Source organism: Oncorhynchus masou, chromosome 23 (assembly GCF_036934945.1).
Source record: "Oncorhynchus masou masou isolate Uvic2021 chromosome 23, UVic_Omas_1.1, whole genome shotgun sequence".
NCBI classification, from domain to species: domain Eukaryota; kingdom Metazoa; phylum Chordata; class Actinopteri; order Salmoniformes; family Salmonidae; genus Oncorhynchus; species Oncorhynchus masou.
In genome coordinates this window covers 48,264,305-48,318,973 of record NC_088234.1, presented here as the reverse complement: position 1 = coordinate 48,318,973, position 54,669 = coordinate 48,264,305, and the positions used below count along the sequence as shown (strand labels likewise).

At 40.7% G+C, this 54,669-nt stretch overlaps 1 protein-coding gene and 1 pseudogene across 6 annotated transcripts; one reads left to right on the top strand and one right to left on the bottom strand.

Annotated features, from left to right (window-relative positions):
* Window positions 1–507: 507 nt before the first annotated feature.
* shtn1 (shootin 1) lies at window positions 508–43,793 on the top strand. 6 transcript variants are annotated; one of them, XM_064932329.1, is made up of 18 exons: window positions 1,124–1,223; window positions 1,865–1,902; window positions 6,896–6,948; window positions 7,764–7,824; window positions 12,336–12,430; window positions 23,636–23,810; window positions 24,096–24,193; window positions 24,599–24,680; window positions 25,310–25,404; window positions 31,212–31,358; window positions 32,152–32,305; window positions 32,841–32,958; window positions 33,131–33,213; window positions 36,856–36,962; window positions 37,828–37,878; window positions 38,102–38,222; window positions 39,062–39,220; window positions 42,796–43,793. In XM_064932329.1, exons 3-17 carry the CDS (start codon window positions 6,943–6,945, stop codon window positions 39,169–39,171), a joined length of 1,503 nt encoding a protein of 500 aa, XP_064788401.1. In that variant the 5' UTR covers window positions 1,124–1,223; window positions 1,865–1,902; window positions 6,896–6,942; the 3' UTR covers window positions 39,172–39,220; window positions 42,796–43,793. The 6 variants fall into 6 exon arrangements, with proteins under 6 accessions (XP_064788400.1, XP_064788398.1, XP_064788396.1 ...); XM_064932326.1 differs by lacking the exons at window positions 1,124–1,223; window positions 1,865–1,902 and adding an exon at window positions 511–787; XM_064932324.1 differs by lacking the exon at window positions 12,336–12,430 and having other exon boundaries at window positions 1,092–1,223.
* Window positions 43,794–43,805: 12 nt separating this feature from the next.
* LOC135510118 (enolase 4-like) lies at window positions 43,806–54,444 on the bottom strand (annotated as a pseudogene).
* Between the last annotated feature and the right edge of the window lie 225 nt (window positions 54,445–54,669).

Genomic DNA, 54,669 nt, shown 5'->3' with positions numbered 1-54,669 from the left:
AGAAGGGCCTTGGTCAGGGAGGGGACCAAGAACCCAATGGTCACTGGCAGAACTCTGGAGTTCCTCTGTGGAGATGGGAGAATCTTCCAGAAGGACAACCATCTCTGCAGCACTCCACTAATCAGGCCTTTATGGCTGTGGCCAGATGGAAGCCACTCCTCAGTAAAAGGCACATGACGGCCTGCTTGGAGTTTGCCAAAAAGCACCTAAAGGACTCCCAGACCATGATTAACAAGATTCTCTGGTCTGATGAAACCAAGATTGAAGTCTTTGGCATGAATGCCAAGCGTCACGTCTGGAGGAAATATGGCAACATCCCTAAGGTGAAGCATGGTGGTGGCAGCGTCATGCTGTTGGGATCTTTTTAAGCGGCAGGGACTGGGAGACTAGTCAGGATTGAGGGAAAGCTGAACGGAGCAAAGTACAAAGAGATCCTTGATAAAAACCTGCGCCGGAGCGCCCAGGACCTCAGACGGGTGAAAGTTCACCTTCCAACAGGACAAAGCAGGAGTGGCTTCGGGACCAGGCTCAATGTCCTTGAGTGGCCCAGCCAGAGCCCGGACTTGAACATCTCTCTCTCTGTGGCCCAGCAAGATCCCGGACTCTCTCTCACTCTCTCAGAGCAAGAGCCCGGACTTGAACCAGAGAGAGATCAATCGGGTCCGTGCTTTGGCTGGGCCACTCAAGGAGAGAGAGAGCTGAAAATAGCTGTGCAGCGACACTCCCCATCCAACCCAAGAGCCTGAGAGGATCTGCACAGAGATTGGGAGAAACTCCCTTAATACAGGTGAGCCAAGCTTGTAGCATCATACCCAAGAAGACTCCAATTTGTACACATTTCTAAAAACTAGTTTTTGCTTTGTCATTATGGGTATTGTGTGTAGATTGATGAGGGGAAAATACTATTTCATTAATTTTAGAACAAGGCTGTAGCATAACAAAATGTGGAAAAAGCCAAGTGGTCTGAATACTTCCCGAATGCACTGTAGTTCCAAGTCGACACAAACCCTTGATCAAGGGAAAAAACAAGCATTCGAAGCCTAGTTCAGATTTAACAATGGCCAAAGGTGAGATTTGTGCACAGGTGTGTCGCGGTATCAAGGTATTTCCTGTTGCACGTAATGTGTAACCACCTCGAGGTGTACTGTAAATGTACTTTCTCACAATGGCGGCCCAAGAGGAACTATTTCAAATGAAAATCATTACAGAGCTGTCCAATCAAGGTAAGAGTTATTCTTAGTCGCATGGCTAGGTTAGAGTGAAGGCGGTAGCTTTCTGTTCGAAATATTCGTTATGTATTTGCAGTTCGATGACTCCAGCTCTTTCATTGACATGACATTAAACATGGATACGTAGCAATTTTTTTCGGTGTGGTTCGAGGCATGTAAATAACACGTCTTCAACTCGAATGAACCTAACTTGAATTAAACGTATGACTTTTTTTGTCTTCATTTGTGTCTGTACAGTTTAGTACTCATTAGTGAGAGCGCTGTTGTTGCGTTCAGGGCAAGGGGAACTTGTGTGAGGAATAATGTAGCCTAAGCTTTATCTGAGGGGTCTTATCTATGTTTTCAATGTTTTTTTGTTTATTTTGCACACATTTTTAATTTGCCCTTGCTGAAGAAAGACCTTGCCATATCTATTGAATAACAATAGTATACTTCTGAGGAAGTTCTCAGGCGTCATTCTAAGTCTTTCTTTAGCCATATATATATATATATATATATATATATAACTTCCTCAGAAGTTCTAGGCTTATTTCTCTCACCACAAAACAGGCATGAATTCACAACGGATGGTCATCACACTTGATTTAAACTATTTTTCTGTTCCTCATATTTCTTTATCCAATAAATGTTTCCAGACACATCGCAAGGGGGAATAACAAAAGGTGCATACGAGGTCAGTGTGGTCTGAATACACATTGAGTGTGCAACTGCAGCAAAAATGAATCACTACATTCAGAGAGAGGAGGCGTTGGGGGTAGGGTGCGGTAAGCCAGCATGATGTGGTGTTAGAGCAGCAGTGTTGAGTATTCACGTGACCTTGAATGTTGTACCCTAAAGGAAATAGTACTTGACCAGGTTTTTCAGTATCTACTGAGACACCAAATACATTTACATTTAAGTCATTTAGCAGACGCTCTTATCCAGAGCGACTTACAAATTACAAATGGCTGATTATGTTACATAAACACTGAACAGAAATATAAAACGCAACATGTAGTGTTTCATGAGCTGAAAAAAAGATTCCAGAAATTGTCTCTCAAATTTGGTGCACAAATTTGGTTACATCCCTGTTAGTGAGCATTTCTCCTTTGCCATTATATTCCATCCACCTGACAGGTGTGGCATATCAAGAAGCTGATTAAACAGCATGATCAACTGGTGCACCTTATGCTGGGGACAAAATCAAATCAAATGTATTTATATAGCCCTTCGTATGTCAGCTAATATCTCAAAGTGCTGTACAGAAACCCAGCCTAAAACCCCAAACAGCAAGCAATGCAGGTGTTGAAGCACGTTGGCTAGGAAAAACTCCCTAGAAAGGCCAAAACCTAGGAAGAAATCTAGAGAGGAACCAGGCTATGAGGGGTGGCCAGTCCTCTTCTGGCTGTGCCGGGTGGAGATTATAACAGAACAGGACATGGCCAAGATGTTCAAATGTTCAGAAATGACCAGCATGGTCAAATAATAGGTCTGGGACAGGTAGCACGTCCGGGGAACAGGTCAGGATTCCATAGCCGCAGGCAGAACAGTTAACTGGAGCAGCAGCACTGCCAGGTTGACTGGGGTCAGCAAGGAGTCATCATGCCAGGTAGTCCTGAGGCATGGTCCTAGGGCTCAGGTCCTCCGAGAGCGAAAGAAAGAGAGAATTAGAGCGAGCATACTTAAATTCACACAGGACACCGGATAAGACAGGAGAAGTACTCCAGATATAACAAACTGACCCTAGCCCCCCGACACAAACTACTGCAGCATAAATACTGGAGACTGAGACAGGAGGGGTCAGGAGACACTGTGGCCCCATCCGATGATACCCCCGGACAAGGCCAAACAGGAAGGATATAACCCCACCTACTTTGCCAAAGCACAGCCTCCACACCACTAGAGGGATATCTTCAACCACCAACTTACCATCCTGAGACAAGGCCGAGTATAGCCCACAAAGATTTCCACCACGGCACAACCCAAGGGGGGCGCCAACCCAGGCAGGAAGATCACATCAGTGACTCAACCCACTCAAGTGAAGCACCCCTTCTAGGGACGGCATGAAAGAGCACCAGTAAGCCAGTGACTCAGCCCCTGTAATAGGGTTAGAGGCAGAGAATCCCAGTGGATCGAGGGGAACCGGCCAGGCAAAGACAGCAAGGGCGGTTCTTTGCTCCAGAGCCTTTCCGTTCACCTTCACACTCCTGGGCCAGACTACACTCAATCATATGACCCACTGAAGAGATGAGTCTTCAGTAAAGACTTAAAGGTTGAGACCTAGTTTGTGTCTCTCACATGGGTATGCAGACTATTCCATAAAAATGGAGCTCTATAGGAGAAAGCCCTGCCTCCAGCTGTTTGCTTAGAAATTCTAGGGACAATTAGGAGGCCTGCGTCTTGTGACCGTAGCATACGTGTAGGTATGTACGTCAGGACCAAATCAATGAGATACTGTAGGTAGGAGCAAGCCCATGTAATGCTTTGTAGGTTAGCAGTAAACATTTGAAATCAGCCCTTGCCTTGACATGAAGCCAGTGTAGGGAGGCTAGCACTGGAGTAATATGATCAAATCTTTTGGTTCTAGTCAGGATTCTAGCAGCCGTATTTAACACCAACTGAAGTTTATTTAGTGCTTTATCTGGGTCGCCGGAAAGTAGAGCATTGCAGTAGTCTAACCTAGAAGTAACAAAAGCATGGATTAGTTTTTCTGCATCATTTTTGGACAGAAAGTTTCTGATTTTTGCAATGTTACGTAGATGGAAAAAAAGTTGTTTTTGAAACAGTCGTGATATGTTTGTCAATAGAGAGATCAGGGTCCAGAGTAACGCAGAGGTCCTTCACAGTTTCATTTTAGACGACTGTACAACCATTAAGATTCATTGTCAGATTCAACAGAAGATCTCTTTTGTTTCTTGGGACCTAGAACAAGCATTTCTGTTTTGTCCGGGTTTAAAAGTAGAACGTTTGCAGCCATCCACTTCCTGAAACACAGGTTTCTAGCGAGGGCAATTTTGGGGATTCACCATGTTTCATTGAAATGTACAGCTGTGTGTCATCCGCATAGCAGTGAAAGTTAACATTATGTTTTCGAATGACATCCCCAAGAGGTAAAATATGTAGTAAACAATAGTGATCCTAACATGGAACCTTGAGGAACATCAAAATTTACAGTTGATTTGTCAGAGGACAAACCATTCACAGAGACAAACTAATATCTTTCCAACAGATAATATCTAAACCAGGCCAGAACTTGTCCGTGTAGACCAATTTGGGTTTCCAATCTCTCCAAAAGAATGTGGTGATCGATGGTATCAAAAGCAGCACTAAGGTCTAGGAACACGAGGACAGATGCAGAGCCTCGGTCTGATGCCATTAAAAGGTAATTTACCACCTTCCCAAGTGCAGTCTCAGTGCTATGATGGGGTCTAAAACCAGACTGAAGCATTTCGTATACATTGTTTGTCTTCAGGAAGGCAGTGAGTTGCTGCGTAACAGCCTTTTCTAAAATGTTGAGAGGAATGGAAGATTCGATATAGGCCGATTAGTTTTTCATATTTTCTGGGTAAAGGTTTGGCTTTTTCAATAGAGGCTTTATTACTGCCACTTTTAGTGAGTTCGGTGGATAGGGAGACGTCTATTATGTTCAACATAGGAGGACCAAGCACAGGAAGCAGCTCTTTCAGTAGTTTAGTTGTAATAGAGTTTGAGCTTTGAAGGAATACGCAGATTTAAAGAGGAGTCAGTAATTTGCTTTCTAAGAATCATGATCTTTTCCTCAAAGAAGTTCATTAATTTATTACTGCTGAAGTGAAAGCCATCCTCAATTGGGGAATGCTGCTTTTTAGTTAGCTTTGCGACAGTATCAAAAATAAATTTCGGATTGTTCTTATTTTCAACAATAAAGTTGGAAAAATAGGATGATCGAGCAGCAGTAAGGGCTCTTCGATACTGCACGGTACTGTCTTTCCAAGCTAGTCGGAAGACTTCCAGTTTGGTGTAGCGCCATTTCCGTTCCAATTTTCTGGAAGCTTGCTTCAGAGCTCGTGTATTTTCTGTATACCATGGAGCTAATTTCTTATGAGAAATGTTTTTAGTTTATAAAAGGCCAATCTAAAATGTGCAGTTTTATCACACAATGCCACAGATGTCTCAAGTTTTAAGGGAGTGTACAATTGGCATGCTGACTGAATGTTCACCAGAGCTGTTGCCAGGGAATTGAGTGTGAATATATCAACCATAAACCGCCTCCAACTTCGTTTTCGAGAATTTGGCAGTATGACCAATCAGCCTCACAACCACAGACCGACCACATGTAATCACGCCAGCTCAGGACCTCCACATCTGGCTACTTCATCTCCAGGATTGTGTGAGGCCACCCGGATAGCTGATGAAACTTTGGGTTTGCACAACCAAAAGATTTCTGCACAGACTGTCAGGCGTAGGCGTAAGCTACGGACAACAAACACAATTGCATTTTATCGATGGAAATTTGAATGCACAGAGATACCGTGATGAGATCCTGAGGCCCATTGTCATGCCATTCAATCGCTGCCATCACCTCATGTTTCATTATGATAATGCACAGCCACATGTCGCAAGGATCTGTACACAATTCCTGGAAGCTGAAAATGTCCCAGTTCTTCCGTGGCCTGCATACCCACCTGACATGTCACCCATTGAGCATGTTTGGGATGCTATGGATCAACGTCTACGACATTGTGTTCCAATTCCTGCCAATATCCAGTAACTTCGCACAGCCATTAAAGAGAAGTGGGGTATCATTCCACAGGCCACAATCAACAGCCTGATCATCTATACGAAGGAGATGTGCCTTGCTGCATGAGGCAAATTGTGGTCACATCAGATACTGACTGGTTTTCTGATCCACGTCCCTTATTTAAAGATATCTGTGACCAACAGATGCATATCTGTATTCCCAGTCATGTGATATCCTTATATTAGGGCCTCATGTATTTGAATTGACTGATTTTCTCATGTGAACTTTAACTCAGGAAAATCTTAGAAATTGTTGCATGTTGCATTTATATTTGTGTTCAGTGTAAGTCAGTTATCCTCAACTGTAGTAGTTAAGGTACATTAGTAGACTTTAATCATACCACTGTGTAGGAATCTATTATTGTTATGCCTCCTGAGAATGAAACATAATGGACCAATGGAGAGCTTCAACATCAAATGATAATCAAAATAATGCATGTTTTGTTGATGTTTTCGATCTCCTTTCACAGTGGTTATACATTCCAACATACAGTTCTTTGTAAAGATCCAGGCATTCATAGATGCAGCTTTATGGAGTGAACTATACATAAGCCTGCCCATACCTTGTAAAAAAGCTTGCTCATGAGGCACTGATGATCTTGGCAAACAGCTGGGTGTGGAACAACCTTTATTCCATGTCTTTCTATATTGATAAACATTATTTTGTGTGGTTTTAATCTAAACTAACTCAAGTATATGTAGCAGAGCATTGAGATAATTGTTAAGGTTTGTGTGAGTAATAGTCATGTTTCACTTAGCATGTGAGGCAGTCATTGGGTTGGAATTAATAGATATGTTTCCACATGGTTGTTCTGTTTTAAGAAACCCAATAAGAGTTCAAGTATGTTTCCTCTTATGGGATGATGAACAGTTGAAGATGACTGACTGGAATCCTTTGATCCCTACAGCTGTCCATGAGTATGAGGGTCTTCAGAGGGAGCATGAGAGAGCCACCATGGAGGTCAGTGTTGTATAAGGCTTGTTATAACTGTTCAGTTAATGTGTATAGGTATCCATGCAACAGGTCTTGGGGAGGTGTGCGTAATTTCAACTGTGTTTGCACTTAATGATTGATAGTGATTAATGATGAAAGAAGATAAAGGATTGCTTATTTTTTTAAATGATTGTACGTGTGAAAGAGAGACTGTGTGTGTGTGTGAGAGAGAGAGAGAGAGAGAGAGAGAGAGATGCTTTATTGTGGTGCTATAGCAGGGCTTAGAATCATGGCAGATATGGCACTGGAAAACCTGGAGGCAAATTCAATCAGTGCCATTTCCCTACAATTCTCCAGATAGTGGTTATTTTAGCATGACAGACAAAACAAATGAACATAAACTGCCCTGTACACATTATAATATTCAGGACTCTTTAAACTAGCCAGTACTTTCACTGCTATGCTTTCAAGAGAGAAAAGAGCTCATTAATTATATCATATCAGATTTACATGCTGTTGTGATAAACGTTCAATCTCATATCATATGTATTGTATGCATTGTGCCTCGGAGATATCAATATAGTCTGAATTTTGGAGGATTTAGCTTTCATCATTTCACTTTCAGCTATGTGGTGGTGGTTTATATAGCACTTGTTAAGGTTCATATTGGGAAGCCTTTTTACAGAGTCCATCATCTTCATGACCTCAACTGTTCTCCCACAGAAATGTTGTTCTCAGATTGAGTTCAAGTGGAGTATGATCTTGCAAAGACTGGCTCAATGAAGGTAGGATACCAATGTAAATAAATAAAATTGATCTCTTTTGTGCTTTGGTCATATCAGTGTCAACGGCTGGAGGCAGAGAGAGACGAGGCAATCAAAAGGCTTGAAGAGTTTCAAAAAGGTGAGAACATTTAAAAACAAATGTTTTAGTCAAATCCATCTTTCGTCAAAGATGATTGATCTAATATTGATCTGATATTCTTACATATAAGGTTGCTATTGTTTTCCTCCTGGTAACATATGCATAATTGGAAACGAGTCAGGGATTGTACAGGAGGAACTGTAAACACCTACAGTTCTGTTATGTAATGTTTACCATAGCATTCTTTTCATGCTATCAACCACACTATCTCTGCTGCAGTGACCTTTGAACCCTGGACTCACTATGAACAATGTGTGTTTGTCATTTACCTTGGGTAAAAAACATACCCTTTAGGCGGTAACACGGCTTTGTTTACTCTTTTGCTAGCCACTTCTGTCAATGCAAATTGATTAACCTTTAGTTATATCAGAGAAACGTACATGATTTTCTTTTGTAAATTCAGTATGCAAAATGACACTTAAAGCGTCTTCTCTGCTTCTTCTCCACTATTACTGTTTCCTTCCACACATAGAAATGCATTGTATTTCAAGCACATTTTTGTGTATTTTCGCTGGGATTTTTTTTCTTAAAACCAAAATGCTTCACACAAACCACTCAAGCCAGTAATTTGATCTCTGGAATTTTAGAAGGTATAAATATGTCAGAGATGGTTGAAATAGTTGTTCATTGTAATCATGTCAGTCGAGGGATTTTCATCTGAATAAATGTGGCTTCTGCTCATACATCTAGTATTTCTCCAGCCAAAAAACACATATTTTGTTTGACTTCCAATTTAATAGAGGCTGCCTTGCTATGCCAAGCAGCTGCATATTAGGACCTATTACGTGATTTCATAGCTCTGAGAAAATTGCTCCTATTCACAAAGAAACGACGGGACGAAGAGGGAGAGAAAAAAAGCCCCCAACACACAATCACGTCTTTTCAATTGACGATGGCAAGGTTGATGACAACATGACCATTGTGTTATAATGATAAGACCACAAAGGCATCTGCCCCCTCATCAAGGCTTCAGTACGGCTGCAGATACAATTTAATTCACTGCTCTGTCTGCTCGCTGATACCATTATACCGCACGTCAGCACAGGGGTAATCACTGTCTTCCCCGACAGGAGGGAAAAAGAGGGGAGAAAAAGATGGAGCGATGATGGTGAGGCCGAAACGTACAATTAAGACTGCCAATTCTGACGTGTCAGAACCCCAGTTGCCCCGCACTTGTACACTTTCCACTTCCAGGCCTGTTTATTTACCATGCCTACCAGTAATTACAATTAACGTGTAATTTATTTCAAGGCGTCCTTTGCTGGTGTTGAGTGTGTTGGGCATTATGGAGTCTGTGAAAGAGCGGAGCCACAGAGATGCTGGGATGAAACTGTCAGCTAAGTGCTATTGAATGACTTATGTGGAGAGGGTGCAGGAGGAACTTTGATATCGCAGGCACAGACGTTCATCAAGTTTCAATTAGGTGTCATTGGGAAGGGATAGGCCTGTGTTAACGGCATTAATTCCTATTTTTCCCCTTCGACCACAATGTTTAATTAGTTAAGTGGCAGTAAGCCTGTTCTCTTTTATTGGGGTTTGTGATTACGCCTACAAATGAAGTCAACGTTTAGAGCATTAAGTGTGTCTCTGAAAGTTGTTTTTTTTTTGGCTAAAGGGAGCTTTTTATATAAAATGGTCGCAACATTTTTATATTTTATCCTACAGTCAATCTCATGCCCTTTTGAGTTTCCATCAGCAATTTCCATCAATAAACACTAACTAACCACTCTGGTGAAATGATCCATTATGGTTCTATAATAATTTGCCATGTCCGACCATGAACACACAATGACATTAATTAAATTGTAATAAAATGCACCCATTGTTGCAGGGAGGTTGTTTTCTTTGACCTTCCTATAGTGGTTTTACATAGTCTCAAATGTGTTTTCATAGTTCCACTGATGTTGTGATTTTTCCGGAAAGCAGAATCAATAAGACCTCAGTGGCATTAGTAATATTAGTTAACTTCTTTTTAAATTGAAAAGAGAATATGTGGTTTATGGCAAATGTCTGACACAAAAGAAACCACAAACATACATACTTACACTACCGTTCAAAAGTTTGGGGTCACTTAGAAATGTCCTTGTTTTTGAAAGAAAAGCACATTTTTTTGTCCATTAAAATAACATCAAATTGATCAGAAATACAGTGTAGGCAGATTTTTTTTATGGAATATCTACATAGGTGTACCGAGGCCCATTATCAGCAACCATCACTCCTGTGTTCCAATGGCACGTTGTGTTATCTAATCCAAAAGGGTTTTGTAATTGATCATTAGAAAACCCTTTTGCAATTATGTTAGCACAGCTGAAAAGTGTTGTACTGATTAAAGAAGCAATAAAAGGTATTCTTTAGACTAGTTGAGTATCTGGAGCATCAGCATTTCTGGGTTCAATTACAGGCTCAAAATGTCCCGAACTTTCTTCTGAAACTCGTCAGTCTATTCTTGATCTGAGACATGAAGGCTATTCCATGCGAGAAATTGCCAAGAACTCTGGGATGCTGGACTTCTTGGCAGAGTTCCTCTGTCCAGTGTCTGTGTTCTTTTGCCCATCTTAATCTTTTCTTTTAATTTACCAGTCTGAGATATGTATTTTTCTTTGCAACTTTGTCTAGAAGGCCAGCATCCCGGAGTCGCCTCTTCACTGTTGACGTTGAGACTGGTGTTTTGCGGGTACTATCAGCCGTTTCCAGCAACAATAGTAATTTACAACATGTTAACAATGTCTACACTGTCTTTCTGATCCATTTGATGTTATTTTAATGGGCAAAAAATGCGCTTTTCTTTCAAAAACAAGGACATTTCTAAGTGAACCCAAACTTTTGAACAGTAGTGTATATTTTCAAGTGTTGTGACCTTGTGTTGACATGAGTATATTTCTTAGTAAATGTAGAAAAAGTATCAGATTCCACAGTAAGTGTGTCAACAGAAATGCTCATTTTTATCTTGCTTAGCTCGTTTTGTAAAAAGCGTATAAGAAGTGCACATCCCCTAGTCGTCTCATCCTTGAGGTGTAACCTTACCTCTAACCTTGGGATGTAAAAGCTAATTGTAAAAGCAACTAAATATTTCCAAACAAAGACATCTTTATGATATTCAAGACTGAAACATAAAACAAAAAAGACATGAGCTCCAATAGAGTTCCAGTATTCCAGTATGAGTCATAATACCCATAAAACCTAGAGGTCAATCTTGGTTCCAATCTTTTTTCCACCATTCATTTTTCCCATAGGGGTTTTTCAAACACTTAAAATAAGGGCTGTGATTTGTGTGCCCTTACCCTGGTGTGACGTTTTGATAACCGTGTAAATTTCTCTAGGAGAAGGTGACTTTCATAAATATATTCACCTGTATTTACCTCCCAAAACTGAAATGTGAATTAGCTGCTAATGTGGCTATCATAAAGAACTACAAATACCATGATGATCTGGACAAGACTGCCAAATCGAGGCAAAGGTAAGAATCTCTGAATTCTAATGTTAGCTAAATGTAGAAATGAATAAATTGGAAACATTTATTTAAATGGACAATTCTGTAAACTGTCATGTGTAAGTTTTAAATTGACACGATACCTGCTAGCAAAGGTGTCAGCAAGAGATGACATGCAGGAGCTTGCAGGGATTTTTAGCTTTGCATGATATCTACTTTATTGCTAATTAGCTTTTTCGGATCTGGGTGTAAATAGAACCAAATATATTGGTTATCTTGTCCGAGAGAGATTTACACGGTTATCAACATGTTACACAATACAGAACTTATTTGAAGTGTTTTTAAAATCCCCTATGGGAAAAATGATTGGAACCATTTCCCTGTTTGACCGCTAGGTTTTATGGGTATTATGACACCTCCACAGTGGGGTTCTATAAGGTGAACCTTAGAATCAGACCACATGGCAAACATGTAAGGGCGGCAGGGTAGCCTAGTGGTTAGAGTGTTGGACTAGTAACCAAAAAGTTGCAAGTTCAAATCCCCCAGCTGACAAGGTACAAATCTGTCGTTCTGCCCCTGAACAGACAGTTAACCCACTGTTCCTAGGCCGTCTTTGAAAATAAGAATTTGTTCTTAACTGACTTGCCTTGTAAAATAAAATAAAAATTGCCCACAAGAAATCTAGTGTAGGCTTGAAGTTTTGGACTCCCGAGTGGCACAGCTGTCTAAGGCACTGCATCACAGTGCTAGAGGCATCACTACAGACCCTGGTTTGAATCCAGGCTATATCACAATCCCATAGAGTCCCATAGTGTGGTGCACAATTAGCCCTGGTGTGGCCGGGGTAGGCCGTCATTGTAAATAAGAATTGTTCTTAACTGACTTGCCTAGTTAAATAAAGATTCAATAAAATAAAAAAATGACTTTGCTATTGATAAAAATAGATAAATTACTTAGACCCCAATTCAATCAATCGCAGATAAAGAAAAAAAAAGTACTGCACAATGTTTACGCTGGATTGGAGATGTTCAACAGTGTTGTTTCTGTCACTCTCCTATAGTGTCCCATATGGTCATTGAAGAGGTCAACAGCATTCAGGATAACCTGGACATAGAGAGGACATGCAGACAGAGTGTGGAAGCCCTGGCCTCCAAGGTGGGTCAGCCTAACGAGCAATGAAGGACTTTGCCCATTTGCCCTTTGCTCCCAATTCTTCCCTTGAAACAAATATTGCACCTAATTTCTCTGTAGACACCATAATTCTTGGTGCAAAAAACTTTACTAACTTTTTTACTTAACTTAACTTTTTTTTTTGTACTTTTTTTGTACTTTTTTTATACTAACTTTTTCTGTACAAAAATTGGTCCTGTAATCCAGTGTACAGTTATTTTGTGAAATGCTTGCCAAATGTCTAGGTCTGATTCAGAGTGGGCAGAGTGATTTCTCAGCCCGTTGAAGCTGGACTCATCACTCTAATCATTACCCACACAATTCTTTGGACAGAAGCCCTCTGCTTCCACCTGGCAGTTCTGCCAGGGGTGGGGGAGAGCTTCCTTACAATACCTCCTCCTCCCATCTATCCAGTCCCAGCCAGTCATGGTTGGCCACATGCAGCTGTGCTTTCTACACATATGGATGTTTTTGCTATAACGTTTATCTCTTCTTTAAAAAAGATGATGTTCTGGGGAGAACTCTGATGGTGCTCTTTCAATAAGGATCATTTGATGTTATTACAGTTGCTATTGGGCATCTATATGGCCATCTATGTATTTGCATATTTTGTCATGTTTGAAATGCTATTCGATTACAGTTTTATTTTATTGCTTTGGTGCAATTTTCACAAGTACAGTATGTGGTACATTTTCACAACTCTTTACTACAAACTCTACGCACATTTTCAATTGACTAACACACAAACTCATACAATCACTTTTTCACCAAACTTAATCAGTGTTTCATCTAGAAATAATAATGTTTCACATTGCAATGCATGTTCATATAAAGTAATTGCCTTTCACAATGCAATGCCCACATTACTTTTGATATAATGATCTTGTCTTTTGTTAAAATACATTTTACTATTACTTAATCTGACTGCTCTTAATGGACAATCACTTAAACGTTTGGTAAAACTGTGGATTTGCCATGTAAACTGGTTTGTCTACTACAGATTTTGAGAACTACATAATAAAAATGCATATCTATAAATTAGAAACATAAAAAGTATGTGGACACCTGCTTCTGTCACTCTCCTATAGTGTCCCACATGGTCATTGAAGAGGTCAACTTCAGCGGTTAGCATTGTAATATCATGAAATTCGGGAGAAAACGGGGTAAAATTTCACACAAAAAAAAAAAGAAAAAATACAAAAATAGTCACTGTGCTCTTCAGTAAGGTGCTACTGCCAATTTGTGTCTATGGAGATTACATGGCTGTGTGCTCAATTTATACACCTGTTAGCATCAGGTGTATACATTTGAAGGGATTTTTTAAAAATATTTTATTTCACCTTTATTTAACTAGGTAGACTAGTTGAGAACAAGTTCTCATTTGCAACTGCGACCTGGCCAAGATAAAGCAAAGCAGTGCGACACAAACAACAACACAGAGTTACACATGGAATAACCAACCGTACAGTCAATTTTTTTTCTATTGTGTTATTAAGTCTATATACAGTATGTGCAATTGGTGTGGGGAGGTAAGGCAATAAATAGGCCATAGTAGCAAGTAATTACAATTTTACAATGATGATGTGCAAGTAGAGTACTGGTGTGCAAAAGAGCAGAAAAGTAAATAAAAACAATGTGGGGAGGAGGAAGGTAGATTGGATGGGATATTTACAGATGGGCTATGTACAGCTGCAGCGATCGGTTAGCTGCTCAGATAGCTGATGTTAGTGAGGGAAATATAAGTCTCCAGCTTCAGTGATTTTTGCAATTCCAGTCATTGGCAGCAGAGAACGAGTAGGAAAGGCGACCAAAGGAGGATGGGAATGACCAGTGAGATATACCTGCTGGAGCGCGTGCTACGGGTGGGTGTCGTTATCGTGACCAGTGAGCTGAGATAAGGCGGAGCTTTACCTAGCAAAGACTTATAGATGACCTGGAGCCAGTGGGTCTGGCGACGAATATGTAGCAAGGGCCAGCCAATTAGAGCATACAGGGTGCAGTGGTGGGTGGTATATGGGGCTTTGGTGACAAAACGGATGGCACTGTGATAGATTGCATCCAGTTTGCTGAGTAGAGTGTTGGAGGCTATTTTGTAAATGACATCGCCAAAGTCGAGGATCAGTAGAATAGTCAGTTTTACTAGGGTATGTTTGGTGGCGTGAGTGAAGGAGGCTTTGTTGCAGAATAGAAAGCTGATTCTAGATTTAATTTTGGATTGGAGATGTTTAATCTGAGTCTGGAAGGAGAGTTTACAGTCTAGCCAGACACCTAGGTATTTGTAGTTGTCCACATATACTAATTCAGAACCGTCCAGAGTAGTGATGCTAGTCGGGTGGGCGTGTGCGGGCAGGGAACGGTTGAAAAGCATGCATTTAGTTATACTAGCGCTTAAGAGCAGTTGGAGGCCACGGAAGGAGTGTTGTATGGCATTGAAACTTGTTTGGAGGTTTGTTAACACAGTGTCCAAAGAAGGGCCAGATGTATACAGAATGGTGTCATCTGCGTAGAGGTGGATCAGGGAATCAGAGCAACATCGTTGATTTATACAGAGAAAAGAGTCAATTTGAACCCTGTGGTACGCCCATAGTGATTGCCAGAGGTCCGGACAACAGGCCCTCTGATTTGACACACTGAACTCTGTCTGAGAAGTAGTTGGTGAACAAGGCGAGACAGTCATTTGAGAAACCAAGGTTGTTGAGTCTGCCGATAAGAATACGGTGATTGACAGAGTCGAAAACCTTGGCCAGGTCAATGAAGATGGCTGCACAGTACAATCTTTTAACGATGGCGGTTATGATATCGTTTAGTACCTTGATCGTGGTTGAGGTGTACCCGTGACCAGCACGGTGACCAGATTGCACAGCGGAGACGGTACGGTGGAAATTCCAAATAGTCAGTGATCTGTTTATTAACTTGAGTTTCGAAGACTTTAGAAAGGCAGGGCAGGATGAATATAGGTCTATAACAGAGTGTCACCCCCTTTGAAGAGGGGGATGACCGCGGCAGCTTACCAATCTTTAGAGATCTCGGAGGATACGAAAGAGAGATTGAACAGAGGGGTAATTTTAGAAAGAGAGGGTCCAGATTGTCTAGCCCAGCTGATTTGTACTGGTCCATGTTTTGCAGCTCTTTCAGAACATCTGCTATCTGGATTTGGGTGAAGGAGAAGCTGGGGATACTTGGGCATGTAGCTGCGGGGGTTGCGGCGCTGTTGGCCGGGGTAGCCAGGAGGAAAGCATGGCCAGCTGTAGAGAAATGCTTATTGAAATGCTCGATTATCGTGGATTTATCGGTGGTGACAGTGTTACCTAGCCTCAGTGCAGTGGGCAGCTAGGAGGAGGTGCTCTTGTTCTCCATGGACTTTACAGTGTTCCAAAACTTTATGGAGTTAGAGCTACAGGATGCAAATTTCTGTTTGAAAAAACTTACCTTTGCTTTGACTGCGTGCATTGGTTCCTGACTTCCCTGAACAGTTGTATATCGCGGGGACTATTCGATGCTATTGCAGTCCGCCACAGGATGGATTGCAAGGATTTTTGCGCTGGTCGAGGGCAGTCCAGTCTGGAGGGAACCAAGGGCTATATCTGTTCTTAGTTCTACATTTTTTGAAAGGGGCATGCTTATGTAAGATGATGAGGAAATTACCTTTTAAAGAACGACCAGGCATCCTCGACTGATGGGATGAGGTCAATATCCTTCCAGGATACCCAGGCCAGGTCAATTAGAAAGGCCTGCTCACAGAAGTGTTTTAGGGTGCGTTTGACAGTGATGAGGGGTGTTCATTTGACCGTGGACCCATAGCGGATGCAGGCAATGAGGTAGTCATCGCTGAGATCCTGATTGAAAACAGCAGAGGTGTATTTGGAGGGCAAGTTGGTCAGGATAATATCTATGAGGGTGCCCATGTTTACAGATTTTGGGTTGTACCTGGTGGGTTACTTGATCATTTGTGAGATTGAGGGCATCTACCTTAGATTGTAGAACTGCCGGGGTGTTAAGCATATCCCAGTTTAGGTCACCCAACAGAATGAACTCTGTAGATCGATGAGGGGCAATCAATTCACATATGTTGTCCAGGGCACAGCTGGTAGCTGAGGGGGGTCTATAACAGGCAGCAACAGTGAGAGACTGGGTTAACCTCCACGTCACCCGAGGAACAGAAGAGGAGTAGAAAGAAGGTACGGCTAAAGCCTATCAAAACTGGTCGTCTAGTGCGTTGGGGACAGAGAATAAATGGAGCAGCTTTCTGGGCATGGTAGAATAGATCCAGGGCATAATGTACAGGGTATGGTGGGGTGTGGGTATAGTGGAGGTAAACCCAGACATTTTGTGACGGTAAGAGAGGTTGCATCTCTGGACGTACTAGTTATGCTGGGTGAGATCACCGCATGTCTGGGAGATGGGAAAAAGGAGGTATCTGAGGCATATTGATTGGGACAAGGGGGACTAGTACATACTGTACATACTTTTGTACGGTACATACTTTTGTACTGTACATTCGGAAAGTATTCAAACCCATTTACTTTTTCCGCATTTTGTTAAATTACAGCATTATTCTAAAATTGATTTAATTGGCTGCAATTTCTGAGGCTGGTAACTAAGGAACTTATCCTCTGCAGCAGAGGTAAGTCTGAGTCTACCTTTCCTGTGGTTGTCCTCATGAGAGCCAGTTTCATCATAGTGCTTGATGGTTTTTGAGACTGCACTTGAAGATACTTTCAAAGTTCTTGACATTTTCCAGATTGACTGACCTTCATGTCTTAAAATAATGATGTACTGTCATTCCTCTTTTCTTATTTGAGCTGTTCTATCTTCTCTATACCACCCCTACCTTGTCACAACACAACTGATTTACTCAAACGCATTAAGATGGAAAAGAATTCCACACCAGTTAATTGAAGTGCATTCCAGGTGAGTACCTCATGAAGCTTGGTAGAGAGATTGCAAAGAGTGTGCAAAGCTCTCATCAAGGCAAAGGGTGGAATATAAAATCTAAAACACTTTTTTGGTTTCTACATGATTCCATATGTGTTATTTCAATGCCTTGATGTAGAAAATAGTAAAAATAAAGAAAAACCTTTGAATGAGTAGGTGTGTCCAAACTTTTGACTAGTACTGTAAATATTCACACAATACAGGTTAGAATCACCTTCGGCAGTGATTACTGTGGGGATGTTTGAAGGAATGATGGATGGCGCAAAATACAGAGAAATTCTTAAGGGAAACCTGTTTCAGTCTTCCAAAGATTTGAAACTGGGATGGGGGTTCACCTTCCAGCAGGGCAAAAACCCTAAGCATACTGCTAAAGCAATACTCAAGTGGTTTAAGGGGAAACATTTAAATGTCTTGGAATGGCCTAGTCAAAGCCCAGACCTCAATCCAATTGAGAATCTGTGGTATGACTTAAAGATTGCTCTACACCAGCGGAACCCATCCAACATGAAGGAGCTGGAGCAGTTTTGCCTTGAAGAATGGGCAAAATCCCAGTGGCTAGATGTGCCAAGCTTATACCCCAAGAGACTTGCAGCTGTAATTGCTGCAAAAGGTGGCTCTACAAGGTATTGAGTTTGCGGGGGTGAATGGTTATGCACGCTCAAGTTTTCAGTTTTTTTGTCTTATTTCTTCTTTGTTTCACAATAAAAAAAATTGCATCTTCAAAATGGTAGGCATGTTGTGTAAATCAAATGATACAAACCCCCCAAAAATCAATTTTAATTCCAGGTTGTAAGGCAAAAAAAAAGAAAAATGCCAAGGGGGGGTGAATACTTTCGCAAGCCACTGTAACACATGAAATCATGTAGTAACCAGGAAGGAATTTCTTTCCTTAATGCATTTGAGCCAATCATTTGTGTTGTGACAAGGTAGGGGCGGTATTCAGAAGATAGCCCTATTTTGTAAAATACCGAGTCCATATTATGGCAAGAACAGCTCAAATAAGCAAAGAGAAATGGTAGTCCAGGCTATCTCTGCCGCCCCATGAGCAAATCAATTCTGTTGTGACAAAGTAGGGGCGGTATACAGAAGATAGCCCTATTTTTTTACAAAATAGGGCAAAACAAAGAGAAATGACAGTCCATCATTACTTTAAGACATGAAAGTCAGTCAATACGTAACATTTTAAGAACTTTGAAAGTTTCTTCAAGAGCATTCGCAAAAACCATCAACGCTATGATGAAACTGGCTCTCATGAGGACCACCACAGGAATGGAAGACCCAGAGTTACCTCTGCTGCAGAGGATACATTCATTAGAGTTACCAGCCTCAGAAATTGCAGACCAAATAAATGCTTAACAGAGTTCAAGTTACAGACACATCTCAACATCAACTGTTCAGAGGAGAGGAATTTCTGCAAAGAAACCACTAATAAAGGACACCAATAAGAAGAAGAGACTTGCTTGGGCCAAGAAACACGAGCAATGGACATTAGACTGGTGGAAATGTGTCCTTTGTTCTGGAGTCCAAATCTGAGATTTTTGGTTCCAACCGCTGTGTCTTTGTGAGATGCGGTGTGGGTGAATGGATGATCTCCTCATGTGTATTTCCCACCGTAAGGCATGGAGGAGGAGGTGTTATGGTGTGGGGGTGCTTTGCTGGTGACACTGTCTTTGATTTCTTTAGAATTCAAGGCACACTTAATAAGCATGGCTACCACAGCATGCTGCAGCGATATGCCATCCCATCTGGTTTTGGCTTAGCGGGACTATCATTTGTTTTTCATTAGGATAATGACCCAACACACCACCTAGCTGTGTAAGGACTAGAAGGAGAGTGATGGAGTGCCACACCAGATGACCTGGCTTCCACAATTCCCTGAACTGAACCAAATTGAGATGTTTGGGATGAATCGTACAGCAGAGTGAAGGAAAAGCAGCCAACAAGTGCTCAGCATATGTGGGAACTCCTTCAAGACTGTTGGAAAAGCATTCCAAGTGAAGCTGGTTGAGAGAATGCCAAGAGTGTGCAAAGCTGTCATCAAAGCAAAGGGTGGCTATTTGAAGAATCTCAAATATAAAATATATTTTGATTTGTTTAACAATTTTTAAAAGTTTTGACCGGTAGTGTATAAATATTTGGACTTTTATATAACTTGCACTTCTCAAAGGCTTCCAAACTTGTAGTGGCTTCAGTGAAAAACAGACTAAGGATATAGCAAACCATTAAAGGTTTGAGGCTTGCTGCAACTCCAATATGTCCGCTATACACATTTTATTGTCGTGGCACTATTACCACATATCAGTTCAATTGGTACAGCATTGTCACTCACGAGTGCAACAAATGTAGCCTCTTACAAGGCACTCCACAAAATATGCTAATGAACCAGAAACAACAATACCATTCACCCACTAGTGCTAAAATGTTTTGGGGCACTCCACAAATACTGTAGGTACAGTATTCTGTGGGGTGGAATTACAGTACCATTTTAAATACAGTACTTCTTTAGAGTAATGTATTTTTAAACCAAAGTTTAATTGATCATTTACCAGTTATACCTAAAATCACCAAGAATACATTGCAATTTACGGCTATTTACTGTAAATAATTAATATGGTACATTGCTGTTTTATTGTATAATTCTGCAAAAACAACAAGTTATTTTTTACAGTGTACCTATTAGCTGCTAAAAATATTCCACTTCACTGCCGCTTCAAGAAGATATTTACTAAAGTAGTCTGAGCTTCATGCGTCTCACCCAACAGCATGAGGTTGGTGCCTGAAACGGAACATTTTAATCTACAGTAAGCATAAGTTATAATTGTAAAGAAATACAGTATGTTAGAGTAATTTTTACAGGAGGCTTCCAACTAGAGTTTAGAACAGTATTTTTCAGCATTTGGCCCATAATGCAGTGCCATCTACAGAATTTATTATGTGATAGACATTGAAGGTATTTTACAGTTCCACAGTATTTTACGGTTTACAGAAAAGTCTTACAGTCCAGTGCTTCTCAAACCTCTCCTCAGGGACCCCCAGATGTTTCACAATGTTTTTGTAGCCCTGAACTAGCTCACCTGATTCACTAATCAAGGGCTTGATGACTAAATCAGGTGTGGTAGCTCTGGAATAGATCTCCTAAGGCACCTCCTACCTTCTATGGTTTTGTGATGTGTGTACACCACTTTAGTCTAATGACCAGATCAGAATAAAGTTGTAGATTTGACTTAGACCAGGGGCCTTTAAAAAAAATGTGCCCAGGGACCCCTTCCCAGGAAAACCTGTGACCCAGGGACCCCCATCATATGTTAGCGAAAAATATGTATTTTCACGTCTTGTCTTATCATCAGGTGAATTAAGAAATAATCAACATTTATAAATTAATAGATTTGGTTGATTGTTTTTCATTATTTTGACCTCCCAACATGACGTGGAAACAACATTGATTCAAGCAGTGTGTTCCCAGTGGGTTAACTGTGATTAATATGCTTGTTCCCAATCCCATTTTGCAGGCACCTGATCATGAACTTGTTTTCCTACTGACTCATCACTTAGACACTAATATGATGCATGTTTCCCAATAAGTAAACAATGGAATCAGGCCATTGCCTTAATATCAGTCAAGGTGGCTGTGTCATTGGAAGAGGAAGTGTACACTCTAACTTAAGCCCTATTAACTAGAAAGGTAACTTCAAACACATTTTTGCTACTACAATATTCCATATGTGTTATTTCATAGTTTTGATGTCTTCATTATTTTCTCTTCACTATTATTCTACAATGTAGAAAATAGGTTTAAAAAATAAAGAAAAAACATTGAATGAGTAGGTGTTCTAAACATTTTGGCCGGTAGTGTATTTTGGTAGGTTTCAAGTAAAAAGACAGCTTTATTGACCCTCGTGAAAATGTGTTTAATTTTCTTGAGCCCAATGCTGCTTATTTTGCCTGTCAACAGCACACAAGGAAAGCCAGAGAGAGAAAAAAGTTAAAGAAAAATCGTAAGCGCTCCAACATTTTGAATTAAAAAGCAATAATAGCGTGAGCCTGCTATTTGTCGCCAGTCAAATCAGATGTTTTGTGTTGATGTTTGCTCAAGGAAGATGAGGGGGCTGTGACTTTGTAATCGTGACCTCTGAAGCGCCGCTGATAGCCTTCCTGCGAGCCTGCCTGAGTATGTAATTTCATACATTCGCTCTCATCAATAGTAGATTATTATCAAAGACTATGATTCTGTGTTATGTATTGTTGATTGCATTTTGAAAATATGCACTTTAAAGGGCATCATCAGAAGATGGAATTGCTGCATTGACGAGGATGTCATTAATGCATGCCTCTTTTATAGCTCTGCTTCCTTTTTCTCCTCACACTTTCCGTCCGAAATCACATCAACAAATGTGCGTCATTTTCATCCATCGTCTTGCCTTAGGCTTCATTATTCTTTACTTAGTGTAGTATGCCTAAATTGGCACAAGGGACGTGTTGATGATAGAACCAAAAAATGTGAACGTTTCATACTGCCAGTTCAATATGGATGGCTTAGGCTGAACTGATCAAATTTGGAGTTTGTAAAGAAAAGGTATACAAAGTCCAGCATGCCATAGGAATGAGGGATGTACTGTAAATAGATGTGTTTCATAAAATACTGTGATTGTGTCTAAAAGCAGACATACATTGTCATCAGGCCTTTCCCCTGGCTCTTTGTATTGAGATGGCTGATTATTGCTTGTGCATCCTTCCCCGATGCCACTTACAGGCACAGTGTGATTGACGGGGAATGAGGAAATCGGACCAACATTTTAACTGACATATCTTGCGCCACATTTCCTATTATCTGTGCATGACACTTTACTATAATACAACTATAATAGTTTGACTGTAATTGCAGCAGGTTGATGTTTATTGGGATAAGTCTTGTCCTGGAGGCAGAAGCTATATTGTAGAAATTAATGGAAACAAATGGCTTTTTTGTTCTTAAAGGGGTAATCTGCAGCTTGAACAATAACTAACTCCACCAGTAATTTGGTAAACAGATGAGGGATGTGGCTGGAGAAATATAACTAAATTCATGGACAGAGCTATAGATACAGGAATTGACCATCCATGGTTTCAAAATTATAATTTGAACCATGTTTTGAGGCTGTACATGTTTTTTTTTACATTTACATTGTTTACCAACAAATGAGTAAAAATAGCTTATATTTGGGTTTCTAATGGGGTACATCTAAGCTCAGTGTGTGTGTGTGTGTGTGTGTATATATATATATATATATATATATATATATATATATATATATATATATATATATATATATATATATATATATATATATATATATATATATATATATATATATATATATATATATATATAAAAGTTTGGCCATAATGACCATTGTTATGTTTGGAGAAGAAATCTACTTCCAAAGTTGTGGCAAAATGGCTTAGGACAACAAAGTCAAGGTATTGGAGTGGCCATCACAAAGCCCTGACCTCATCCTATAGAACATTTGTGGACAGAACTGAAAAAGCATGTGCGAGCAAGGAGGCCTAGAAACCAGAATCCGTTACACCAGCTCTGTCAGGAAGAATGGGCTAATATTCACCCAAATTATTGTGGGAAGCTTGTGGAAGGCTACCTGTAACATTTGACCCAAGTTAAACAATTTAAAGGCAATGCTACCAAAAACTAATTGTGTGTATGTAAACTTCTGACCCACTGGGAATGTGATGAAAGAAATAAAAGCTGAAATAAATTATTTTCTCTACTATTATTCTGACATTTCACATTCTTAAAATAAAGTTGTGATCCTAACTGACCTAAGACAGGGAATTTCTAATAGGATTAAATGTCAGGAATTGTGAAAAACTGAATATATATATATATATATATATATATTAAAATATATATAATTTTAAAATACTAAAATTGGAAGAAGGAACTGCAGATTGCCCCTGTAATTTAAGATTGAGGTTAGGTTTAAGGTTAGGTTTAAAATCAGATGTCATGACTTTGCGGTTGCACCAGCTAGTAACCACTCTGCAGATCTGTCTCCAGAACAAGATTCATGATGAAAGCGCTAACCTGCATAATTGCATGCTGATGACAAAAGAGGAAAAAGGCCAATTATAGTATATCCAATGCACCAGGTTCTCTCTATGTGAAAGCTCTGAAAGAGCTCAGTCAGCCTCTTCTGTATCTGTTTTTCATAAGGTCATAAGGTGATCCGTTTTTCTCCCTCTCTCTCTTTCTTTCTCCAGTTGAACCGGCAGAACTGCTCCTTGAAGAGGAAGAGTATGTTGTACCTGGCCCACCTGGGGCCGGAGACCATTGCTGAGATCGGCCTGGAGGATGAAGAAGAAGAGGAGGAGGAGAGTGTGGACACCCAGGAAGAAAAAGAGTGCTTCTCAGCCCACTGCAAGAGCACCATCACAGGTACTGAATGTCACCCTGCTGTCCCCTTTCCCACATATCCACAGCAGCTGTTACAATTAGTGTCCATAACGCTTTGGCTCATACACTGATATTACACACAGATTTCAGATCTATCACATGTTGTCTTAGATGGCATTCCTGATGAATGGAAGAGATCTCTTTTGTTGTTACTTATTTGACCGATAGACCTGGCCCTATTGGAATTCTTTACGCTCTAGTACATACAACATGATTGATCATTGATTGCAAGATTGAGTGTACTTATTTAAAATTTTCATGGGCCAGAACTGGAGAAAAAATTTGAGTTGACACTGGAGGAGAAAAAGCAAGCCACCATTGATCTAGAGGCTACAAGAGAGGAGCTAAGTGACATCAGAGAAGAAGTAAGTCTGAATATAGATTTGGGAGTTGTTTAAAAATTGCTATTAGTTTCAAAGAAAAGCTGCACACTACTCTTGCTTGTATCACTTATTTTATTTAAGCTTATGTGTCAGCCTCTTGGCCTTTGTCAGAGCTTTTTTTTTTTGCTCTTTTTTTTCAAAATCTGAAAATCTGTGTTGATCCTCTTAGTGAAACAGATGAATCATGTTTAATGTCCTTATTATGTTATCATAGTGTAGGCCTATGCACATTCATACAATTAGGACAAAGAATACATTGAACCCTAGAATGATTTCCATCTACAGTATTCTAACAGTAGTGTCGCAATTCAGTTATTTGAGAAATCAATTAACAGCACAATCAAATCAACTCTCTTCTGTCTTGTTCTCTTCCTCTCTTCACTGTAGTTGCTGAAGGAAAAACATGATAATATGGTTTTGATTGCTGAGACAGTCCGACAAAAGAAGCTCTTGGCAAAATATAACAGAGGTCAGAGAGTCTTCTCCACTGCAATATTTTGATTCCAAAGAGACGAGTGTAACATCCGTGTCCACCTTTCTGCAAGGAAATTAAGGTGTCCTACTCTCTGTGGCTCTGCAGCGTAACCTTTAGTGGGGTTACATTTGACAGAAAGAAGAGTCAAGTGAAGCCTGTACCCCCTCACTATGCCGTGAATGCTGGGTGATCCTTAGTGACTGGAGGCATATTTCTTACAGAAAATGGTCAAAAAGCAAAATCACTATTCATTTGGTTCTGGTTTGCTGGCTTGCTTTTCAGGGAGCATGTTGGTTGTGAAAGTGAATTCCCCCTCCCCCTTGAGTTTCAAGGTTTTCCTTAACATTTTTTACTGCCTGCTAATTACAGAATGTAAGAGTTTTAATTTATATTTTAGGTTACCAGTTTGCAGATTAAGGTTAGGGATTAAGACTAAAGTTAGGGTTGAGAGTAAGGTTAAGGTCAGTGTTAAGATTAGGGCCAACTGACCAGATAAAAGGGATATATGGAAATATGCAATAATGCTTGAACTACACATGAAATATGCAGGTGAAACAGGTGCTCTGTCAGCAGATGGTTTTGCACCGTTTTACTTGTTCTGATTAGATATTTAATGCTTCCAGTGTCGCTGTTTGCCGTGGAGGAGTATGAGGCCCTGCAGGAAAACCTGGATCTGGAGAAGGAGCTGAGGGCAGAGGCAGAGATATTTGCACGAGAGGTGAGCTCTCTCGAGGCACCCATAATAGGCTTAGCAGCTTTGGATGGGTATTTCTGTCAGCTCGACATGTCTCCTTCCCACTGGGCACAGACGTCAATTCAACTTCTATTCCACGTGTAGTTTAATTGAAATTATGTGGAAACAATGTTGATTCAACCAGTGTGGTCCCAGTGGGTTAACTGTGATTAATATGCTTGTTCCCAATCCCATTTTGCAGGCACCTGATCATTAACTTGTTTTTCTACTGACTCATCACTTAGACACTAGTATGATGCATCATGGCTGTTTCCCAACAAGTAAACAATGGAATCAGGCCATTGTCTTAATATCAGACAAGGTGGCTGTGTTAATCTGCTAAGGGGTTGTTTCCGACTTAGGAAATGTACACCTTTCCTACTCACTTCTCTGTAGTTGGTATTTAGACTTACACAGGTGCATAATGGGCTTTGCAGGCATGGTTCCCTTGCGTGCGCTGAATACATTTAATTAAACCGCTGAAAACTCTCCCAGTTGCTGCTCAACAGATTTTCTTGTGGAGTTTTCATTCAATAGGATTTTCTGTACATTTATCTTAAGACATCCATTTAAATACGGTGGATCTTTAATTCGAATTTTGTAGACAGAATACATAGAGAGAACGGGTTCAGAATATAGGGATCAATGAAAGAAAGCCATCTAAATATATGCTTGTTATTCATCTCCAATTCAGTACCAACTGGTAGATTTTTTCATTATTTAGGCAAATTTGGGGGTTAGGAAAGTATGTATGAATCATTCTTTTTTTAAAGTTTGGAGAGCCTTTATGCACAGAATATATTGATGATTTAAAAATACAGTGGTTTGATTCATCCAGAAAGTTGTCATATTAGAGTTCAGTACAAGGTTGAACAATAGTCCTATAAATCACCCCTAATCCTCACTAATCATGGAACAGTGATGACAACGGTCCAGTCGTGGTGAACCGTGCTCCAGGTTTAAACTGCTATGTATGGTCTGAGTCCCATAATGATTCAAATAGGCTACATGTCCCAAATGATTGCACAACATTACCCTAATATGATCCACTAATGCTAGCGACCCTCAGGGAAAACTATACAGAAGTGACAGAGGAAAGCAGGGACAACTACACAGACGTGACAGAGGAAAGCAGGGACAACTACACAGACGTGACAGAGGAAAGCAGGGACAACTACACAGATGTGACAGAGGAAAGCAGGGACAACTACACAGACGTGACAGAGGAAAGCAGGGACAACTACACAGACGTCAGAGGAAAGCAGGGACAACTACACAGACGTCAGAGGAAAGCAGGGACAACTACACAGACGTCAGAGGAAAGCAGGGACAACTACACAGACGTGTCAGAGGAAAGCAGGGACAACTACACAGACGTGACAGAGGAAAGCAGGGACAACTACACAGACGTGACAGAGGAAAGCAGGGACAACTACACAGACGTCAGAGGAAAGCAGGGACAACTACACAGACGTGACAGAGGAAAGCAGGGACAACTACACAGACGTGACAGAGGAAAGCAGGGACAACTACACAGACGTCAGAGGAAAGCAGGGACAACTACACAGACGTCAGAGGAAAACAGGGAAAACTACACAGACGTCAGAGGAAAGCAGGGATAACTACAAAGACGTCAGAGGAAAGCAGGGACAACTACACAGACGTCAGAGGAAAGCAGGGACAACTACACAGACGTCAGAGGAAAGCAGGGACAACTACACAGATGTGTCAGAGGAAAGCAGGGACAACTACACAGACGTGACAGAGGAAAGCAGGGACAACTACACAGACGTCAAAGGAAAGCAGGGACAACTACACAGACGTCAGAGGAAAGCAGGGACAACTACACAGACGTGTCAGAGGAAAGCAGGGACAACTACACAGACGTGTCAGAGGAAAGCAGGGACAACTACACAGATGTGTCAGAGGAAAGCAGGGACAACTACACAGACGTCAGAGGAAAGCAGGGACAACTACACAGACGTCAGAGGAAAGCAGGGACAACTACACAGATGTGTCAGAGGAAAGCAGGGACAACTACACAGACGTGACAGAGGAAAGCAGGGACAACTACACAGACGTCAAAGGAAAGCAGGGACAACTACACAGACGTCAGAGGAAAGCAGGGACAACTACACAGACGTGTCAGAGGAAAGCAGGGACAACTACACAGACGTGTCAGAGGAAAGCAGGGACAACTACACAGATGTGTCAGAGGAAAGCAGGGACAACTACACAGACGTCAGAGGAAAGCAGGGACAACTATACAGACGTCAAAGGAAAGCAGAGACAACTACACAGACGTCAGAGGAAAGCAGGGACAACTACACAGACGTGACAGAGGAAAGCAGGGACAACTACACAGACGTGACAGAGGAAAGGGAGGACAACTACACAGACGTCAGAGGAAAGCAGGGACAACTACACAGACGTGACAGAGGAAAGCAGGGACAACTACACAGACGTGATGGAGGAAAGAAAGGTATACGAAATGGAATGGAATGATGCAAAATGTAAGCTACAAATTGAAGAACACGAACACTAAAGTGACAGTTATAATTATGCGGGTATAACTTACGGTGGCTCCCGATAGTGGCTAATATTTAATATGATACAAATTGTAAAAAATAACTGAGAAAGGGCCCCACATACAGTGGGGCAAAAAAAGTATTTAGTCAGCCACCAATTGTGCAAGTTCTCCCACTTAAAAAGATGAGAGAGGCCTGTGATTTTCATCATAGGTACACTTCAACTATGACAGACAAAATTAGGGAAAAAAATCCAGAAAATCTAATTGTAGGATTTTTAATGAATTTATTTGCAAATTATGGTGGAAAATAAGTATTTGGTCACTTACAAACAAGCAAGATTTCTGGCTCTCACAGACCTGTAACTTCTTCTTTAAGAGGCTCCTCTGTCCTCCACCCGTTACCTGTATTAATGGCACCTGTTTGAACTTGTTATCAGTATAAAAGACACCTGTCCACAACCTCAAACAGTCACACTCCAAACTCCACTATGGCTAAGACCAAAGAGCTGTCAAAGGACACCAGAAACAAAATTGTAGACCTGCACCAGGCTGGGAAGACTGAATCTGCAATAGGTAAGCATCTTGGTTTGAAGAAATCAACTGTGGGAGCAATTATTAGGAAATTGAAGACGTACAAGACCACTGATAATCTCCCTCGATCTGGGGCTCCATGCAAGATCTCACCCCGTGGGGTCAAAATGATCACAAGAACGGTGAGCTAAAATCCCAGAACCACACGGGGGGACCTAGTGAATGACCTGCCGAGAGCTGGGACCAAAGTAACAAAGCCTACTATCAGTAACACACTACGCCGCCAGGGACTCAAATCCTGCCGTGCCAGACGTGTCCCCCTGCTTAAGCCAGTACATGTCCAGGCCCGTCTGAAGTTTGCTATAGAGCAGTTGGATGATCCATAAATCAAATCCAATTTTATTTGTCACATACACATGGTTAGCAGATGTTAATGCGAGTGTAGCGAAATGCTTGTGCTTCTAGTTCCGACAATGCAGTAATAACCAACAAGTAATCTAACTAACAATTCCAAAACTACTGTCTTATACACACAAGTGTAGGGGGATAAAGAATATGTACATAAAGATATATGAATGAGTGATGGTACAGAGCGGCATAGGCAAGATACAGTAGATGGTATCGAGTACAGTATATACATACGAGATGAGTATGTAAACAAAGTGGCATAGTTAAATGCTAGTGATACATGTATTACATAAAGATGCAGTAGATGATATAGAGTACAGTATATACGTATACATATGAGATGAATAATGTAGGGTATGTAAACAGAAGATTGGGAGAATGTCATATGGTCAGATGAAATCAAAATATAACTTTTTGGTAAAACCTCAAATCGTCATGTTTGGAGGACAAAGAATGCTGAGTTGCATCCAAAGAACACCATAACTACTGTGAAGCATGGGGGTGGAAACATCATGCTTTGGGGCTGTTTTTCTGCAAAGGGACCAGGACAACTGATCTGTGTAAAGGAAAGAATGAATGGGGCCATGTATCGTGAGATTTTGAGTGAAAACCTCCTTCCATCAGCAAGTGCATTGAAGATGAAACGTTGCTGGGTCTTTCAGCATGAAAATGATCCCAAACACACCGCCCAGGCAACGAAGGAGTGGCTTCGTAAGAAGCATTTCAAGGTCCTGGAGTGGCCTAGCCAGTCTCCAGATCTCAACCCCATAGAAAATCTTTGGAGGGAGTTGAAAGTCCGTGTTGCCCAGCAACAGCCCCAAAACATCACTGCTCTAGAGGAGATCTGCATGGAGGAATGGGCCAAAATACCAGCAACAGTGTGTGAAAACCTTGTGAAGACTTACAGAAAATGTTTGACCTCTGTCATTGCCAATAAAGGGTATATAACAAAGTATTGAGATAAACTTTTGTTGTTGACCAAATACTTATTTTCCACCATAATTTGAAAATAAATTAATTGCAAATCCTACAATGTGATTTTCTGGATTTTTTCTGATTTTGTCTGTCATAGTTGAAGTGTACATATGATGAAAATTACAGGCCTCTCTCATCTTTTTAAGTTGGAGAACTTGCACAATTGGTGGCTGACTAAATACGTTTTTGCCCCACTGTACGGTACATCAACTCCGCAGGTATAGCCCTACAGTAGCCTCAAATGTTTACCCACAAATTATGGGTGCACACAATTATTTCAGAAAATTAGGAGGGCACACAATTACATTTCTGAATAGCCTACTTCACTGTGGAAAATGGGGCGCGATACATGTCATGTGGTATGATTTTCAGTTTGCTTCCATATGACTGGTTTCAGATCATCTCCAGGGATTGTGTGTATTTACAATCCCTTCTCCAAACGGATTACTCATTTACCTAGCTCTTATTAATAGCTTATCAATTTATAAATTATAGTGCATGGAGAATGCTGTTATTTCCATCATGAAAAGAAAGTAGAGTTTTATTGAGGCCTTATTCATGGTTTCCTCGCATGTAAAGTTGATGGAATTATGATAGAAATAAGCGAAACTCAGAATAAGACGCATCTGTAGACACACCTCAGCCTCACCTTCATTTATTCCATCTCCACCCCAAACGAATAGCGGACGAATAGCACGCTATTCTCATGCTTAAATTCAAGGTCAGAATACACCTAGAGAGAAAAGTGCATAAAAAGGGAATTACGTTCCATTTACGCACGCTCAACTCGGGTCAGAATCGTTCCCCATATGAATTATGAATTTGAGCTGTAACATTGGACACCAGTATCCAATGGTATACTGTTTTTAGAATATGTGATGCCGCTGTGTTTAAGAAGTGGCATGGATATCTTAGAAGTGCCACGTGATTGTATGACATGTATGTTCTATATGATGTCCAGATTAGTACTCTTCCCCCTTGCAATCTAATCAGTATTCAGGAACACTCTATTCATTATGTGTTATCACCAGAGATCATTTTTGAGAACACATGTAACTAAATGAATGACCACTATGCTGCATAATGAGACCTCAATATACCCCCTCTCTACAAACACACGTTTTGAATAGCCTCACTGGTTTCTATACATGCTTAGGTGCTTTTATCGGTATACTCAAATATTTGTTTATTACACTAAAACTACAGGTATGGTTAATTTACTGCTAAAAAGCCTGGATTATACTTATTTTCCCTTGAGGTGTTACAAATTTCACACGCTGTAATGTATCAACACTGTTAACACTTAATGACAGCTTCTGTCCCTTGTGTAAATCCTCCTCCCATGCAGATGCTGGTTGAGCAGAAGAAGCTGAACAGACAGAGTCAGATTCTCCTAAAGAGCACATCACCCAGTGAGGCCCTGCAGGCAGCCCTCACTGATGTCACCAGGCTCACCCAGGCCCTGGAGAGCCAGAGGCTGGTGCACCAACAACAGGTCACACATCAACATTAACACTACATCACTAACAACACAATGCGTCACAACACAACACAGGGTGATGAAAATTACGTCTAGAATCTAATGTCAGCCAAGATGTTTTTTCCCTCATAGTCAAATATTGCATTTGTTTTCATTACAAAATATGAGCTCATCTGAAAAAAAATCTACTCCAGTTTTGCAATGTGGAAAAAATATGAATGTGTATCTGAAAAAGACAAAGTCAATTAGCTCATCAATTAAACTGTGAGATGATCTTTTGAATGACAATGGTCACATGGAGCACTTTGGGCAGTGACTTTCTGTGTCCATACTGATAAGGAGTATCAGAGACACCATTCACTCTCAGCAGGAATTGGATGGGTGAAAACAATTAGGAAAGAGTGGGATCACTGATCTCTCCTGGTCTAGGGCGGAGGTGAGCCATACCCTCCATTTAAAGAGCAATTAACACATTATTTGAGGAGCAGAGAATTTTGGGGGGGACTGGCACCTATCCAAAGCTACTTATCAGCAATTATCACCACAGGAGCTTTTTGTGGTGCAGGCTCTGAGCAGCTTACAATTTGTTCCGTTGTTTTGTGTCAGTGTGCGTGTGTGTGTTTTAAAGCAGCACCACATCACTATTTTTGCCTCAACATCTTTCTGTCTGTAGTGAAGAACCATTGTTTGTCTTGTAAAATCATACTCTTTATTTCCTAACGTTCACTTCAAATTTAGTAAGAATGTCCCCGGTACAGAGCATATCTTGTAGGATTGTGAGTGAATGGCTCATGTTTGGCGGGAACAGATGAAGGGGATTGAGGAGCAGCTCAGGGGTTCAGAGCTACATAAGGAGGTGCTGGCGTTACAACGTAAGCTAGAGCTCCTGGCAGAGGAGAAGAGGGAGCACGAAGAGAGATGTTCCACGGCTAAGGTGGAGGCCAAGGATCTCAAGTTTACTGGTGAGTGGCACAGCAGAATTGGAGGACTGCACACAGTAGCTGTACATGATCCCAGCAGGGAATGAGTGGGCTTTGTCAAAAGGTTAATGTTATTCTCATGGTTTGACAATGGGAGTTCTACATGTATTCAACTGAAGCCAACCTTGGGTTTTAACTGTAGAGAAATGCACAGAACCCCATTCATTTGTTAGCAAAAGCAATGGACTGCAAAGAAACATTTTCATTAGAGCACTTTATAATGCATTTGTAGGTTAATCATCTCAACCTGCAGTTCTCTAACCATTTTCTGAGCCATTTCCATTCATTTCAAGTGTTTGTAATGTTGAGCCTTTCCTAAATGGATGATGATGTACATCAGAACATTCTTCAGTTGTTAACAAAAGCAATGGACTAAAAACAGTGTTTCATGGAGCAGTTCAGAATACATTTTTGGGTTAATATTCTCCATTCCAATTCAGTTCGTAATATAATATATTTAACAACTCCCTTAATGAATGGATGCTGATGCTACTTGTCCATTTGTCCTAATGAGCAGTAGAGGAGCTGCAGAAGAAGCTCCAGGCCCTTTCTAACCCTCCGCCTGCTCAAGCCCCTCCACCTCCGCCCCCGCCACCCCCTCCTCCACCACCAGCCCCACTCACCAACCCTCTCGGGTGAGATATGAACAAATGGGAATCATTTACAATGTACATTTTACATGAACTATATCTGCTTGAAGTAGTCATACTGGGGACCAGGCTTACTTCCTGGTCAGGTTAGGAAAAACTCCCTATAGGGAATTATATATGGTCCAAGGTCAACTCACTCTTTTCTGTTTCTTTACAGTTCACTGCTATTGATGATTCGCAAAAAGAAAAATATCAGTAGGGATATTCCATTAGTGGTTCAAGACTCAGCAAAGGAGCCAGGTACAGTAAACAGACAAATTCCAAAAATCTATATTTTAAGAGCTTTAACAAAATGTTCTTATAACCTCTCTTTGGTATGTAGTTTAACTGCAAGCACTGTATGACCTTATACTATTTATTTTATTGTGCTGACACTGAACATTTGGACAGTAGTTCAAGGGTGTCGTCGTACAGCTCCCCCCTTTCATGTAAACTACAGTGCATTCGGAAAGTATTCAGACCCCTTGATTTATTCCACATTTTGTTACGTTACAGCCTTATTCTAAAATGTATTAAATTGTTTTTTCCCCTCATCAATGTACACACTATAACCCATAATGACAATGCATAAACAGTTATTTGTCATTTTTATTTAGCAAATTTGGAGAGGGAAAAAACAACCGAACTATTACATTTGCATAAGTATTCAGACCCTTTACTTAGTACTTTGTTGAAGCACCTTTGGCAGCGATTACAGCCTCGAGTCTTCTTGGGTATGATGCTACAAGCTTGGCACACTTTATTTGGGGAGTTTCTCCCATTCTTCTCTGCAGATCCTCTCAAGCTCTGTCAGGTTGGATGGGGAGCGTTGGTGCACAGCTATTTTCAGGTCTCTCCAGAGATGTTTGATCGGGTTCAAGTCCTCTGGCTGGGCCACTCAAGGACATTCAGAGACTTGTCCCGAAGCCACTCCTCCGTTGTCTTGGCTGTGTGCTTAGGGTCGTTGTCCTTGTTGGAGGGTGAACCTTCGCCCCAGTCTGAGGTCCTGAGCGCTCTGGAGCAGTTTTTCATCAAGGATCTCACCGTTCATCTTTCCCTCGATCCTGACTAGTCTCCCAGTCCCTGCCACTGAAAAACATCCCCACAGCATGATGCTGCCACCACCGTAGGGATGGTGCCAGGTTTCCCCCCGGCGTGATGCTTGGCATTCGGGCCAAAGAGTTCAATATTTGTTTAATCAGACCAGAGAATCTTGTTTCTCATGGTCTGAGAGTCCTTTAGGTGCCTTTTGGCAAGCTCCAAGCGGGCTGTCATGTGCCTTTTATTGAAGAGTGTCTTCCGTCTGCCCCCTCTACCATAAAGTACTGATTGGTGGTGTGCTGCAGAGATGATTGCCCTTCTGGAAGGTTCTCCCATCTCCGCAGAGGAACTCTGGAGCTATGTCAGAGTGACCATCGGGTTCTCAGTTTGGCCAGGCAGCCAGCTCTAGGAAGAGTCTTGATGGTTCCAAACTTCTTCCATTTAAGAATGATGGAAGCCACTGTGTTCTTGGATACCTTCAATGCTGCAGAATTTTTTTGATACACTTCCCCAGATCTGTGCCTCGACACAATCCTGTCTCTGAGTTTTATGGACAATTCCTTCGACCTCATGACTTTGTTTTTACTCTGACATGCACTGTCAACTGTGTGCCTTTCCAAATCATGTCCAATCAATTGAATTTACCACAGGTGGACTCCAATCAAGTTGTAGAAACATCAAGGATGATTAATGGAAATGGGATGCACCTGAGCTCAATTTTGAGTCTCATTGCAAAGGGTCTTAATACTTATGTTAATAAGGTATTGCTGTTTTTTCTTTCTTTTTTTGCAAAAAAACCTAAAAACCTGTTTTCGCTTTGTCATCATGGGGTATTGTGTGTAGATTGATGAGGAGGGAAATTTTTTTAATGATTTTTTTAAGAAGGCTGTAACGTAACAAAATGTGGAAACGGGGAAGGGGTCTGAATACTTTCCGAATGCACTATATGTAGCTAAGATATACCGTCTGGAAGACTTGAATCTGTGACCCAATTTCTTCAGAGCCTATCACTATAGCAGAAGCTCTGATCTATGGGTTGCACTTTATTTGGATAGTGCCTATTATGTTTTAAACTAACATGGCTCTTATTGATACAGTACCTAGACATCCACATTCAGACTTTGTACAACCTGTCCCATCCACAATCTCATCTGTTTCTCAGTCCATCCACATAGTTTGACTGTTTATAGTTTCCACTCTCTCTTATTTCAGGTTTCACTCAGGTAGAATCACCTTGTCGAGGTCTAATCTTGAATTCTGTTGACTACCATGTGCTCTGACCTTGGTTTTCTTGCCGTATCCATAATTGAAATTAAAATGTTTTATTGTTTTCTCATTTAAAACTGCATACAAGACATTTTTCCTTCACAAATGTTCCCCTCCTCGATGCAATAGGTAGAAATTCCTCAGTGGAATTCAATGGCAGCTCGACTTAATTGAGGGCCATTATTTAACCCAAAATTAAGGTTGCTCTCAAAGTAATTTCTATTTTCCAGAATCACTATGGGTCAGTTGGGTCACTTTTGTATGCGGAATGTAGACTTTAATAATTGAGTAGTCGAAGGACACCAGTCTGTGCTTTATGAGCATTTATTGGGGATGCATTGGGCATTGACGGGCCATGTTAGTTAAAGGCCCAGTACAGTCAAAAAGTAGATTTTTATGTGTATTATATATATTTCCACACTATGAGGTTGGAATAATATTGCGAATTTGTGGAAATTATGATGTCCTTTTAGTGTAAAAACTGTTTAAAAAGACCGCCTGACATTTCAGCCTGTTTTGATGGGATGGAGTTTTTGTGCCTGCCTGGCGACATTACCAGGCAGTATAAGTTAATAGACCAATAACAAAGACAGTTTTAAACCTCTCTGCCGATAACAGCTAGTTTTCAGGTTACATATCCCTCCCATTAGGCTTGTCCAATTAGGCCCCTTACTCAGACCGCTCCCAGACAGTCCTAGCAAAATTCTTGCTTGAGAAATTGCTCTTTGAAAGAAGCAATTTTTGTTTCTTTTTGACCATTTTAATTGAAAACAGTCACGGTAAAGTACTTAATTGTTACCCAGAAATTATTTGATATTGAGATAAAAATGGCTGCATTGGACCTTTAATAAAGTTGCGTTCATCCGTTTGCATGAACAAAAAACAAACCTTGAATAGTTAGAGTGGGTGATACATTTGCATGTATTTTCTGACCATAAAAATGTCCTTGTTTTGTTATCAGTCCTTCATTTTCAGTGATGTTCTGTTATTGGGCACTCACTACTGTACCTGGTTGCCCCTAGAGGTAGAAGAGAATGGCTTGAATACCGTCATCAATTATATTTTTCATTTTAATTACAATGTTTGAATAAAAAAATGTATTTCTTTAATACTTTGAATATTTATTGGAATACTTTGGAGGACAACATTTTCATAACAATGTGAGTTATATGTGCCAGCTAACAATAGCTTTATTGTATAATCTTAATTGAAGGTTACAAGGTGATTAGGTTTACCCATTGAATTGTTGGGAGCATAGAGTGTGCAATGTTCTTACATTTCTTTCTTGAAACATCTCACAACTTTTGTCAGCAGCATATAACTTGTATTTTCTTGTAGAATTTGCTAAACTTTTCTTTTTGAACTGAATAAAAACATAATGGTTGTTGGAGTACCGAAGCCATTTGTAAAGACCACTGTATGAACTGTTGTTCGTAATGTTTGCCCGCAATACTCGCCTTCATGGAATATAGACAGCAATAGAGGAGGATGGAGGTCATGTTTTTTATTAAATCTCCAAGTAAAGTTGTACTCTATTCTTAGTATGGATCAAAATCCAATAAATAACCTATGTGCTCTTTTTGTGTTGACTCCTAGAGATGGACATCAGGCAACAAGCTGTGGATGAGATGATGCAGAGAATCAAAAGGGGGGTTCATCTCCGACCCGTGGGCCAGGCCCCCAACAAAACCAAGCCCGTCCAGGTACATGCAGGATATACCTCACAAAGGGTCACCAACATTGTACTACTTCAGCTCAGAGAAAAGCTGAGTTTCTACATAAATTTACTCTTTTTCCTTGTTACAGGTGAAATGGCTATATGACCTGTACAATCATGTTCATGGACCTGTGTCCTAAGAATAGTGTATGTGGTACTGGAGTGAGCTTGTTTTTGTACGTTGTAAGACTTCTAAGCCATGTCGACATGGAGCTCTGTACATTATGTTTACCTTAGAGAAAAGCCGTGTTTCAACGGGAACACAGTGAAAGGCTTAATGACCTGTCGAAATCATGTTCACGGGCCTGTATGTTTCTAAATAGCATAGCGTCGCTGACGGAAGAAAACCTTGTATCTCCATAATTCAAACTTCAGGAAATTGAAAAACTGCTCTATTTTACAAATAAGGTCCATACGACTATGTAAACTTCAGAAGCTATTTTGAACACATTGTCACATTCCAACAGGGATGACAGTGTGCTGTATGTGATTACCGCATGAGCTTGTTTTTGTAAGTTCTCTAAGACATGTCAACATGTAGCACTTAGCACTCTGCCCACAGTTCTCTCAAAATTGGAGACCATTAGGACCTATACTTTACCCAAATTATTTTATAATGCGTAAATTGTCTGTTTGCATGCAAAATTAAATAATTATACACTATGTGGACATCTATTTTTTGACCCTGTTTTAACCTGTATTCTGGTCTCTGTGGTACGAAGAGTGGTCTAGAAATACACTACAATGCTAACAGGTTCTGTAGGCTGAAACAGTGATTGGGATAAATGTGTCAAATATGTGCTGCTTATTTACCAAACCCATCTTTCCATCTGTCCTCATCCTCTTACCAGCGAGAAAGGGTACCCTCTAATTCTGCCATTCAGGAACTTAAAGGAATTCTGGTAATGGAACATTTTAATAATAGCAGTAGTCCTTTTTGATTTACTTTTCTTTTCCAAAATGTTGTTATTTGTTGTTGGGGATAAAACCATGATTTGTTAGACGCTACAGTATACAAGCTACCAGAACAAACAATATTTTATAATACATAGCTACTTTAAGTTGTTAGAGGTTATTCTCAAAACCATACCAGAATCTGTATCCATTTTTGTTCCAACTGTACAGGATACATTCAAAAGGCCCTCCCCCCACCTTAAAGTTGGATCTCCATCAACAAACACTGAGTCTGAGCTGGAGAGAGTTCTACAGAGACGACGGGGCGCATTCAAGACCTCACAGGAAAGTTGTGAGTTTTGTCTCCTTTAAAATATATACAACTGAAGAATGACAAGCCTGTACTTACTCTGGAGGGGGTTTCAGTGGCCGTAAAGATGACGAACAATATTGTATCAATTTTTGTCTATTTAGACAAAGGCAGTCTTATGTCCTGCTAATAGTTTCAGTACGAATAGCTAAAGGATGGGATCATGGAGAGAGTCTTGTGTAACAAGAAATAGGTAAGATGACATCGTAGGAGAGTATCATAACGTAACGTTTCTCGATTTTGTTTTGCTTTATTGTTATTAAATTAAACAAGTGATATTACATTTAGGAGACTAATATATATATATATATATATATATATATATATATATATATATATATATATGAGGCATGTTCAAATGAATATCCAGTAATTAATGCAAGAATAAGGTTATTGCCTTTTTCCCTTCACCTGTTATAAATGTTATATAAATATCAATCATTTGCATACACATGTTCTAATTATTTAATAATTATTTAGTGAAACAACATATTGCACATCTCAAAATGTGACATCTCTTCTTCCACACAGCCCACCCATGTTTTGTAGTAAGGACACCACTTTCTGGAGGTGGTTCCTGGTAGTTGATTAAGTTAAATGTTCAATTATTTTACACTCCTTTGCAATGATTTAAACATATAAAGAAGTTGTGCCGTGTTGCAAACACACCTACAGAATAATATCAGTTCTCTGTCACTGCAGATCCTACCATCAGACAAATAGGTAAACATACTGTAGGCCTAAGGTAGCAATTTCCAACTGTTGAAAGTAGAAATACTGTGGATCTATATGTGATTGTGTTTATGTCTGTCTCTGTGAAGGTCCGCCGTCCTCACCTCGTCCCTTCCCCAGCAGTGTTCTGGATGTCACCAGAGTGAGAGGGGACCAGCCCCAGACCAAGCAGACCTCCCAGGACTCTGTCCCGCTCTAGGCCCACTCAGCTGACCTGAGTCCTGGCCACTAGCACCCCAGGGCCCTGGGTAAGTACGCCTCACAGGATGCCTCAACACCTGGAATCACTGCATTATTTACAATGGAGTTTAAGTCCCAAGACCCAACTAATTGAAAATGAGAAACCTACTTCTTTCTGTAAGATAAATCTCCTTTGGAGTAAGAACCAGTCTGGCCCTAGTTGTTTCTGATGATTACAGGAATAATTAGAGTCGCTCTTGAGATCCAGTGCACCGTGGCTTCATGTTGTATTAAGCTGTGATGTTTTCACACTGCTGCTTGTTTTGTTTTGGGGAGGGAGTGCACTACTGTATGAGGGATTAACATGGGGCGATTGATTTAGGTGAAATGAAATACTTTGTTCCCACAACCGTAGGCTTTGTTAAAATTTCTTTAATGGTGAAGGTGAAGCCCACATTTTTGACACAGTCTTTGTTTGCACTGAGAGGATCCGTCAGCCGGCTTTTGTAGCCTTGAACATTTGCCAAAGCAAGTATGTCTTTAAATTGGTCTGTCTAGACCAGTATTAACCTTGTAGCCTCCCAGTGAGCAATTACAGGGCACTGTGGCAGATTTTGTTTCCACTACTCCCCTCGCTCGATACTCCCCCAGTCTTTCATGGACCAAGATAATTTTTTTGTGCAGGTGTTATTTGAAGGCATTATTGTAAAGATTTTTTATAGCAGAATCTATTTCAAAACTAAAGAATTTCAAGCATGTAAATGCACATATAGCATCGTAACTGGTGGTACTGGAGCTTTAGATTTTAGTCAAATGCTTGGCAACTACAGGTTAAGCTGTTCTGCTAGGTGTTTGTTACGGAACAATTGGATTGGGATCAACTTGCTCTCAGAACGCCACAATGACCATCACGCTTAGTTGACCATGAGGATGGGCTTTTTTCACTCACCTGCACAAATTCGTTGGACTATTTCTGAAGTGAGGGGGAAATGTGAGAGCCAGAAACAGGAGTGTGACGTCCCGTAACCATTGTGTGGGGCGACTAATTGAGGATTTGGGTCTCATTTGTCACTAAGGCACAATTTCCACTTGGAGCACAGTTGAAAGAAAGAGTCAAATCCCCCAAGATTGTGGAGGAAATTCAATTTGAGTGACTTTTCTTTCTGCCATGTTGTTTACATGTATACTACTTACCCCCAAAAGCCTGTTTGAGGATAAAGTGTCTTGTGTTAGATTTATCTTCCAGGCGCCTCAAGGGGCTCAGACTTCATCTTAAGACCTATTGGCTCTGCAAATTCATTCATCAGTGGACTGCCGCAAAAATACAGACAGGGCTACAACATTGTTGGAAGAGGAAGTCACTGTCATTTTATTTAACAGCAGAATTCCCCTCGACAATGGCCTTGCAGACAGAGGGATCAGTGGACAAGGGGAAGTTGTTTGCACCAAGGACTCGGAAATGACTAATTGTGCAGACTGACATGTTTTTCTTATGGCCCTCCATTTTCTCATGTTGAAGGAAGACGAGGTTAACTAAGACTAAACTTAGATAACGTCCAAGGAGATGAGAGTGACATTGAGCATCAGACATTGCTTGAGTAAGCCACTCTATGTGATGGACAGACAGAAAGGGAGACAAAGAGAGGGAGAATACCATTGTAATAATGGATGTTATAGCAGGAAATGGTGCCACAAGCTTGGATTCAAACACAGATAAACAACCTTCGCTCTGCGAGCCTAATTCATAAATGTAAAATATTGCCTTGATTCCAACTGTGTTAACTGTCAAAATGCCAAATAGAACGGGTACATCATTTAATTCAAACAGAAAATTAAGCATGCTTCAAGGGAGAAAACATTTTCATTGATTTGATGGCAGTTACTGCGGTTCCACCAAGAGCAGTGTGATGTCAGTCATCTACGTTACTTGGAATCCTGGCCTCAGTCTTTCCTCAACCTCTTTGAAATGATTGCACTTAAAAAAAGTATGTCATTGCAGGTCTTCAGTATTTCGTACGGAATGTGATTCTAGAAGTCAAACAGTATCACCGACTACGGCCAGCTGATGCTTGCTCTCCTTGGAGCTGTTGTTTTCAGTCCATGGACAGCTCAACGTCCAAACAGAGTCCATGACCTGGCCTTTCCCTGCTTCCTCTGTAGCGATCTGCCGTCTGACATTGATTGACAAGCAGTAAAGATTCTGTCGATCAGGGCAACAATGTAATTACCCGGAGGCATGCTGTGTCCCTTTTTATTGTGTTGAGAGCCATCTTTACCGCTCTCTATTTCTGTCGCCATCAGCCAATACAATGCAACGTTTTGTTGTTTTTTTTCCCCCCAGAGGGATTGGCAATTAGGAAGCCTCTTTTTAGTGTGTCTAGGAAACACTTAATTTAGCCTATTTTGTTAGTCATTCCGTTTATTTTCCAAACAGAGTAATTGCCTGGTGGGGAACCATGGCTGCTCAGGGCCAATTCATAGGGCTGCTTTCTCTCTGCCCGCTACGTCTGGCTATCCACACTCATTGATTAGAGGATGTCTGTAGATCCAGTGAACTCCCTAGCTCTCTCTTTCTCTTCTTCCTTGGCTTGTTTGGATGTTAAGTAGATGGCTATATGAACACAGAATATTCTCATCTTTATCAACAATTTTGTATTATATACCATCGTAGTTGAGGCAATGCCGAGCTAAGCACTTTAAAAGCAAGTGAAATCCAGTCTATTATGATGCTCACAATCTTTAGTAAGTTGATATTCCAATTAAAATGCAAGTTTACTCATCCTAAAATGTTGTAACTACTCAGGCATAATTGATAACAGGAGTAATTGTGCTTTGTGCCATGTTCAGCTTTTACTCAGAATGATATGCCTACGTAAGTTACGATAAAGATAAGCCAAGTTAAATAAGTATGGAAAAATTATCCTTAAATCATAAATCAAGTAAATTGATAGGTTAAATACAGTAATTAATGGATAAATCAATGTTGCATTTTCAGTTGAAAAGAGCACGAATGAAGAACTTCTTTGACAGGCCCATTGAGGCAGGCCGTAAGTGCTCCAACACAGCTGTGTGGTGGCTCTCCCTGTCTGTTGGTGCACAAAGCACCTCTGAACCGTCTACTTCCCACTGGAACAACTGCCCCCTTTGTTACACTGACGCAGGGCATTCCGCAACTGTTTAAACTACATAATAATTTCCTCTAGGAACTGTGTCTGGAGTCGGATGAGGATATGACAAATTATGAAGGGGCCCTTTCTCAGTGTGTTGGCTTTACTTGGTGGTCAGCATTGAGTTGCTGTATGCTTTAGCCTTCTTTTGTGTCGGCTCTTTCAGATCCATCTGTCATCCTGTCAACATTGCTTAAAAAATAGGATGTTTCCTAAACAATCACTTGTATCAGCACTAACATGTTACACGAAGATATTGATTAGTGAGTTCCACTAATTGAGTAATAGTGAGTGCTACTAATATCAAATATTTTTCTGTCAGTATCAAACTATTCCAGTACTTCGGTGGATTTCTAATCAAGGTCGATTTAAAAATTGTTTTACACTCAAACGCTTGTTAATATGGATGAGTGTATAAATCGTTGGTCTTGCTCAGTGTTTCTCATCAGTGTTCCTTTTCATCTATTTCTCTTTAGACAAGAGACCTGCACCTGTCAATGCTGCAGTCAGCTCTCTGGTGAAGGAAAGAAGACCTCAGAGTACAAAGCATGTCTGGGTTCCCCACTGCACTACACAGGGTTGGGGAGTAAATGAACTATATTTGGTCCAACTAGTAATTGAATTACATTTTGCAGTAGGTTGGTGGTAGTTGAACTAAATTCAAATCTAAGTAGGGTTTCAGTAGTTAATCATTTTTTGCCATGTAGCTAACTCCTGGAACTACACACAATTTTTTTTTCCAAAATGAAAAGATAAAATGGGTGAAGTAGGCAATATTTTCCTTTCTTTTTTGGCATCAGACCTGCCTAATTCTCACTTGAAACAGTTGTGTTTAATAGGCTAAATTACACATTCAGATACATATGATAATTTTTCACAAAGTAGTTTGGATGTAGTGAACTTTTCAAAGGAACTTCAGTTAATTAAACTATATTTTTCTTAAGGCTAGCTTTAGTTTAGCTTCAATTCTTTCAGTGTGAAGTAATTGGTAAACTCTCTTTTCAGAGTAGCTACCCCAACACTGGCATTATACCAAAAATGGAAATGTCATAAACCACATAAAAATAATGGACAGGTTTATTCAAAATAATATTGACCACTGTGTCTTACATAATCTTTTTGTATGTGTGTGTATTTTTTATTCTTTGGAAATTGCAACTATGTGTAAATATAATTTGTTTATTCCAGAGTATGTGATGCCAAATTGTGATTCCTTTATGTGGTCATTTTGATCAATTCAGTTTTGTTTCCAAGGAAAAATACAGATCAACAATGCATTTAGTTAGCGTGAAACCTTTTTGCACTAAGTGACTACTGAAAATTCATTAATTTTAATATGGGAAGAAATGTAATGGTGTATCATTTAAATAGATTGTATGAGCTATTCATTTTATGACTAGTAATTACATTAGATTGACATAAACATAAATAGAAAATGTCATTTTGGAATAAAAACACTATGGTATTCATTTAATCCTTATATTAATTATTTAATCCTTATATTAAATGACTGCTCCTCCATTTCTCCAACAAAGAGCGAGGATGTGTCTTTTCTTAAATCTGCAGACAGAAAACAAGTGAAATAAGTTGAATGGACAACAAAGGCTTTAAAAGGGCCAAAGCGAAACTAGCCCCTGCATGACAGTCTATTGAACATGTTCTGTAGAGGTCTCTGCACATTGAACATGTCCCTCCTCGCTCCAGGCCCCTCTATTCTAGGTCTGATGATTTCTACTGCTGTGACAGCACTAAAAATATATATATTCCACATAGCCAGAGCCAAATGATATACAAGGGTCCTGTATATGCAATTGGTGCAGAAGTTAATTCTTTATTTTATACAAAGATGAACTCGCTTTTCAGTAATTGCCCAATATCCCTGTCCCTTTTTTGGGAGGCGTAATTAGGTGGCCAATTAACAGAACCAAGGTAGGGTTTTTGCCAGCTCCCTTTCCCCCTCTTCATGATTCCTGACACACAGTTTCCTTTCACGTCCAGGGAGAAATGTATTCTCACCATCCCAGCCATTACTGCCTCTTCTACCCATAGCTTTGTCTAGCCCCCTCTTTCTACTGGCTGAAAAGGCGAGAGGAAAAAGCCATACCCAGTATTCCCTGCTGGGCCAATTCTTCCTCTATAGAAATCAGACGGTTGTATTTAGTCAGCCGCTCTCCACGACTCAGACCTCCCAGTTTGACATACACAACTCTCAGGCCTACGACCTGAGGGAGAGAGAGAAACGCACAATGACAAGAGTTTACGGGCGGCGAGTGCCAACGTGCGATGACTGCTCATCGCCAAGGCACGGAGAAGACGCCGTCACTTGGCTTTGTTTTGGTGTGAGTACACAATGACAGGCAAACTGTTTATTATATCACTTCAAGAGGTTCTTGGGCCTTGTAAATACAGACATTTGTATTATAAAACTTGTACAGAGCAGAATACATACATAAGTGATGCAATGGATTGTCAGACTGAAATGTGCAGATTCAGTCCAACACATTACTAGATAAAGACAGACAGAGATAGACATGTAAACATATAGATCTAAAGAGAATGACTAAGCCTCACCACATCTGAGAGCGAGTTGTCACTGCAGGACTCACCACACGTCGTTCCAATTATTACCTCACCTGACATACAAAAGTATAGTATTACCTGGTCAATGAATCAACTCTTTACACCAAGGATGGGCAACTTTTGAAGGGTCTCGGATCAACCCTCCCCCTCTTATCGCTTTATGTCAGTCACTGATAGTCAGCCAATTAGCCCATGTCAGCTAACATTTTTTCGATTGTAAAGTTAGTTTTGCAGCCAGCTATCTAAACTTGTCGAATTACTGGCCGGGGGGCCCCCCATTGATTTTATTAGTCAGTTTCACTCAGATATCATATTGAAAACTGCAAACATTTCCCCCACCCTTTGGCAAAATGAGTAGAATTGCAGCAAACATGCTTCAAAACTGCAACATTTTCTCTACAGCCCATGGGAAAGTGTAGAATTGCACAAAATTAACTCTAAAGCGTTTACTTTGTATTTTCTTTTAGCTCTGCTGTCAAGACGGGGGCTTGCAATGCATTTTTTTTTTAAAGAAGAGTGACCCCCACCCTATCAAAGTTGCCCATCCCTGCTTTACACCATCTGTCATTGCAGGGGTTCCTCTGAAAAACAGTGAATTCCCCAAAATAAGCATGAACTAACAAACCATAGTTTCATATAGAAGAACATTAATTTGAGTGAGATCTTAAGAACAAAGGTAATCTCGGACACCCAGAACTAAAGTCTTGTGTAAATTGCGTCAGATGCTCAGTTGAGGGGGAGACGGGTTAGAAAATATATTAAAGAAACTAGCGAAGTCTCCACCCCTCTAATCGTAAACTCTGACAGTTCAAGCAAGTCTATGGGCCAAATGTCCCCTCCCATTCAGAAATTCAATAGATGCGAGCACCTGCGGAATCATTTGCCCAAATGATCAGTGGCGAAAAATCTGCATACTGGAAACAAAGTTCCTCGTTAGTCGTCGCATCCCACAGTCTGTAGACAGATAATACTTCAATTTATGCTCCATGCATCTGTCCATGAGAGATTAGGACAAAGATAAACCGGCTGAACATAATTTTGGGTCCCGTGACCTTTAACAGTAGAAGTATCGTCGGGTCGCATCATTCGATCGATACATGGCCCATGCAGTCATTCATTTGGCTCCCTGTGATAAAAGTTTGAGTCGGCTGCACTCAAATGGGAAAATCTTCATTTGGAATTCATCCAACTGAAACCATCAGAGGAACCATGTAAGTCGGCGTGTCTCACACGTCACCTATTTATTCCAAAATATTTATACTGTCGTGTTCATACTACTGTTTCTATTCACAGTATTGATGTTGTGATGGCAATTATTATAGGTCAACCTGGCCAAAATGACGTGTTTTTCCCCTAGCATCGATTTGACCTCCAATTTCTTGACATTCCATCAAAATGTTGCACACTGTACATTTGACCTACATTAGGACAATGAGTCATGTATTAGTAAACAGCTCTATGTAAAACTCCATCAGTGGATTCCCTTTGTGCTCTGTGGTGACGTAGGTCAGGTCGGTGACTTTATTGGTCCAATTCAGGATGTACCCCTGGAAGAGATGGGGCATCTTCCTGTGACCCGTGACACTGGGGCTTAGAGGAGATGTCAGAGAGCAGACTGCAGCCACACTGCTCAGTCTCTCCTACTGCTCCTTACACATCGGGTTACACACACACACCATGAGTTTCTATAAGCACACCAACACATGTCTTTCATTTACTGTGGACGTGTGTTCGGAGGGGTGTTCACATCTTCCCTCTTTTCACAGAGGATCGAGCAGGGCTACGACTGCTGGGTATTTACTAATCAAAGCCCCATCCACTAGTTTATCTGGAGACTTGGGGGTTCCTGTAATAACTTCATAATTTCCTTTTGGAGCAGAGAGAGAAAATAAAATCTAACTTTAAAGTAGATCGTTTTCCAGCTTATATTTTGTTTTGAATAACTATAGTATGTCAACATAAAATTATAATTTTAACTAACAAAATTATTGAAGGTTAAACATTGGTTTCAATGGGAAATCAAATGTTATTTGTCAAATGCTTACTCAAGTGCCCTTCCCAACAATGCAGAGAGAAATAAATCATAAGTAATGATAACTTGGCTATATACAAGGGGTACCAGTACTGAGTCGATATGCAGGGGTACGAGGTAAGAGAGAATATGTAGCTAAGAATAAAGTGACAAGAATAAAGTGCTTAGGCAACAGGATAGATAATAAACAGTAGCGTATGTGGTGAGTCAAAAAAGTTAGTGCAAAAAGCATCATTGCAAATAGTTAAATTGTTAACCAAATAGAAACCCAAACTAACTAATTAGCAGTCTTATGGCTTGGCGGGGGTAGAAGCTGTTCAGGGTCCTGTTGATTCCAGACTTGGTGTATCGGTACCGCTTGCTGTACCCGCATATAGAATTGTACGCAAGGACACACTGTGCGTGTTTTAACGTTCTGTTTACACACATAGTCCATTATGTCGTGAGCAGCGCAGTTTACTGCCAAATGGACCTCCTTTCCAAGTGCCAATCCAAGATTGTTAGATGCTTCCGTAATTAGATTTAGAGGCTGCTTAGGACTCAACAACTAAGGCTCCAGAGTCAGACACTGTTGGCAGTACAGGCTGGAAAGAGAAGGAATGTCTCGTCAGCATAAATTTACTCAGTGTCATCGTTTATAATATGCATATCTGTGGAAAGTAGTGCTGGATCATACTGTATGTCAGAGATTCTACATTTCCACCTGCAAAGCTACTGGGTATGCAGGCTTTTGCTCCAGCCCTGCTCTAAAACACCAGATTCAGCTCACCCAGTTATTCTCCAGGAGGAGGGGTTGACACCTCTAATGAACGTTAATGATATTTAAAATGCATGTACTTTAATTAGGTTAGCGGGTATGAATAGGATTTAGACGTTCCTGTTTCCAAAGCTTTTGAAGGTATTACATAGGATATATTTAACCCACCATCAATAATATTGTTAATCCTATAAATGTAGGCCAGGCCGCGAGCTGTTATCGTCTCATCTTGTGATGTCCATCACATAATAAAATAGGGAAAGCGATTTCCCATCGACAACCTTTAATCTATTCGCAGTTAGATAGTGCTTCTAGTGCTAAACACAGGACGTTGCTGAGGGGAGGACGGCTCATAATAATGTCTGGAATGGAGTTAATGGAATGGTATCAATCCCATGGAAACCATTTGTTTGACGAGTCTGATGTCATTCTAATAATTCCATTCATTACTATCAGCCATCCTCCCCAGTTAAGGTGCCACCAACCTCCTGTGGCACTGCTAAACCATAGACAGAATCAATTCAATGCCGTCTAACTTTGAAGAACGTAACTACAACGTTGAAATTGTGATATACATTACATGACAACTCTGAGTATATGTTCAGTCATAAAAATGAATCACAAGCTCCCTATACTGTACAGTAGATCCCCTATACCAGGCTCTGCCGCAATGTTCCTTACCCCTGTTTTTGAAGCAATGTTCATTATTTGAATCATCTCCTTTTGAAGCTCGAGGACCATTGTGATGATCTGTTGGAGGATTTCACAGATCTTTTTAGATAAATGTTTCTTTATACTATGTACAGTGCCGAGCATTTGCCCTCTTTCTGATTCTCTGTTTTCTTGTGCATATTTGATACTGAATGTTATCAGATCTTTAACCAAAACCTATTATTAGATAAAGGGAACCTGAATTTACAAATAAAATAAATTGATGCTTATTTTAATTGAATGAACAGTTATGCAACACCCAATTCCCCTGTGTGAAAAAGTAATTGCCCTCTTACACTCAACTGGTTTTGCCACCTTTGGCTGGCTGTAACCAAATACTTCCTGTAGTTGTTGATCTGTCTCTCACATCACTGTGGAGGAATTGACCCACTCTTGCACGCAGAACTGCTTTAACTCAGCAACATTTGTGGGTTTTAAAGCATGAACTGCTCGTTTCAGATGTGGACTTTGACTAGGCCATTACAAAACTTCAGATTTGTTGCTTTTTAACCATTTTCATGTAGATTTGATTGTGTGTTTTGGATCATTGTTGTAGTGTCTTAACACTTAGTACTTATTTATGTAATAAGAAAGACTCTGAATACAAGCAATTGAACTGGAGCTTCACATTTACTCAAACGAGTTCGTACCAGAATAACATAGAACAACACTGCGCATGACCAAGGGTGCGCCATCCTTAAAGGGGACATCAGTAATTAACAGAACATAACAATTGTCTTGCTGAATGACCCAGCTGCACTTCAACTCACAGACAGATGGCCTGACATTCTCTTGTATAATTCTGATACAGAGCAGAATTCATGGTTCCTTCTAGAATGGCAAGTTGCCCAGGTCTTGAGGCAGCAAAGCATCCCCAAAGCATCCCACTACCACCATGCTTGACCGTTGGTATGAGGTTCTTACTGTGGAATGCAGTGTTTGGGTTTTCGCCAGACATAATGGGACCCATCTCAACCAAAAAGTTCACTCAAGTTTGCCAAAAAGGACTTGGAAGCACCTGGATGGTCGTCAAGACTCCTTGAAGAATTTTCTATGGACAGATGAGTCAGAAGTAGAACTTTTTGGACGACATGTGTCCCATTTTGCCTGGCGAAAACCAAACACTGCATTCCACAGTAAGAACCTTACACCAACGGTCAAGCATGTTAGTGGTAGTGTGATGATATGGGTATCCCCAAACTACCTCCCTGATCAAGGCTCTTCTCCCCTGATTGCTCAGTTTGGCCGGGTGGCCAGCTCTAGGAAAAGTCTTGGTGGTTCCAAACTTCTTCCATTTAAGAATGATGGTGGCCACTGTGTTCTTGGGGATTGGGCATTTTTTGGTACCCTTCCACAGATCTGTGCCTCGACACAATCCTGCCTCACAGCTCTACGGACAGTTCCTTCGACCTCATGACTTGGTGTTTGCTCTGACATGCGTTGTCACTTGTGGGTCTTTATATAGACAGGTGTGTGCCTTTTCAAATCCTCTCCTGTCAATTGAATTTACCACAGGTGGACTCCAGTCAAGTTGTAAAAACATCAAGGATGATGAATGGAAACGGGATGCACCTGAGCTTTATTTCTAGTCTCATAGCAAAGGGTCTGAATACTTATGTAAATAAGGTATTTTTGATTTTTTTTTTATACATTTGCTGAAATTTCTAAACCAGTTCTCATGAGGGAAACAAATGATTTAATACATTTTATAATAAGGCTGTAACATAACAATGTGGGAAAGTGAAGGGGTCTGAATAGTTTCTGAATGCAGTGTAGATGCGTCTACATCACATTGCTTACTCTGGGGTTTTAGGCTGGGTTTCTGTTTATTTATAACAAAAATGTATCCTTTATTTAACTAAGCAAGTCAATTAAGAACAAATTCTTATTTACAATGACTGCCTACCAAAAGGCCTCCTGTGGGGACGGGGACTGGGATTAAAAATAAATTCAATAAAAATATAGGACAAACCACATCGATAAAAGAAAGACCTAAGACAACATAGCATGGCAGCAACATATGACAACAGCAGGGTAGCAACACAACATGGTAGCAGCACAAACTGTGTAAAAACATTGGGCACAGACAAGAGCAAAGGGCAAGAAGGTAGAGAACAATACATCACGCAAAGCAGCCACAACGGTCAGTAAGAGTGTCCATGAATGAGTCTTTTAATGAAGAGATTGAGATAAAACTGTCCAGTTTGAGTGTTTGTTGGAGCTCGTTCCAGTCTTTAGCTAGAGCGAAATGAAAAGACGAGCGACCCAGGGATGTGTGCTTTGGGAACTTTTAACAGAATGTGATTGGCAGAAGGGGTGTTTTATGTGGAGTATTGATTGAAGATGATCACTATTATTAAACACTAGTTTTACTACACACTGTTTAATATGACAACTAGATGAAATAGCCTCCCTTAACACCCACACATATACAGTGCCTTGCGAAAGTATTCGGCCCCCTTGAACTTTGCGACCTTTTGCCACATTTCAGGCTTCAAACATAAAGATATAAAACTGTATTTTTTTGAGAAGAATCAACAACAAGTGGGACACAATCATGAAGTGGAACGACATTTATTGGATATTTCAAACTTTTTTAACAAATCAAAAACTGAAAAATTGGTTGTGCAAAATTATTCAGCCCCCTGAAGTTAATACTTTGTAGCGCCACCTTTTGCTGCGATTACAGCTGTAAGTCGCTTGGGGTATGTCTCTATCAGTTTTGCACATCGAGAGACTGAAATTTTTTCCCATTCCTCCTTGCAAAACAGCTCGAGCTCAGTGAGGTTGGATAGAGAGCATTTGTGAACAGCAGTTTTCAGTTCTTTCCACAAATTCTCGATTGGATTCAGGTCTGGACTTTGACTTGGCCATTCTAACACCTGGATATGTTTATATTTGAACCATTCCATTGTAGATTTTGCTTTATGTTTTGGATCATTGTCTTGTTGGAAGACAAATCTCCGTCCCAGTCTCAGGTCTTTTGCAGACTCCATCAGGTTTTCTTCCAGAATGGTCCTGTATTTGGCTCCATCCATCTTCCCATCAATTTTAACCATCTTCCCTGTCCCTGCTGAAGAAAAGCAGGCCCAAACCATGATGCTGCCACCACCATGTTTGACAGTGGGGATGGTGTGGTCAGGGTGATGAGCTGTGTTGCTTTTACGCCAAACATAACGTTTTGCATTGTTGCCAAAAAGTTCAATTTTGGTTTCATCTGACCAGAGCACCTTCTTCCACATGTTTGGTGTGTCTCCCAGGTGGCTTGTGGCGAACTTTAAACAACACTTTTTATGGATATCTTTAAGAAATTGCTTTCTTCTTGCCACTCTTCCATAAAGGCCAGATTTGTGCAATATACGACTGATTGTTGTCCTATGGACAGAGTCTCCCACCTCAGCTGTAGATCTCTGCAGTTCATCCAGAGTGATCATGGGCCTCTTGGCTGCATCTCTGATCAGTCTTCTCCTTGTATGAGCTGAAAGTTTAGAGGGACGGCCAGGTCTTGGTAGATTTGCAGTGGTCTGATACTCCTTCCATTTCAATATTATCGATTGCACAGTGCTCCTTGGGATGTTTAAAGCTTGGGAAATCTTTTTGTATCCAAATCCGGCTTTAAACTTCTTCACAACAGTATCTCGGACCTGCCTGGTGTGTTCCTTGTTCTTCATGATGCTCTCTGCGCTTTTAACGGACCTCTGAGACTATCACAGTGCAGGTGCTTTTATACGGAGACTTGATTACACACAGGTGGATTGTATTTATCATCATTAGTCATTTAGGTCAACATTGGATCATTCAGAGATCCTCACTGAACTTCTGGAGAGAGTTTGTTGCACTGAAAGTAAAGGGGCTGAATAATTTTGCACGCCCAATTTTTCAGTTTTTGATTTGTTAAAAAAGTTTGAAATATCCAATAAATGTCGTTCCACTTCATGATTGTGTCCCACTTGTTGTTGATTCTTCACAAAAAAATACAGTTTTATGTCTTTATGTTTGAAGCCTGAAATGTGGCAAAAAGTCGCAAAGTTCAAGGGGGCCGAATACTTTCGCAAGGCACTGTACATACAGTGGGGCAAAAAGGTATTTAGTCAGCCACCAAGTTATCCCACTTACAAAGATGAGAGAGGCCTGTAATATTCATCATCGGTACACTTCAACTATGACAGATAAAAAAATCCAGAAAATCACATTGTAGGATTTTTAATGAAATTACTTGCAAATTATGGTGGAAAATAAGTATTTGATCACCTACAAACAAGCAAGGTTTCTGGCTCTCACAGACCTGTAATTTCTTCTTTAAGAGGCTCCTCTGTCCTCCACAAGTTACCTGTATTAATGGCACCTGTTTGAACTTGTTATCACTATAAAAGACACCTGTCCACAACCTCAAACAGTCACACTCCAAACTCCACTATGGCCAAGACCAAAGAGCTGTCAAAGGACACCAGAAACAAAATTGTAAACCTGCACCAGGCTGGGAAGACTGAATCTGCAATAGGTAAGCAGCTTAATTTGAAGAAATCAACTGTGGGAGCAATTATTAGGAAATGGAAGACATACAAGACCACTGATATTCTCCCTCAATCTGGGGCTCCACGCAAGATCTCACCCCGTGGGGTTAAAATGATCACAAGAACGGTGAGCAAAAATCCCAGAACCATACGGGGGGACCAAGTGAATGACCTGCAGAGAGCTGGGACCAAAGTAACAAAGCCTACCATCAGTAACACACTACGCCGCCAGGGACTCAAATCCTGCAGTGCCAGACGTGTCCCCCTGCTTAAGCCAGTACATGTCCAGGCCCGTCTGAAGTTTGCTAGAGAGCATTTGGCTGATCCAGAAGAAGATTGGGAGAATGTCATATGGTCAGATGAAACCAAAATAGAACTTTTTGGTAAAAACTCAACTCGTCGTGTTTGGAGGACAAAAAATGCTGAGTTGCATCCAAAGAACACCATACCTACTGTGAAGCACGGGGGTGGAAACATCATGCTTTGGGGCTGTTTTTCTGCAAAGGGACCAGGACAACTGATCCGTGTAAAGGAAAGAATGAATGGGGCCATGTACCGTGAGATTTTGAGTGAAAACCTCCTTCCATCAGCAAGGGCATTGAAGGTGAAACGTGGCTGGGTCTTTCAGCATGACAATGATCTCAAACACACCGACCGGGCAACGAATGAGTGGCTTCGTAAGAAGCATTTCAAGGTCCTGGAGTGGCCTAGCCAGTCTCCAGATCTCAACCCCATAGAAAATCTTTGGAGGGATTTGAAAGTCCGTGTTGCCCAGCAACAGCCCCAAAACATCACTGCTCTAGAGGAGATCTGCATGGAGGAATGGGCCAAAATACCAGCAACAGTGTGTGAAAACCTTGTGAAGACTGACAGAAAACGTTTGACCTCTGTCATTGCCAACAAAGGGTACATAAAAGTATTGAGATATACTTTTGTTATTGACCAAATACTTATTTTCCACCATAATTTGCAAATAAATTCATTAAAAATCCTACAATGTGATTTTCTGGATTTTTTTTCTCATTTTGTCTGTCATAGTTGAGTGGGAGAACTTGCACAATTGGTGGCTGACAATACTTTTTTTGCACCACTGTATCTAGCATTGCCTTCAAGCCTATGATTTGATTTGATTTGATTCCTGATCAATGACCTACATCACCTAACACTGCATGGTGTGTGTCAGTGTGTGTGTGCTCGCTCAAAGGGGAGCTCACTGACCTGTTTGTTCCTCAGGGACTGTGATGTACTTGCAGTAGAGCCCCAATCTTAGCCACAGCCATGGACACTGAACCAATGGCCGTGCTGCTAGGCAGGACTGGCTCTGGAGGCGGGATGGGCTTCTGTCCTGCTTCTTTTGCCTGGAATACCAGAAACAAACTTAAATCTGCCTCAATGTTGTTACAACTTGAGGAAGAACAATTTCCCAAAGTGCCTGTCTGAGAGGCCAGCCCTCCCACAGGGACTCTTACAAGACAAGTGTCACGCTCGTTGAATGAATGGACCAAGGCGCAACGTACTTCGAGTTCCACATGTTTAATAAATATGAAACTCACCAAAAACAATACAGACAAAACAGAACCATGACGTTCTGGGCTGCTCACAGGCAGCTACACAAAAACAAGATCCCACAAACAACAGGTGGGAAAAGGCTGCCTAAATATGATCCCCAATCAGAGACAACAATAGACAGCTGCCTCTGATTGGGAACCATACCAGGCCAACAAAGAAATAGAAAACATAGATTGCCCAACCTATT

Bases quoted from the DNA above. Each gene is read 5' to 3' on its own strand.
- shtn1 (XM_064932323.1), top strand. From the start codon at position 1,151: ATGTACTTTCTCACAATGGCGGCCCAAGAGGAACTATTTCAAATGAAA. The intron at 6,949-7,763 runs GTCAGTGTTGTA...TGGTCATATCAG, and splicing joins ATGAGAGAGCCACCATGGAG to TGTCAACGGCTGGAGGCAGA. The intron at 7,825-12,335 runs GTGAGAACATTT...ACTCTCCTATAG, and splicing joins GCTTGAAGAGTTTCAAAAAG to TGTCCCATATGGTCATTGAA.